This window comes from Telmatherina bonti (assembly GCF_933228915.1).
Source record: "Telmatherina bonti genome assembly, chromosome: 8".
Taxonomy (NCBI): domain Eukaryota; kingdom Metazoa; phylum Chordata; class Actinopteri; order Atheriniformes; family Telmatherinidae; genus Telmatherina; species Telmatherina bonti.
Window position 1 is genome coordinate 18,031,989 of NC_136626.1, and position 72,089 is coordinate 18,104,077.

At 37.6% G+C, this 72,089-nt stretch overlaps 2 protein-coding genes across 2 annotated transcripts; one reads left to right on the forward strand and one right to left on the reverse strand.

Annotated features, from left to right (window-relative positions):
• Positions 1–5,424: 5,424 nt before the first annotated feature.
• On the reverse strand, positions 5,425–32,095 carry LOC306759856 (uncharacterized protein; the record flags this gene model as incomplete). Its single annotated transcript, XM_079245603.1, has 25 exons — positions 5,425–5,690; positions 6,802–6,912; positions 7,001–7,191; positions 7,781–7,919; positions 8,067–8,136; positions 8,303–8,428; positions 8,707–8,879; positions 10,001–10,175; positions 10,570–10,685; positions 11,582–11,698; positions 12,198–12,281; positions 17,646–17,906; positions 19,028–19,144; positions 19,374–19,596; positions 19,669–19,796; positions 20,316–20,391; positions 20,506–20,640; positions 21,453–21,625; positions 22,677–22,851; positions 26,111–26,226; positions 29,369–29,494; positions 30,070–30,186; positions 30,283–30,342; positions 31,037–31,158; positions 32,049–32,095. The coding sequence occupies 25 exons, from the start codon at positions 32,093–32,095 to the stop codon at positions 5,425–5,427; spliced, it is 3,444 nt and encodes a 1,147-aa protein (XP_079101729.1).
• Positions 32,096–38,770: 6,675 nt separating this feature from the next.
• srek1ip1 (SREK1-interacting protein 1) lies at positions 38,771–42,983 on the forward strand. The gene is made up of 5 exons (XM_079244626.1): positions 38,771–38,886; positions 39,452–39,499; positions 40,278–40,436; positions 41,307–41,391; positions 41,680–42,983. Exons 1-5 carry the CDS (start codon positions 38,874–38,876, stop codon positions 41,909–41,911), a joined length of 537 nt encoding a protein of 178 aa, XP_079100752.1. The 5' UTR covers positions 38,771–38,873; the 3' UTR covers positions 41,912–42,983.
• Positions 42,984–72,089: the final 29,106 nt, after the last annotated feature.

Sequence of the window (72,089 nt, forward strand, 5' to 3'; positions counted from 1 at the left end):
CCTCTGTCCCACTGCTGCTTTCCCTGCAGAAAATGTACACATGATCCGGAGATGTGACGTCGATGCCCTGCTTTGGTAAAACTGTTGCCATGCGTTCTGAATCCAGGAAATCAGAGTACTCAGACATGTCAAAAGGTAAGCCGCTGGTGCCCTGACTGTTATCACCAGCAAGTTGCTGTTTGGGAGATTCAGGGCTGAAAACGGGGAAATATTCATCCACATCTGTGAAGCTCACGCTCTTTTGACTTCTCTGCCTGGAGCAAAACGCTGGAAGAGTGTCTTGTCTGGAGGTAAAGATAGCGCCCTCCGCCACAGGAGCGTGTTCGTTTGCTTTTGTTGTACAAATTCTTTCATCAGTACAGAAAACATCAGCAGGTTCCACTGCAGAAACACGAGTGCTTGAAAGGAAGGAAGGACCAGAGAGTCTGTTAAATGATACTCCTCTGCAATTAGGTCTTCCATTATTGTTTGACAGGTTGAAAAACGATGAGCGCCTCGTGCTGCTCCATGGGGCTTCACCAAAGTCACTTATCATAGACGACTGGGAAGTGAAAGTGCAGTCTGATTCAGGATAGCTGGACATGTCCGTCTGGTCTGAGTACACAGCTGTGGAGACAAAAAGAAAAGGGGTGTGTTTTTCAGCTCCCACCTTTCTAATTAACTTTCACTGGGTAGACTAAACATGGAAATAATGTAGCTGCTACCCGTATGATTTATTCTTTATATTCTGCTAGGGAAATGACTGAATGATTATTGAGACTGTAGTCATGGTAATGGAACAAATTTGACAGTTAATAGCAACCAATTGCATACAAAAATTTAGGCTTCCCTTTTTTTTTGTCCATACCATCAAAATATAATAAGATATCTTACAATACTGAAACTTCGGGAACTCGTCTTCCTCAGTGTCTGCTGAGCTGGTCTGGTATTCCTGAAGGAGATGGGCACACTTTCTATTGTCTTGTTGCTCTGCAAGCTGCTGTGGTGTGTTCCCTTCCTGCACAAACACAATAAGCAAATAAAAATAACATCAAACACAAGTAGATTTCATAGCTCATACCTCACATATTCTCTAAGGCCTTGTTTCCACCTGGTATGAATATTTGTCTCCAGTGACTGGCTGTGTGTATACATGTGCACATTATATGTGCAAGTGTGAGCACAGCTATTTAGAGCGGTAACAATTCCTCGAGCAACTCAAAAACCTCAGTTACAAAAAAATCCTACATGACAATTGTTAATTTAAATGTTTTGTTTAATTCACACATATGTTCTGTCTATGATCACAGTAAAAGTAACATCTCTCTGAGATGATGGATGGGGAAACCAGAGAAAAGAACTACGAGCAAAATTAAAGGAAATGGAGACAAAAATCTTAAGCTGTGAAATGTTTGAAAAAAAACTAAACCACAATTAATTGATCAAATTAGCACATCCTCAGAGCAAAACAAAGAAACTGCGATGTTTCTTGTTAGCATTTTATTATAAATTTTTGAGCTCATTAGCAGTGATGGAAGCTTGTAAAGAACATAGTTATCTGAGGTTAGGGATGGGCGGCGTGATTGCCATTTTACATGGATGTACTTAACCAAAACCAAAATACAGATGTTGCCAACGGCGATTTTATCATCTCATTTTGACTGCGGTTTTTTACTCTCTATGTCTTATTCACAGCTGAAAGCAGAAACAAATCAATAGAATATAAGCTGTAGAAATGATGTAGAAAACCAAAATAATAATATTTAATATTACAAAAGTAAATGTTTTAAATTAAGTGTGTTTTTTGGGTATATCACCACTTGCAACTGTGGCAAAATGTAAGATTATAAACATTACATTTTATTGATATCTATAATTGAAACTAATTCTAATTAGTTGTTTAAAAAAAAAAAAGTTTTCCTGAAAAATAAAATTAATATGGCTCATAAATCCACTGACAGGTTTTATTATTTTGGCAATCAGCTTAATGAAACGTGTTACATTTTTTAAAAGAAACTATTTAGTGGTTCGCACTGTCTGCCTTAATCTTTTAAATCTATATTTGTTATCTCTTCAACAAGTCAAAAAATAAACAAATAAAGATTTTTTTTCTTTTTTTTTGGTTATTTGTTTAATCAATGATATAATTGACAGAACAATTGATAACCAAAACAACACTGTGCTTCAGTCCTACACCTATTATACATTGAGTTCCAATCACTCAGACCGCATTGAGACAAAAACAGTGAGTTTACATTATTTTAGTCATCTACACCTGTGTATTCAAACGTTCAGCACCACCATTTTTTGACTTCTTCAAAAACTGCTATGTAAATTTGCGTTTCAAACCACTAAATGTATCACTTATATTCCATTTATTTATGTTTCTGCAAAGAAAAGTCTGAGTTCAAAGACCCAGAAATTTATGGTCCGTCCTGAAGGTCCATGCGGCGCACTGAACTTTTTAAAGTGTTTGGAGAAGAACATGATATCCATCATTATGAAACTTAAATTAACAGAGAAAACAATCATTTGTTGTTTATTATTCCAGGACTTGTGGCTGATACAAGCACACAGAACTTTCTGGCATTGTTACCATATAATTTGGTGTTTGTTTCTTTGCTTCTTTTTTTTTTCTCATTTCACATTTAGATTTCTGTCAAAAAGAATAGTTGGAACCAGACTCCAAAAGCCCCTAAGACTTGTTTTGAAAATTTTTCTGTAGGTACTCAATGTAATTTGGAATTTTAGGGTTCTGTGTGACAAGATATTTATTATTTGTCATCTGTGGACTAACTTAATGCTGTCAGCTTGTGGCTGGCACGACATGAAATCTAAAACTCTTATGTCATTGTTATTGGTAGCATTAGCAACAGATTTCTAATAGCTAATTGCAATGAGAAAATTTAAACATTTAACCTTGTTTACTACTCAGCTAACCGACATTTAATCCAAGCAATACATTTATAAAAATGTGAAAGTAGGCCTGACATTATCTTCGGTATTTGGGTTCCCTCCATTCATCAACAGTAGCTTGAGATTTTGATAGCATCCCCACAGTGCAGCGACATGCAGAGGAGTCAGACCCTCAGATGACCTGTGAAGAATAAATAAATAAATAAGTGTGTGTGTGTGTGTGTGTGTGTGTGTGTGTGTGTGTGTGTGTATATATATTAAAAAAATCCATCTTCATTTAACTTCAGCGTTAATTACTGTACCTAAGATTTGGATTTGCTCCATGTTGCAGCAGCATTTTCAAGCAGCGTATATTTTTCTCAGTTTCTTTGCCAACCGCCAAGTGTATTGCTGCTACTCCTTTACTACCCACCAGATCAGGGCTTGCACCTTTTGCTAAAAGCAACTGGACAGATCTGGAAAAAAAGAGAGAAAAAAAAAAAAACTTTCTACCATTAAGTACATTACAAAACAGCTACATGAGTACCCTTAAAGTACAAGAATAATTCTCAGCATCAATATTAGAGCCTTGCTACAGTAGCACATTCAGCATTCATGACTGGTTAATTCTGAAACAATTTTGCAGAGTAGTAGAGAATCAATTAATTCTTAATTCTTATAGTATTCTTAATTTTTATTTAGTGGTTTATTAACAGCTGTCAGATTGGGCACTTCTATTGAGCACATAAACACTATATATACAGTCGTCCTCAAATTTGTTCATACCCTTTTATTAATGAAAAGGCTGAATTTTCAATAGTCAGAATCAGAAAACAATGTAATGATTGAAGTTTTGTCAATTTCAACTTATTTTAGAGGTAGCTGTTTTAGATAGATAGATAGATAGATAGATAGATAGATAGATAGATAGATAGATAGATGTCTACACATCATGGCATTATTGCATGTTAACGGTGTTTATCTGATCGTGTTGTTGACAAACAGAAAGTAAAGTAAACAATAAGGGCGAATTAAGGAGGCCACCATTCCATAGTCTGCTAAAATGGCTCAAAACAACTATTAAAGAATCGGCCCATTTTCTTAAGGTTATATATTTTAATCTCCAACAGTATTCAAAGTTACAGATTGAAGACATTTGGGATATTCTGGACTAATCTTTCTTCATTATCTCACAAGGTTAAACCATAGCTGCATATCTATGCTGAAATATTTGTAAAACTTCTTCGATTATCTAACTTGGGCACACGCGAGTATTTAAATATTATACACACGGCTAAAAACTGTTAAAACTCAATTACATGAAAATGCCTCTACGCAAACAAATATACAAACTTATTTAACATAGAAGAAAAATAGTCTAGGTTACGAGTTTATTCAGACTGTTTACAACGCAGACTATGTCTGGGCATAACAAAGACAAAGGCTTGATCATAACCTGGGATCTCCATCGTTCACTGCGGCACACAGCTGACTTGCCAACCTTTTCTTGTTACGATCCATGGTCATCGGTATTTGTTTTTTAGCTGTCACAAATGTTATTTTCCAACTCAGGTTATGAATAACTTTTTATCGATGCTAGCTGACGGAGCTATTCCAGAGGCGACGAACCATTGCTTACATAGATTTAATAACTTTTTTTAAGCAGTTAGCCCACAATACTTTTGTGTGTACTTCTTTTATGCTTATATAAATATTAAAAGGATTTAAAATCCCACAAAAGTGACTAATTTAAGTTAAATCCACCGATTTCATGAGGCTGCATGACTGTTTTGGTTGAACTTCCCTCCAAGAAACAGGCGGAAGTCCCGCCCATAGAAAAGTCTGATTGGACAACAACTTCTTACCAATCAGGTAAGATTATGATCGAAACCGATTACATGAATAATTCGTGTGAACGCTCTGGTTTATGTTCAAATATGTGTATTAGGACAAAACAAAGAAGACATAAACATACCATTTTTAATTCTGAATATAGGTTTATTTTTTTCTTGACAATTCAGGACATTAAACACCTACTTAAATACTGTATAGTTAGACAAAACCTAAAGAAGTGACTATAGATTAGGACGTTTTGTTTTAAGCATGCAAAAAATACTTAGTATTCAAAATTTGTCCAGTAACATCAGATAATCATATTTCATCTTAAGTCATCCATGTTTTCTTTCTGTCAGGTTTATTCACTCTATTGTGTTCGTGGTTTGGTTTTGCTGGAGCTTTTTCCAGCTTTGTACAAGAAGCAAGATATATTCTGGACGGGTCACCAGCCCATCAGCTATTTATTTGAAATCTTTTTTAATAATTCAAATATTTCAAATAAATGTCGTAAAAGTGATGTCTCTAAGCAACATTAAATTAATACTTTTCATCACAATGTAATCTGAAGACAAAAACTAGATCAACACAGTACTGGTGTAAATATAGCCTATACTTTATTTCTACACAGTCATGCATTAAAATAATGTAAACTTAAACCACAATGCAAAATAGCACAGTTACAAAATCAGACAAAATCTTCCTGGAGCAGTGATCTTAGGCAGAGAAGAGGGTAAAAAAGAGGCACATCAGAAGGAGCAACAGGCTGGCGTGAAATGTTCCTGCATGGTTTGGTGAGAGCATGCAGTCCGTGTAAGGCTCTATGCATGCAGCATATGCCATGACATGGGCAATGTAGCTCTGCTCCTGGACCCCATGGAAGAGGTGAGACATTGGACCTTTGGCAAAGATGGCCACGTCCTCAATACCATGCGTCTCAGACTCGAGAGGAACAGGAGCCTGCTGAAGGTAATCATCACTTGCTGTTGGAAAAATGGCATAAAGAGTCATTGCATGAGTTGTCTGACACATAAAAAGACTTGTTGAATAGAGAGCATGTCAAGAAATGTATCCTTGTTTTTAATTTAATTAAATAAAAAATATATTAATATTTATTTTTACAGCTTGAGATTAATAAAGTACACCTGATTCTGAACTATTAATGTCTGTTGTTAAATGCTGAAATTTTGATAATTATTTTTTAAAAAATATTTAAAGTCAGGTAAATGCTTCAAAATGACTCAGCTGTCATTTGGAACAAAACAATTTGTCTGAATTGCCATATCCTTATAAGAACAAGGGTTTTCTGTCAGTTTGTTGAAACTCTGAACTTGTTTAAGGGGTGATTTGAGGAGAACATGTGAATGCAATGTTCCTTTTTTTCTAACCGTTTCTTTTAGACTCCCATTTCTGTTAACCTTAACCTATTGTGTTATTGTGTATGAAAGTTTCTTGTAAGTCTGTTTGGTTTTGCTTCATGTCCTTGTTTCTACTACCAGACTTGCTTTGTTCAGTGCTACATGAGTCTGTGTTGATATGTTGATTGTCCTTTATGCCAACATTCGTTCTGTCCCTGGAATCAAAAAATCCAAATGGACTTCAAAGCAAAGAATCCTTTTCAGAGTAGCACTTTTAGTTTTATTCAAGGTTTGTTTTCTTATCTTGTTCCTACCTACAAACTAACATTTTTGCCCCCTCTACACACATCCAGTGACAGTGATTTTTAAATTAACACAAAGACACGTGGTTGTGAAATCCAAAACAGTTAACAGAAGTAAATATTAGAGGTTTTCAAATATTGCATACTTTTGACAGTTTAGTAGGTAAGAGAAAATGCCCGTTTAAAAGTTCTCTTCTCCCTCTTTCTGATTACTTTGTCTGTGTAAAATGTCCAAAATGCTATTTACATATTGCAAGCATATAATAATACAATTTGTAATAGTATGATCAAACTCCATTTCTTATATTGCTCTAATGGCAGTAAGCTAGAATTATGTCCTCTTTGTGCCTATGGTGTCGGTATCCTCTTACACCATTAGGTGGAGCTATTATATTACTAAGTCTCCCTTACAAAGACCATCCGTGTGCACTTACATGAAATTGACTCATTCGTATCTGGACGGGTTCCAGCCCGATATCCTGGTCCATTCCCATATACAGCAGTGGTGAAGTGCTTTTTATCGTGAGCCTGTTTACTTGACACTCCTAGAATAACAGGGTAAATTGGTATCTTAAAACTCAGATGAGTTTTGTATAAAATCACTTTAATTACAAAAGATCTGTAAAACCTTACCTAGAACTGGATTTCCTCTTGCAGAATTCCCCCCAAAAGCAAAGACATGGGAGTGGTCAGCAGTGACAACAGACAGAGTGTCCAGTTCACTGGTGAGTTCAGCTGCTCTCCCAATGGCCTTGTCAAACTCTACAGCTTCATGTAGAGCCTTTTTGGCTATCCCAGCATGATGTCCATGGTCAATTCTCCCACTTAGAGTCCAAAAGAAAGACAGCAACAAATAAGCATCATATACATTTCTTCAGTATCTGATAATTGATTGACAGTGTAAAGAAACCAACAACCCACAGTCATGATTTTATTTTGGAAGACATAATGGCACCAATGGCAATTAACTATGAAACAGCAGGCTTGGTGAATGAGTTGCATTTATTTACTTGTTTAGGTAGCTGGCTCTCTGCAGGGGATGTTCCTGTAATTTTGTTGCATTTCTTTGTGAAAAGTAAACAAACTTTTCTAATCTTAATTTTTCACAAGTACAAATGCTTTAAAATCTTAATCACTACAATCTGTTGCATTATGGGTAAATGCTTATGGTAGAATTATGTAATCTCACTTTAATTTAAACTTCAGCAGTAAATTTTGAATATTTTCACTAAATCCTTAAAAAATAAAAGGCAAGATTTGTTATTCTTCATCAGAGTTACAAAAATGAAAAGCATACATTATTATTATTATTATTATTATTATTATTATTATTATTATTATTATTATTATTGTTGTTGTTGTTGTTGTTGTTGTTGTTAATATTATTAATATTATTATTATTATTATCAACACTTATCTTCTACAAAGAGGAAAAATCCATTTTCACTTTTGCTGAGAATCTTTATTGCCTTCTCGGTCATCTCTGTAAGTGAAGGATCTGTTGCTGGATCACGTTCCAACTCATACCGGCAGTCTTTGGGCTCAAACAGACCTAAAAACAGCAAATGTGCAAATCTCAGTTTTCACATCTTACTTGCACCAGTTTTTAAATCTGTATGTTTTTCACTCAGAATGGTTCATGTATAGAATTTCTACTGTTCACTATGTTGTTAGGACTTTTGAAAAGAACAGTTTTTACCCAGCAGGAAGTCTGTATTTCGAGGATTGACTGCATCAAAATCAGCTTTGTTCCAAACATATTTAGCTTTCTGGAGGCAATGAACAAGCATAAGCAAAGTTAGAGTTAAGCATAAGCAGAGTTAGAAAGGACAAATGCTGATCTGTGACAGTACAGGAAGATGATAGGGGGACAATAACAGTTACATAATTGATCTGACTTAACATTAAATTGTACATATGTATAAGAACATTTACTGTTTTGTTCTTTGTCCACTCGTCAACAAGATTTAGTCCATCTCCTCGGACTCCTGTTTCATTTTTATACTCTGGGTCTTCCGTGGTTTTGGGGAACATATACTGACGACCTCCACCAAGGATAACCTGGATGGGGAGAGAGAATTAAACTTTGTCTCACGGTACATATTCTAGCATTTCTTCTATTCCAGCGTGTACACTGTACACTAGTGTCTATTTGATTTGCACTGCATGTGTGTTAAAAATTATACGGAAAAATATATAGAGAAGAGGGAACCTATTAGAGTATATGTCAAAACAGGCCAGCTCCACCATTCTGTATACAGAAAGGTGGACTTCTCTTTTACAGTAAAAACATTTCACTCTTTGTGCTGCTACAGAAGTTGCAATATGTTAAGACTTACATCTATCTCTGTGTTGTAAACGAGTTGGTAAGCAATGTCACGGCAACCACTTCTGACAGCGTCAGAGCTGAGGTCAGAGTCAGCATACCATTCTCTGTTGGCAGAGTGAGCATAGCTTGCAGCAGGGGAGGCATGCTGTACTCTAGTAGTTGTAACGATTCCAACTTTTTTCCCTAGGACAAATAAAACTTTTTCATAATATGAACATCACAAGAGTGATAATGAATTTATATTTCATGGAAAGAACATTTCTAATGGCTTATTAAGCTCTCAGAACTTGATAGAAGTCAATCAAACTTTGGTCAGCATCATAGGAGACAATTAGATGTTATATAACAACAATGACAAAAAAGCTATGTTATCTAAAATGTAAAAAAAAAAAAACAGAATGGAATAATGCACAAATGCCATGAAGCTATATTTGTTCCAAAGTAGATCACACACACACACACACACACACACACACACACAAAAAAAAAACATATCAAATGTTAGAAGTGAAATATTTGATAGTTTAATGAAAATCATCAGCCTATTTTTGAAATTGATGGTTATAACGTATTTTAAAACCATTGGGCAAGGACATCCTGAGGCCAGAAGAGTAAATTGTACTGAAATAAGGTATATCTGGCCTCACATTTTGCAACTAAATCAAGAATAATAAATAAATAAATAAATTATAAATAAATAAATAAATGAGTAAATAAACAAATAAATAAATAAAATGTGCACCAGGAAGAACAATGTTATTCAATGTAAAATTGCAAAAAGACAGTATGTAATCACTGTGGGATTATTCTTAGAATCTAAAGATATGTGCAGCATGCATGTGGCCCAAAGTCAGTATTAGGTTCCAGTTTTCTTTGGGTCTTTATGTACTGCATCAAAAATAAGAATGATTTTATGGAGGAAAAATTACTGCATTAATTTAGGAACACTTAAGAAATGAATATCTGTGAAAACAGCTTTAGATGCCATTAGCTAATGCTGGTTTAAGCTCAATCAGGAAAAAAAAAGAAGTCCTGACCATGAGCCAGACCATCTTTTCTGGGACTGAAGCTATTTGAATTGAGCTGGGGCAAAGTATAAAACTGTTGTAAAGTCTGTCAAATCAGAACATGATTCTTTTCTTCTTTGGAAATCATGGGTCCTAACTTTATGTATTATCTTCAACTGGCCTTAACAAAGATTAATCTTGTTGTGCTACATATTGTTCTAGATAAATAATTACAATCGGATTTATTAGGTTTCAGATATTTTTTCCGAGATCTCTGTATTGAAGGTATACCGGTACCTGCTTTCTTGGCACGATGCAGAATAGATTTGACTTCGTTCCCGTAGGAAGCAGCGCAGTCATTCCTTGGGGTGGCAGCAGAGACACCCACAGTGCCATAGTTTGCTTTCACACCACATAAGTATGCCGTGGCTGTGCCAGCACTGTCTGGCATCTGCTGGTCCACATTGTATGTCTGTGGGGACCAAATACAGTCAAATGCAAGATAATAGTCATTTATCATTTAATACAGTGAAATCTGATTCTGACAGTGTGTCATAACCCCTGTAAGCATTGAACTGCAAAGTGTTTCTGCATTAGACCATCTAGACAAGAGAACTAATGTAGTTGCATGTGATGCATCAGGTTCTGATGGGTTGAAGTTCATACTTACATATCGTTAAGCATGGTGTATAAATTGCTTTTTTAAAAATAGGTATTATCTCAATGGAACTAAGTTTTATGCAGTATTTTAAAATATTTATTGGTATTTTTCATTTTATTTTTATTTTGACCCTTTTCTGTATGAGGGAAATTATTAATCCGGCACAGAAAGGTTCATATTGAACAGTCTCACAGCAAGGACTAACCTTAGACAGTGCCAGATGAGGGAAGGTGTCCATCACCAAGCTGCTCTCCTCTCCAGATTGCCCTGCCAACTGACCTTTGAGAATCCGGGCAGCGGTCACTGTTGTTATTCCCATACCTGAAAGCAGGTGGAGACACATCTAAGTGGATAACATTAGCTGCAAGGCTTCTCTGATCTCTGTGAACATCATAAACATTAGCGTATTTTGCATGTGAATAAAATGGTAATGTAAATAAAAATGATTAGAATTTACTGTAAGGTGCTTTTTTTCAGGTAAAATATCAAAATCTGTCTTCATGGGTCATTGTTAGGTCATTTACAGAAGAGCTTTGTGATTTGTTACCATACACAAGGCTCCTATGAGATTATTGAATGTTACTTATCAATGTGAAGCAGTAATAAAATCTTAACCTTGCTGTATTCAGTCTGCTCTTTGGTAGGGAGTGGATACAGTTAACATGCCTCTATAATCATAAATCTTCAATAAGTTGTTCAGCGGATCAGCCAAATACACACCCTGAATCTGAAGACTAATGACATTTTTACAGGGTCCAGACTGAGATTAATGTTTATCTTAATTACCCAGTAAAAGACACATAATTAGTCTTAAAAAAAAAAAAGAGTCATGAAGTGGAAAGGTTCAGTGAGTGTAAGCTGGTTTGTATCATTCTGCTTCAACATTTAAATAATTAAAATTTATTACGGAACATTGGTATGAAAGGTATTTTTTTTGTTAAAAAAAAGATTTAAAAAAAAAAAGGATATAATGAACTTTCATTTAATTAGTGTTAATAGGGGATGGAATGAGAAGTGAGCATTTATATGAAACACAATACTTTTTTCTTGGTTTCACATTGGCGCACCTGCAAGGAGGACCAAAGTTTAGCTTTGGATTTGCACTTTAAATGTCTATTGAATTTTTCTTTTTTTCTTATTTGAATGAATAAATCAAAGTAAAAAGGAAAATGCTTGACAAATCAAATGAGCTGCTTTCAATGACAGAGAGCACTCACCATCTCCCAGGAAAAGAATGAGGTTCTTGGCTTTGTGTATATTAAGTTGATTATTTAAGGCAGTGTGGAGAGCCTGCCTTCCTTTGTTGTTCCAGTAGTTTGCATCACGCTCATCCCCTAGAAGTGCAAGAAGTGTTAATTTATTTCATTCAGTTAATTTTTTCCTCATTGAAACTAAAAAATACACACTGGTAACAGGTTACACAGGTAACAGAATGAAACTAAATAAAGAAAAATACAAACAAGAGAGAGAATGATAAGATCAAATCCAAAAAAGATTTTTGTTTTTTTCTTTTTGTTACTTTTAAACAAAATTTGCACAAGGCTTGTAATACAGTTTTACATGCATAATAATAAAAATAAACTGTAAAATACAGATTTCTAATTTCAGTTAATGAATATTTCACATCTATCCTTTAGCAGTATCCTTTATTTTTCCAGTTAACCACTTCTGAAAAAGTGAAATATTAATATTTTCTTTCCCACATATCTATTATGTGTTTTTTTTTTTTTGTTTTTTTTTTTTTTTTTTGCAACATTTTTGAAATTCAGGTATTATCAAAATGTAATATTTTAGTTTCAGCAATTACACTCACAGTATGAAGCAGTTCCTTACCTGAAATGCACAAGGTCCACTGCACTGAGATGAAAATCAGTAATCCAGTGAAAAAGAAGTTATGTGCCTTGGTCATTGTTTTGACTTCATGTGAATTTACAAAACTGTCCTTTTCCACTCACTGAGTTCCCTTTATAGCTGCAGCCAAGGGACAAAGAGTAAATGGTGAACCTTGCAATGTTACAACAAGCTTATACAACACACACACATACACACGAACACATACGGGAGTCAATAAACTGACTTACAAAATAATCAGCTATCCAGGCCTTATGTTTTCTAGTAACCAAGTATACTGGATATAGTAATTCATAATTATATTTGATTAACTTCTCACTACAGTGTAAATTTCAAATTTGCTAGTGACTTAATAACAATCAAATATGTTCTTCATTGCCACTGTTATATTAATATGTAGCATGCAAGGTTATTTTTCATGCCTTTGGGAAGCTCTTACATGTGACAAATAAAATTGGCATAACTCTATAACTCAGTTTTAGCTTTGATACCAATATTTTTTTATTCATCTATTTTTAACTGAATGTATTTTTTGTACACAGCATACAAAAAAAAAAAAAAAAAAGAAAAGAAAAAAAACACTCCTTGACTGCTTTACTAAGCAAAGTAATGACCATTTTTTATCTCAGTGTCAGCAATTGGACTAATTCAATTATGAACATTTTCAACAATTTTAAGATTTGAACTGTAAGAAATCAAATTTATTTAGCGAATTTGAGTCTGTTAAACTCGTTATCTCTTCTTTTTTTCTCCTTGGATATGTCTTAGCTCTGGTAGTTTTGATTTTCTCTTTACTTGTGTCCTCCAGGTACCCTTCTCTCACGCCTACCATTTTCCATATACTCACCCTCCCGTCATCTGCTTCCACTTTTTTCATCACATTTCCAAGTATTTATCTGCTTACTGCCAGGCACTCATCACTATCCTGATACTAGTAACTGGCCAGCCCAGGGCAGCCCTGGCCATTTTGTTTTACTACTTGAATTTACTCCATTTAACCTGTATCAAAGCTTATTTAAATTTCCTTTGTTTATTACAAACCCAAATCCTGTAAGTTTCCGCCCCATTGCTCCTAACCAAATCTCCATGTAACAATGACAATTTGGAAACAATACTGGCTAATCCACAGTAAATTACAGATACCCACCAGCTAGTTTGCCTCTCCCACTGATTTATTCATTTGATTAGTGTTTAGTTGGTTGTTAGTGGTCTGATTTTCAATGGTAAGTAAACACCTGGTTTCATGTCAAGTGATGCCTATGATTAGTAAATATAGGCCCCAGAAAGATTTAAGGTGGTTCCAGAATTGTTAAATTGCCCCTAGTTTCTTTTCTTTTCTTTCATTCTTTTTTTTTTTGGTGTTTTGGCTTCCATTGCTTGTTTTGGCATGGTGAGAGCCACAGACAAGTGTTTGCGGCAATCTTTTCCAGTAGGCTTAAAGGATGTAGTCTGGGTAACTGGACCACATTGGTTGCTAATTTAGTTTATTTAGGATTTTTGTTTTTGCACCATGGTCAGAACAGTTGTCTCGAGGACACCTGGTCACGTAGTCATCCAGATTCATGTTTAAAACACCCACTGCAACTCTGAAAGCTAGGACTGAGTTTATTGTGCGGATTGGTAGTTAGCTAGGAGAAAATCTGATCCCACTGTTTATGTGGGTAGCGTGTTGTGTTTATAACTATTGGTGTGTAAGATCTATTTTTCCAGGCGCAGTAAAGAGACCACGGGTGGTGGCATGTCTACTGTGGAGGAATTTATTCAAAACCCATGTGGTGATCTGTAAAACAATAGTTTCTCGGAGATAGAAAGCATTTCAAGATTGATGCTTCAAAGCCATGTTGCTAAAAAGCATTTTTTGCTGTTTGTGTTGGTGTTACCACACTCTCAGGCTACAGAGCTTGAAAGATAGCATAAAGAGGATGAAATTAAACTGCAAATACTGAGGCTGCAGGCTTATCTGTGTGAAACATAAGTAAATTGACTTTTCTATTGCAGCTTTAAAAGGTTTCTCCTAAACTAGAGATGTTTCGACAGTGCTGGTGGAGCAGTTTCAAGCCATTCTTCCAGAGCATAAATCCATTTATCTGAATGAGCACAGGGTAATGAGTACCACTGGCTGACAAATTTCTGTTGACAATTAAAGGTAATGATCACTGGAGACAGGTTTTTCTGGTACCTGAAGAGGAGTTCTGACTGAGAGTAAGTATTCACGCTCCAAACCTAGTTACAGCCAACCCACAAAGAACAGAGTATAGGACTTGTAATTATTGTCTCTTAGGTCATTGGGAAAGGGATTGTCTTGTGTTAAATACAAGCAGTAAATCTCAGTCCAGGAATTATTCAGTGAAACTTGTTGCTGATGCTGTTCCATCTTAGCCCACGATGCAAGCTAAAGCTATAGCTCAGTGCAGTTTTACACCAAACCATCTGCCACTTTTATTGCCTTTCGAACAAAGTCCAGTGAATTTTCAGTTGATTGACTCTGGTTATGTTTCCAGAGGGTTTGTGTCTTTGTTACGAAGTAACTAGAAAGTACATGTGCATTTTCTTAGGGATTCAGGTGCTTAGTACTCTTTCATCATGGTATCATCCTGCCATTTTCTTTAAACCCAGATATTGAGGGTTTCACTAAAGCAGAGGGAAGGTGTTTAAATGTGTTGACTGTGTCTTCACACAGTCTCTTAGATCTAGAGCAATATGCGGTTGCTCTTGCAGTTTGTTCTGGTCTACATGTGCAGGAGATTCATGTCATTTTGAATATGATTTGGCTGGTGCTAAAATGCCAGGAAAGCCTCTCACTTTAGTGGCTATTCAGTTGCCTCAGAGGGAAGATAAGACTCGGCAGCCACAAGGTTCTGTTGCATGTGTAGTCACATGAGTAAAACCCATGTAGCCCTCTTTATGGGATCCTCATACTAATAAAAGCCCTCAAAAACATTAAATTGTTTTTTTTTTCAATGCCAGATTGTTCACTGTCCCTCACCCGCAGTGAACTAGTCAAGGAACTGACAATCAATCCTTCTTTAGGAGAGCAGTTTTGGCAGGAGCAACCTGAAGAGTTGACAATGGCTGTTCAGGGGTAATTTGTTGAAGAAGGTTTGTTTATTATTAAGTAGATCCCTAAAGTGGGTGAGGCCATTTTTCAGATTGTTGCTCTGGCAACCCTTTTGAATAACCTTTAAAAGACTTCTCATGGTTCAGTGGCTGGACACCTAAACCTGGATTTAAACTCTTCATACTGTACTGAAATCCACTCTCACATTTGAATGCTAGTCTTAGGAGCTAGTGCTGTTTTATTGCAGGTGGGGAACAATAGACTTTTCCATCTTTTCAGCTGAACAATCTCACTGTGAAAAAAGAAACTCTGGCACCGATTTGGGGTCTCAAACATTTTAAGTTTTATGTAGATGGTGGTAATCCCATTGTGGTATATGTCATCATAACCACCTCACCAATTCTGCTCCTAATAAAAATGCTGCCATCAAATTAAAGATGAGCTAATATTCTTGATGAAAAATGATAAGTGTCTCAATTTCAATATTTGATCTGTTTTTATGTTCTGTTGTAAGAATTTATTACTTCATGAGATTTGCAAATAATTATATTGTGGTCTGGCAAACCAACATTTTTGAAATTGTGGTCTGACTTATGACAAAGTCAGTCTGTTATTTACTATCCCGACAGAAGCTTGGCTGGGCTTTGTCTTTTCCAGGGTGGACTACTCTAACGCACTTCTCATTGGGGTCTCTGGCAAGAACACCCAGAGACTGCAATACATCTACTAGAGTATTGCCAGGATCTTGATGAGAGTCCACATCAAATCATTGGCTCCCTGTCACAATCAGAATTGAATACAAGTTCTCCCTTCTCATCCACTAGTGCATTTATGAAGATGCCCTCCAGTGCATAAAGCAGCTACTTGTGAACTGACTGTTCTTTAACCAAAAAACCCTCCAGGCTTTCAGAACCAAGCTTTCACCATGGCTTATTGGAACTTTTCCTCTGCAAACTAAGAGGCTGTGGAATGTCGTCATCTCTCTCCTGAGGTCTCCACAGTCTGTAGGTGCTTTTAAACTCCTAAAAACATTTCAAAAAGTATCCTGCTTAAAGTCCTCTTTGTAGTCTTTGTCTTAAAAATTGTGTTATTGTTCTATTCAGTAGCAGGTTGGGATTGCTGAAAAGTAAAGTGCAATACAATTAAGATTTACTATTATAATAATTGTTTTATTATTATTACTGTTATCATGAGGTTACTACATTTAGATTTTGTGTTGAAACCAAGAAGCAAACTGCTTTGCTTGTAAGGCAAACATTTCACAAAACTATTCCAGGTCTTAAATATGTCTTTGAATAGATGTGAAGAAGCCCAAAGCGAAAGTGTCACATTTATCACACCCTTTCACAACTACTGTTCAAATAATGAAGAAATGACTCAGTCAAGAAAAGGAGCTTTGTTTAAAAGCAGGTAAACAAAAACAAACAATAAAATTGATTTTACTTACATTTGCCTGTAAAATACATTCATTTACAATCCAGGTTGAGTTTTATATTTTATAACAGTTTAGTAGAAAACACGTATCATCATTTCAAAATACAATTTTAAAAAAAAAGGTATTACTCCAGAAAAATGGAGGCATAACAGTTTTATAAACATATGTATTTACTTTTAATGTTGCAACTTGGCATTTCGTTGTACATTGAGAAATAATGTCTACAGCAGCGATCACCAACTTCACTTCTCGAGATTTACAAGGTTTTAGTGTTTGTGTGCAAGACACCTGATTCAAACAAATATGGTCTCCAATAACTTTTGAGTTTCTCCACTATTCTGTTTATGAGCCACTGATCTGAGCCAGGTATGTTGGAGCAGGGAAATACTGCAGGATGGTGCAACTCAAGGACCAAAGTTGTCATGGCTCATAGGAGGGTGTTGTGCAGATCTTCTGCAATTTACCTAATTAAATCTAGTGACAGATCTCAATGAATAAAAGTTGATGACCACTGGTCTAGTGTCCAAAAGCTTGATAGTTGGCCCTCCATTGGCTTGTTTGCTTTAGGTTATTCTGCAGATTAAAATGTATTAACCAAATTGTCAAAAGATGAAAATGTTTGCTTAAAGTGAGCAGTGCTGGTAAATGATTGAGGACATGAACAGAGGGAATTTGCTAAGAATGCACCTGAGAAAATTTAACACATGCATGACAATTAACATGCATGGTAGGATATAAACGTGTGTGGACAAATACATATATGAGTATTACATAATACAGTACTGTGTTTTTCCCTGCCTTCTGATTTCCCAGCCTGTGTCCACACATTGTGTGAATTTTTGATGCATAGTCTGTGTTCTGCATGCAAACTAAATGTATAAATGTTTTACTGTGTGTGTTAGTGTGTGTGGAGGTCATCTGAACAACCAGAGGAAACCCAGAATGAGAACCAATAGGCCTAAATGTTTGCTCACACACTCAGCTGATGATCGACTGTGAGCATGAACAGGGTGAGGCGGACAGTTTTGGTACGGCTCCAAACAGGCAGCATAGGCCATGACGTGTGCCACATAGTGTTGCTCCTTCACCCCATGAAACAGATGAGCCATTGGGCCTTTGGCATAGATAGTGACATCCTCCCCTCCATGTGTCTCAGCATCCAGTGGAACAGCAGCCTGCTGCATGTACTCCTCATCATCTAAATAGAGACACATTAAGAGTATAGTGTCACAAGCTATTAACTAACCTTGATGTCAATTCATATTAACTTTACTTTCAACCAAGTGAAATATTTCAGGAAAGGTGTAAACATTCAAGTGAGGAATATGTTAAACTGGAGAATAATGACTTTGCCACATTGGGTTTTGGTGCTTTTTAGTGTCGCTATTATGAGAGATTGTGCTTAAACCTATTCACTAGATGTTTTTTCTTGCCATTTGGCTCATAGTGTGGTGTTTTGCAAACCTTCTGTAATTTACTTAATTAAACTTAATTACAGCCTTTTCAAAATCCTGGAGGATTTTCAAGGCCTTTTAATGAATATTACAGGAACTAGTCTTTGGCTTTTTAAGTGAAGCAAATGATTGCTGCACAGAAAGTAAGAAAGTATTTTCAAATTATTATGATAAAAACGTTGCAGTCTTTTGCATGCTCCAGATAAAGGGTTGTTTTTTCATATTGTGTAGATTATTGCTAAACTTTGTTGGAAAGATTTACACTTTTGCACTTCTGGTTTGCTAATGTTGCATTAATATTTTGGACTAATATCTTTCATCTGAGTAAAAATGCTGACTTTTTGCAGTGGTCCATAAGTATCCAGATGGACATGTTTTATAAAGAAATCCTATAAAGCGACAAATGGTTTGAGTGTGCACTTTTGAGACACATGTACTTGTTCCAAAAATAAAGTCAGACCCTTAAAAAAGACAAAATTGTTTCTCTCCGCCCTTTTTTTTAAATACATATATTTTCCTTTTTTTATTTAAGTCACAGTATACTTCAAGGGCAGATGTATTTCCACCTTCAGATATACACAGTCATGCAATGATTAAAGTAAATGGTGCAGAACAAGAGGAAGGGGAACTGAGTCACTGGAGTCAAATATTCCACAGAAATTGGCAAATAACTTTTTACAAGTACAGTAACAACAACAAACTGGATTCTATGCTAAGAACAAAACAAAAGACCACACAACCATAAATAACATTTTATCTTTGGTTACCAAAGAAAAACACAGGCATGAGTCAGCTATAACCGCGTCAGTCTTTTGTATACAAAAGAAAAGACAAGTTCTTGCATCTGAAAGAAGTTTATACTCACAGTAATCCACCAGTGTTATGTTCTCTCTGGTTCCATTTATGTGCACGTAACCAGGACCATTAGCGTATAGAATGCTAGTAAAAGGCATTTTGTCATCAGCTTTTTTTGGTGCCAGACCTGAATGATGGTAGGTGAACATGAATAATAAGAGACATGTGTTACATTCTTACATATAAGAAAAAATGGAAACTAATCAGAAAATATGTAATTCTTTTCTGCTTCTACAATGTTTCCAAATTTTCCACTTTGTCCTGTAATTTATTTATCCCACTGTATTATCATAGTTTTCATCTATATGCAGTTGTTAAGATGGACTGCAGTAAAGTGTTCTTGCTTCGAAACATACCAAAGATGGGATTCCCTCGAGGTGTGTTACCACCAAATGTGAAGACATGAGAGTGGTCAGCAGTTACCACAGTCAGTGTGTCAGATTCTCTGGTGAGCTGTGCAGCACGCTGAATGGCGCTGTCAAACATCACAGCTTCTGTCAGTGCCAATTTGGCAATGCCATCATGGTGACCATGATCGATTCTTCCTCGTAATGTAATATAACAGAAAAAGAATTTAGACTGCATGGCCACTTGAAACATGTTTTTTGTAATTATATATTATGTAATTATTATATGTTACTTATCTTCCACAAACAGGAAGTATCCTTTTGGATTTTTTCTGAGGATTTGAATGGCTTTTTCTGTCATCTCCACAATAGATGGATCACGAGTGTCATTCCGGAAAACTTCAAATCTCATATCCTTGGGCTCAAATAGACCTGAAACCATTGACATCATGGATGTGAAATAATAAGTGTTGACATGAAGAAAGACGCAGCAGTAAACAGGAACGTGAAGCTAAATAACCAGTTTTACGATGGAGAAAGACTGGAGTATAAACTTCATAAGCTCAGTTCATAAACATCAAAGCTATACAGTATATGAGGGTGCATAAAGATAATAACGATAATGAAATCTATACTGCAGTCAAATGTACCACAAGCAACACACCTTTAAGGCTTTATCACTGAAGTATGGGACGATAATACCAGCCAACAGTAAATTTAAAGGGCACCATCATGACTTTTTTTTAAATGGCTGAAAGAATGAAAGACGAGTTCACGTAACTACGATAGTTACAACCCCGGTTTTATAACCTATATAAGTGTAGATATTGTCTCAAGTGTGTACATAAAGAACAAGCAACAGTAGTCAAACTGGAGTTCAAGCAGCAGAACTGTTGCTACTTATCAGTAATATTGCAAACACTGTCTGCATGAGAGCAGTTGTGAACTTACCCATGAGACGGTCTGTGGTTTTAACATTTATTTCATCAAAGTCTTTCCTGTGCCAAACATAGTGTGATTTCTTGTTCTGAAATGCAAAGCAGTGGTCACAGATCAGTCAGCAGCAGCAACATTTCTTTAAGAAGAAGGAAAAGGACATGATTGAATTGAAAATATTTTAAACTAATGTTAACAACTTTACTGGCTTGGCTTTCAGCCACACATCAATGAGGTTTTTCCGGTCCTTGCGGTCCCCCTTGCGAGAGTTAGAGGTAGGGTACTCAGGATCAGGGGTGCCTTTTGGTGTCATGTACATTCTGCCTCCCCCCAGAATGACCTTAAAAACACAAAACAGAATGTGGACATTGTTTAGAAAAGCGCTGCTCTGTCTTTGCACAGGTAAAATCTGCAACTTGTTCTGTGTCTGGGTAATTAAATTCAATACAAAGAAACATGGATATTTTCAAAAAACAGATCCTTCTTCTATTTGTCCATGTGCATTCACACGTACTATGTAAGTGTGGTCAAATCTCAGACAGGTAATCACAGAACAGCATCCTGTACTTTAGTTTTTGGCCAGTCTTCAACTAAGACCACTTTGTTCACAAATGTCTTACCAATATGTATATATATATATATGTATATATATATATATATATATACATATATATATATATATATATATATATATATATATATATATATATATATATATATATATATATATATATATATATATATATGTATATATATATAAAGCCACCATAAGTATGACTGGAGTAGAACTGCCAGTACTATCCAAATGATAGATTAAAAAAAAAGAAAATAATTGTGGTTAAAAAAAAAAAAAAAACTGATAAGATTTCTGTCTGGAACTTGTCCCGGAACATGCATTGCACTTTGAAAATAAAATGACACATTTACTGATGAACTGTTTGCTCTTGAGTAACTCTTAGATAATTCCAAGGTTAACTAAGCCAGTCTTTATCAGGATGAAAAGAAAATCATAAAAGGACATACTGCTCTAGATAAACTTTGTTTCAGATGTATTTTCAGGCATGTATGAGCATTTTTTCATATTTATGTTCCAGAAATTGATTAATCTCAGATTATGCTTTTAATAAATTGTCAAACAACCTATTTCCTTACGTCAATGTCAACGTTGGTGACCAGTTGGGTGGCAATATCAACACAACCCTGTCGGTGTGCACTGGAAGGAAGATCTGAATCGCTGTACCAGCTACGGCTGACTGAGTGGGCGTAAGCAGCAGCTGGGGAGGCGTGCTGGACACGGGTGGTGGTCACTATGCCAACTGATTTACCTGGATAACAGAGACACATTGGAATTAAAACTCAGGAAGCTAATGAAATAAACAGTGTCAATTAGTTTATTTTGGGATTTCAACTAACTGAACAATTTAGCCTCAAGATCTTCTGAATACAATGTTTAAAATGACAGATTTAACCAAAAAAAAACCCACATATTCTTTCCACCTTTTGTTTGTTAAGTTTAGGAAATGTCCAGAACTTTGGCTAAAATTGAGGAGAAACACTCCTAAACATCCTTAAAACTTCTGGTTTTGACAGAAATGTCACCCATCCTGAAGTTGTACGTTTTCCTATCCCTCTTCTCCTCTGTGCAGACTCTGTGACTCCATCTCAGATCAGTTAATCCCTCACTACCCTCTCTTTAATACATTGATTGCTGGACTATGTTCTCACAAGAAGCCATAACTACTGATGTTGTATAATTATTGAAAGCACACATGCAAAGCAAAACCCAAATTGCTGACATGTATTTTGCTACTTCTATATGTATATGTATGTCCGATATTACAAAAACAGAACATGCCTTTGACAGCACCACACAAATCAAAGTTTTGGGAATTCACCCCAAAAGGCAAGTGATGGGGATAATTAATGCATAAACTTTGGGCAGTAAAGCAGAACTGTTGACAGTCTGGAAGCTTGCTTATCAAACTATTCATTTACTCCCCACATTACTATCTTTTTTTTTTTTTTTTTTTTTTTGTCTTGTCCAGCATTTAAGCAAGCAGACTGATGTTCTGGATGCTGTGTTCTGCTGAGCAAATTTATTTTGCCAAGGGGAACTTTTGTAGATGTAATGATCCCCTTGTATTTCTTGATTCTTATTTTATTTTTCAATTTGTTTTGGATAATAGCTTGTATTACAGAGTTTATGCTGCTGGACCCGACCGGAAAGGACAGGAAAGGGGCAGAAAGAGAACAGAAAAGAGAACATAAAAAAACAAAAAAAAAACATTACTATCTAATGTATATCATGAGATAAGGATGCAATCTCAACTGGATGCCCTTTCATTACAGATTACACAAGTTATCTATCCTTTTTACCTTGTGCTTTAGCACGTCGAAGCACTGAGTAGACCTCATTCCCAAAGGTGGTGTTGCACTCATAGGCCACTGCGTTAGCACTGAGTCCCACTGTCTTAGCATTGGCTTTCACCCCGCAGTGATAGGCTGTAGCAGTGCTGGCACTGTCTGCTACCTGCTTATCCACACTGTAAGTCTGTGGAGAGATGACACAGACATTACAGGACATCTTCCAAAAGAAGAACCGTTGTCAAAATCTAATGGAAAAAGACATTAAAAGCTATAACGCAAACAATGTTTACCTTGGGCAGCAGATCTACCAGGTCGAGTCCACTTAAAAATGTTGTGTTCATTGTCAATAAATAGCGTGCAAACTCTGTCTTGATTGTAGGTTGGGACAAAGATGGCAAACACTAAATATTTACTCAGCTTTTCATTCACATGCACGTTACAATAATTTAGGGATTACGATTGCTGAGAACTCTGAGAATGAATCTCTGTTCACTGTTTATGAGTCACTGTCAGCATTTTCCTCTAAAGTGTAGATTTGAACAAAATCCTTCAAATCTCTTAACACAATGGTTTGAGGGCTTAGGTTCCAGGGTGGGTGTGGGGGTATTAAAAAACAAGATGTGGCATGTTTGGAGGCGGGAGGGGGGGGGGCAGAAGAAATAGAAACAATGAAGCATCCCTGAGCCAACCTTCTTTATGTTGAGGAATTCAGCTGAAATAAATCTTTTTCTTTACCACCAACTGTTCTCACTCTGTATATCACACACTGCTAATATACCAAGCAGCCACATTGTTACCAAATGTCTGTATGAATGCCCTAGAAAATAACTAATAGTTGAGGCGTAATTAATGTTTCTATTATCTGTTTTAATTTCTGTTATCAATTTTGAAAAAAAAAAAAAAAAAAAAGAATGAAGCAGAAATTGAACAAACTCTTGGCTAGTACCAAACCTTTAGATGGCAACAGCAGCCATACTTAAAAAAAAAAAAAAAAAAAAAAAAAAAAAAAATTAGGTCTTAACTTCATTATCTTAAGATAATAAGGATTGTTTGAAATAACCAATTAATTAATGAAGTCTTTTCTTCTTGGCAACAGCTTTCCTAAATTCTAAGAAACTGAGTTGCACATGTAACAACTCACTGTTACTGGTACCCAGTTGTGACAAATGAATTAAATCATGCAATAACCAACAAATAACGCCTTTTGAAAGCTCACCTTGATCATCTCCTGATCTTGATGAAACAAAGCTTTTTAGCTAATTACAGCAGAGATGTTTTTTAAAACAAATGTCAGTTTTTCATGATACTCACATTCATCAAGCTGACTTAAAATACCTGATCTTAAATTGACAGCATCAAAAATAAACATTTTTTAACATAATTGCTCTGTGCTTCCATAAAATTATTTTTGGAAGACATTTTGCAAAACAGGGATTTAACCCTGTTAACATATCTGTGGGATGTTTTTACAAGACAAATCAAGCAGTTTCATCAGTAAGTAAGTAACTTCCCAGCAAGTTAGGATTCATTTGAACATTAATTCGGACTAATTCTATCATTATGTTATGACATACTGATGAAATGAGAGGCCAGTAAGCTAGAACAAATGTTAGCACAGCTAGATGGGAAAACTAATTGGAGTATTTATCTGTTGTCGTTGAGATGGCAGATCTGTCATGCTCTGTTTATGATTGTTGAAGCGCAAAATCAGATTATGTAGCTTTTTTTCATGCGTGACTCAAGATGTTGAACAGATGTAAAGTTAGTTTAAGAAAATAGAGATGTTGTCACTTAAAGTTTAGGGTGGCCTGACCACTAAGTTATAATCTCCTTAGTGGCAACAGCTTTCTGACCCTCATAGCAGTAAACCACCATCAGGGAGGAGACAGAGTGATAATCATTCAGATACCAGATGTCTGAAGACAGACGTCTTCTCTACATATTATTTACATCAGAAAGGCCAAGTGAGCAGATACTAGATAACTAGACTAAGTTCTTAAGTTCATCATGACCTCTTCAGCAACCTCACAAAGCAGTAATCATAAATGAAAACATGCCAAGGATTATATGATATATAAGTACTAAAAGCTAGAATATGAAATTTTCACAACACATCTGCTGCATCTGTTTTTTGTTTGACTGCTTTACAGAACTGACCCATATATGGATGGATTTTCCCATTAAACTGCTGCTACTGTAACAATATGTCAATATGTAACTGTGAGAGAAGCTAAGAGCCACCAGTACAATCAACCTTGCATGTACTGAAAGCAGTTTCGAGAAATACACGCTTGTGTGACATGGTCATATTTCCTGGTTGTTAGATATCTGGCAACTGATTTCTTTACTGTCTGCAATGAGTTTATGGATTTATTGAGACAAATAAAAATGCTGATCTTGTAATAATGGTGTAAGCATATGAGGTCAGATAGTTTGGTTTCTCTATTGTGAACTTACTATATATGCCTTTTCTGTTATACCTTTCAGCAGATGACAACATTACTGAGCAATTAAAGTGGCCTACTGTTCAAAAATAAGTGATGTTCCATTTCTGTAGATGTGATGGTTATTAGTATGCATAAATGGATAACCAAGAAATTTATTTTTGTTTGTGTTTTCTCTTAGTCCAAATGGAAGCTGAACTTGGGCCCAGGTCTGTATACACTAAGACAACACTGAGGCTACAAATGCCTGCAATTAATAAATGAAATTATTCAGAAATAAAGGCCTGGAGCTGAAGTTTTCATAAAATGCCACAGCCCTGTAGCTTTTGCATAGTTAGTGATTTCTCAAGTAATTTTACTCTGTTGTACTTCACAATACACTTCTCTTTTAGCTATTTGCTCAACCATTCATAAAGTACTCTTTATCTACCATTTGCATCTGCAGCAATTACATGGGGTAACCTTCCTGTTGGAGGATGACTAATACACTCAGTGAAGTGTGCAAAGTGGAAAGAGTTGTTGTTCAAATGCTGTTCTGCTGAATTTTGCTTTCCTTTTGATGATGTGAATGTGTAACATGCCAGTACAAACCCAGTCACCTCGGAGCCTCATCTACCATTCTCAATGAAACAAAACAGAACTTTCTGCATGCTATCCTTTTTTGATTATGTCACACCTGATGTGGAATCTAAAGTGAGGTTCCCAGAGGATTATTTAGATTAAACGTTCTAAAAAAAAAAAAAAAAAAAAAAAGCTTAAATTGATTTTTATCAAAGGATGTAAGGAAAAATACTGTAGTCTGCAGACTCACAAGACAATGGATTATTTTGCATTGAAAATTGCAAACAACAGTATGTTTATAAAATGAAATACATTATCAGAGAAAAGGTGGGAAAGTTATATGATGGCACCTTACAGGATCTCTTAAACACCATACTTTCCAACTTTTATATAGTTTGTTTACTTATAACCTCCATGATGAGAGGGCTGTGTTGTCACCTTGGACAAGGCCACATATGGAAAGGTGTCCATGGCAAGCACCGTTTCTTCCCCAGAGCCACCTTCCATCTGACCGCGCAGGATTCGAGCTGCTGACACCGTGGAAACGCCCATTCCTGCCAGAGAATGATAGACCAGTTTACTGATTTTGTCCTGTTAGCGTCACTGCCTCCATCTACTTTAATGACATATTCAACTCATAATGGTTCAGAAATCAATATTCTGAACACAGTGAGGTTATTTTGCATCACACCACAGAATTGACAGCCCCTGTGGCCAGTTCATTAATATCCAAAAAAATCCCCACCAAAAACACCTCACATGCAAAGGCAACAGTAGGCAGTGGGCAAATCATTTTGATTTAATAATAATATTCTAAGTAAATAAAATCATGCATGGGAATTCCATTAGAATATTCTAAGCCATAAGATGATTATGGGCATTTAAAACATTTTTTTTCATTGACAAAATCATCACTGAGACCAACAGTGAGTTTACAAGGGAGATTTTATCACTCTATTGAGAGAATATTTAATTTATCATGTTAATGCCATGTCAAAACAATTGTGTTAAAACCTACTAACGGGTGTGATCCACTATATTTTTAGGATTCTAACTTTTTAAAAATGTAGCTGTGAGAAACAGCTGTTGTGGATTTGACTTTAAAATAAAAATCATGGTCGTAAAAACTGAGAACAGGCTCTGGGCAAGACAGGAGAGATGCACAAAGAAAACTCAGCCCCGACCACCCAGAAATGTGACTAAGTAGGTCTGATTCAAAACAGATATTGCAGTAGTGAGCTGAAAGACAATTCTTTAATCTACGTGCCTTTAAACAGTTCTCTTGCAGAGATTAATTTAATGCATTGCTAGCAGTAAATACACCACACAAATACTAATTTTATCTAATCCAGATGTGAGTTGTCTCCTTCTGGCTTTCATCTGTCTCTACAGACACCCCACTGTCAGATTATATAAGCAAAGAAAGACATCTTTAGCATCTCAAAGTAGTTATACAAAGCGACACAGCCCCAATGCGTACTATTAAGATCATGTTGATGTGTTTAACGCTCATAGTTTTTGCATGCCAAGTCTTATGCTACAGTTTTTACACACGCATGTTGGCAATTCAGTTAGCAATGAGCCAACAAACAATACTGCCATCCCATGTAAAAAAAAATAACGGTTGCAAACAGTGCACCATGTAAAAGACCCACATTAAATTGCTTTTAAAATGCAGTTTTGGAAGAAAACATAAAAGAACAGATAATGCATTTTGGTGATACATTTGTTAAATAAGCACTGTGATGAACTAGCAACCAGTCCAGGGTGGACCCTGCCTGTGCCCTGACGATTTCTGGGCTTGGCTCCAGCTTCCCCACAACCCTTAATTGGACGAAACAGTATAATAAATGAATGAATGGGGATTTGTTGAATAAGGCAACTTTAGAGATTCAACAGTCAAATGTATAACAAAACTCAGGTCACTTATTATCTGACATTTATGTAAATATTTTTAAGTCTGATATAATATTGCTTGTTTCCATTGTATTATATTACAGCAAACACACAGAAAAGAAAACAAGGACCAATATCTTTTTCCTTTTGTGGTAAGCAGGTATCCCTATCATAAAGCTCATCCTCTGTCTAATCCTCTCAACTCCTGGCCAGTCAAGGTCAGGACCAACTTCCCTGGTTGCCCTTTCTGGGTCACTTAATCAGAAAAGAATTTAATGGAACTTCTTGGCTAACTTAGCTAGACTTGTTTCCCTCAATAAACTGGCCTGTACACACAGTTATTACAAATTGAATCGATGAAGATAATATCATGGATTTGTTATAATTGGATTACAATTGGACTACAACGGACAGTTGTCCGTTGTAGTCCATCAAATTTGGATCAAATTTGGACTATCTTTTAAACAGTAAAACAATGACTTTTTCTTATTTCTTTGCTGCAACAAAGGAAAATTTCTATTGAACAAACACACATAAATATATTTTTTTTTATGAATGACTCATTTAGCCTTAAATAGTGCTTCTTGTAAGGATCATCATGCTACCATGTCAAAATACAAAATCTCCATATTTGTCGACCAGTGGATTTAGACTTTATAGACTGTACGACACAGCTCTGTCCCTGAGTTCATACAGAAAATTATTATATTTTCCTCTGTAACTTTGATCCAGGATAGCTTTGTGAAATATATATGTATATATATATATATATATATATATATATATATATATATATATATATATAGTCTTTCGGTCCCTTCATGGAGCAGGACTTATTCATAAAAGTTGCACTCATCACATTGTTATCCCCAATGAAAATCTGTCCAAAGTGCTGCAAAATAAAATAAATTTTGTGTGGTTTTCTTTCTCTTTGCTTTTCTATTTATTTTACTAGTTATGTGCATTGCAATAATAAATTTCTTACTAAACTTCTTCAGCAAAAACTAGCCAGTATAATGCTTTATTGACAACATATCAAAGAGGAACTACCCATCCAGCTGCTGCAGCTCCTGTTATCCACTATTAAACCAATCTGAATAAGAGGACTTGCATTGCAAGTTTTGGATATAACTGTATAAAATTATTATGCACACATAAATTATTTTTTTTATGATAATAAAAAAAAAATACATTGCTAACCCTAACCCATACTGAGCCCAGTATGCTACATACTGGGCTCAGTATGTAGAATAAGTCACTTGTAAACAAAATTGACCTTGTATAATTTAATTGACTGTGAAAAGTTAAGCTGTAGTAAAATAGCATAAAATGAAGTGCTTGAAGGGGACGTGTGACCATTGACTGAAGGTCTAAATGAAATCCATTGTTATGGTAAAAAATAAACGACCATTCGATTAATATGGGTACAACATCCACTTTTTGATCTGTTTTGGGTTTAAGACAAAAGACAGAAAATTGCCTAGAAATGCAACTAATAAATATAAGGGACAAAACCAAGGAGCATGTCATGTATTTCCAGCTGTTCTGGGTACATTTGTGTCACTCAGCTTTCTCTCTCAACTTCAGCCTCTATTGCTCATCTTTTGACGAGAGTTTCTTTATAAAGTCCAAATTACCAACAACAACAAAAAAAGTTTAAACACATGGAAAAATCTGTCATTCATTTACTTGTCTTACATAACCCATTCTTTAAACAGGAAAACATCATGAGCAGCTGCCCTGCTTTGATGTTAAGCTGTTTCTGTGAGAATGAAGGGAAATAGTGCAGACTGTACCCACCATCACCAAGAAAGAGAATGATGTTCTTAGCCCTGTGCTCCCGAGGACGAAGTTTGAGTGCAGCATCCAGTGTTTCCTTTGCCTGAGCATCCCAGTAGGCTGGCTCCTTTTCAAGTTCATGCAGCACTGCTCAAAGAAAAACATACATGAAGAGTGAACATTGTGTGTGGACAGCAGGGATTAGTGCGGATAGATCTCTGAAACTTTCCTGGCAAAGGATAAATTAACTTGAATTCAGGTAAGTCAGTAGATGCACACAACCTGCTCTCTTCTCCTGACACTTGGAAATTCATTTGTCTTTGGATAAACAAGAAAAAAAGTTTCTTCAGGAGCTGTCAAAATGACAAAAATAGCCATGACACGTTGGATTCTGTCTTTTCATGCTCACTGAGAGGCTTACAGTAAAAGAAGTTTTTAGAAAAGAAAAAACCCCAGGACAACGGAAAGACAAACAGTCCATCCCACAGTTTACATAAACAGGTTGACATAGGCAAAAATATACTGACACAAGGTTTTGTTCATCTGCCCTGACTCCCCATTACACCCACACACCTGAGTTGTGAACATGCATCAATGCAGTTCAAACAGTTTGCTCTCATACACTCAGACTTTCCAAATTGAGGGTACCTGTTTGTGTCCATTTGTCTTCCCACAAAGTACTACCAGTACCTCAACTATAGGCAAGAAATGATAACTCTCACCTTGGTTGTCCATAGTGGCCAAGCCCACAGCTACCAGGATAGGGCCCAGAAGGATAACCTGGAGACTGTGAGGCCTACAATGTGCCGTCAGCATCCCTAATCCACACAACCTGGAGGCTGGAGAGGATGACACAGCCAGCTTTCAGAGCAGAAACCAGACCAGAAGGCAGAGGCACAGACAAAGTGTGTGTGTGGCTGCTGAGACCTCCGGACCTGCCTTTATAAAGCCCCGCTGGGGTGTGCAATAAGGAAAGGCCCACGCCAGCTCATAGGCTTAGAGCCACAAAAGAGGGGAGAGAGAGTGCGAGAGAAGGAGGAAGAGCAACGGGAGAGACAGAAAGGGAAAGGGTAAAACTGGGACCACACAAGAGACATGTGGCATCTCAGCTCCTGTATTTATTTACCAAAAATGAACAAGTTCCATTTCATTATTTAAAAAGGATTCATTAGATTAGGTTTTTACCTGAAGTGTGTATTCCTGAAATCTGAACGGTTCTCTGATGTGGTAAGTTTCTTCAGGTCTTACTATGCAGACATCCTTCTAACAGGAAAAGAAAAATGACTACCCAATTTATATTGGCATCCAGCTTGACAGAATTCACGACTGTTTTTCTTTCCATTTGTTGCCCCCATCCCCTGGAAAAGCAGTTCAAGGGTAGAGAAGGAATAAGTCCAAACTATTTTTGAGAATATCATGAGTGAGTCTTAATGCTTTCTGGTTTTGATGTCAGGAAAAAGGTCATATTTCCATTCCACAACCCAACCCCCACCCTTTTAAATTTTTGCATGTATAAGACCCCAATATTTTCCCCTCACCAAGTTATCTTGGCCGGTTTCTCTGTGGGAAGTGAAGCAGGGTTAGCATTTTTCTTCCCTGAGGTAGTGGAGCCCTTCTGCAGAGTGAAAATATCTTCTCTTCTAAACAAACACAACAGTTAATTTGTGAAATGAGGTGAGTTGGGCCAACCTTGTTCCACACGACCAGAAGAATTCAAATCCTGGATGAACGGCTCTTGCTTTCTGAAGCCACGAGGCTGAGTCTTGTTGCAATCAAAAACTCTGGCATATTTCTGCTTTCCAACCACTCGCCTATTGCCAACAGGGGTTTGCACTCAGTCACATGTGCCTAATCAAGACTCCAATAAAATCATAGAAGCAATCTGGGTAAAGAGGCCTCACATGATGCGACTCACACCACATGAACTGGAAATACCAGCGGCAATGTGCAAGAGCGGGAAAACTTGTGCAAGCATGTCTGTCTGTTCATTTGTTAAGGTTTGCCTGTGAGAGAAAGTCTGGTGTGTGTTGAAAAAGTCAAATTTGTTTCCTGGATAGCAAGTGCAAAAATCTGATGGCTGAATTAGTTCTCAGCATTATAATCCAGTATCTAACATAAAGCATACTTTCACACTGTTTGCTGCTGATGTAAAGTTTAACAAAAAAAGGGAAAAGAAAAGATTTTCCAACCCTGGGCTCAGGTGGAGATGGGGTGTAAATGTGATATCTGTAGGATAGCAGATGGTGACTTCAGCTCACGACTGAGATTACAAATAAGTGGAAATTGAAAGCTGAGCGGGGGCCATAAACCTCTAAAATATATATTTGAGGGCAAGAGCTAAGAAGAATGAATGGGGTCTCTGTAGTATATTTGCCTGTTAATTATCAGCAGGGCCGGATTAAAAGTGCACAGGCCCCTGGGCCCAGAGTGTTCCAGGGGGCCCCTTCCCCTCCACAACATTTTGAAAATTGTGAATGATACACCGTGAAACAACATTTCTAACATCTCTCAGCCAATGGTACCAATAGCAAGACACTAGACACTGTGGTGTAACTATCTGGCTTTTATGTACGTTTTGTTTCATGTCCAAACTGCTGGTGTTCGCCCCACATGGGCACCAAGTGGGTGTGGGCCCCTGGGCCTGTGCCCATGTGGGATAATCTGACCTTGATTATCAATGTGAATAAAAGAAATTACTTACCTGAATCTCATGACACTTAGGCGAATGGAGATTAGAAAGAATACCATTTTTGTTGTTCTGTGAATTTTAAATAACTTTTTTTCTTTTTTACTTCAGTTGACCTCTGTGATATCCAAAGTAGCTGAAGCAGTATTTTTTTAAGTTAATAAGATACAGAGTTAAATGCTTCTGAAACAAAAGGACTTTTTCATTTCAGCACATGGATCCTCGTCAGAGCTCTTTAGAAGTAAATTACAAATCTGTCCTCCCGTCCTCCTCCCAATAACATGCAGGACTGCTTTTACCTACAGATTGTGTAAATTACAGTGGATGGCTGGATTTTGCGTTTAGATTACAGCTCATGCAGGGAAATGTTTAGGTTCAGGTTGTCAAAGGGAATATATACATGTGGGTGTTGCCAGACCACACTGCCACAGCATGAAAGAAGGTTTGAAATCCCCCCCCGACTTGCAGAATACAACTTTTTACAGAAACATTTTTAAATGACAGAGATAAAGGAAAAATAGACTGGGCCAGGATACTGGTGGTGAAAGCTGCCAGACGGTATTGTGAAGGAGAAGAAGAAGGGAATCACAAAAGAGAGAAAGGCAGACTGCCTGCCGTCTCTTAAAGAGAATAAAAACAGAGACAGTGCTGTTGGAACAATTAAACCATGTCTGCAATGATGCGTGTGATCTATTTTGGCTTTGTCACAGAAACATACTCCACAAGTGACATCAACATAACAGATGAAGAATATATCCAGATCAATTTAAGGAGGTATCATAAATGACGTAAGCCATACTTTTGAGGTGCGTTGGTGACTGAGATCTCAGAATACTTGAAGTTCTGTCATAAAAGTTTTACAGCGTACATGCTGCTCAGCAGGGGAACAGTTAGAGGTGAAGTACCACAAGAACCACATCCATACTTTAGACAGCTACTCATAAGAGCTACGACAAGAGGCTACCACCTCAACTTCAAACAACGTCTGACAGCTTTGAGAAGTGGCCTCTTTTATTTTTTTTATTTTATTTTTTTTTAACCCTGAATATTAAGAAGTTTAAAAGGAAAGTATCTGGAGCAGCTTGGCTGTGTGCACAACGATGTGATGAAGACATAAATCTGTTTACTAAGAGTCATTGCTGTCTGGAGACAAAAAGCAGGGCCCCATACAAAATTTTCAATCCTAAGATGAAACCCCTTTTTGATGTTGTGAGCAGTGTCTGGGGTGTTACATTACAAAGGAATATGCAATGGTACTCAAATTACTTTTGTCTGTGAAATAGTGATGTTAAGTTTAGTTTTGCAAGCAAATAATTCATTATTAGTTTCAATGTCAAATAGACACAATTTCCCTTTTTTCCAGAAAGAAAGGCATATCCTGAGCACAGGGTCAATCTGTGCATTGATCAGATGACTCAACGAGAGAGTATTGTTTTTGCACTATTTGTAATTTGTGGGCGAAAGGGACAGACCTGAAACAATGATACACAATGCACGCCGTTTGTTTTTGTTGTATGTGTTTGTGTTGAATAAATTATATAATAAAGACTAAACTAAGCTGCACTAAAACTAAATTTATTGCTACATTTGGTACGAGTAATGCTGAAATCTTCTCAAGTGTTTATTGCGTTTTTTGTCAGTTCATTCTTTCCCCTGAGAAGATAAATGTTCACCAGGATTTGCAAATGAGCTTGTTCAGATGAAAGGATATCAAGGAAAGTCTTTGTCAGACAAATCATTTTTGGGACCCTTTTTTTCTCGGAAGAAATAATCTTGTCTGATCCACTCATTAAGATCAATGACCTCTCATATTGAGACCAAATGTTCTTTCACTGGATCTGATTGGCCTTTGAGTCATTTGTCAAATAAGTTTAAGACGAAGGTTACTTTGTCCACAATGAATGGGAGGTCACTTGTGTGTGTGTACAAACAATGTCTGTTCCTCTGTGATGTATTACAGTTGTGTTATGTCTGATCTCAGACCAGCAAGTCATAACAGAAAAAAAAGCATAAATTGCAGTAAACCCATTTTTAGACATGTAGCTCCACTTTTACAGTGTGAAGGGTATATTGCATTTGACATCATGTCATAAAAGCATGCTTTCATGGGCTTTTGGTAACCACATCAAATATTTGCTCATGCACACTGGGTTGCTAACCTTGTCCTTGTTTTTGCTTGTCATAGTAACACCTCAAATACAAAATTTTGACTCACCTGTGCAGCTGCACTCAGTGAAGAGAAGAAAAATGATAAATGGTTTCAGCATTTAAAGTTTCTCTTTTGTCACCACTGTTATGTTCTCCTTTCTTCCCTTCTTTTGCAGCTGTTCCTCCTCTGCTTTTCTCACTTTCTTGGGTCTCTAAATACCAAACAAATAATGCCTCATGTAACTTGTTCTGCAACAATGGCTGGCGAACTTTCTCACCCTCAAGGTGTCCAGCAAAATAATAAAACACTGATGTTGTACCAAAAAAAAGTGATTTCCTTCCCACCAATTATTATTTTGAAGCCCCAGATTGGATCTTTTGTTTGAGGGAGAGAGGCAAAGGAGGATGTGGAGACACATTCACCTTTTACCAGTTTGCGTCAGAAATATCCATCAAACCAGAAAGTGGGTCTATTTCCGTCTCCACAATGCCCATCCCTTTTTATTTTGTCTTTACAATGCGCTGAATGAAAGTGTACTTTTCTCCCAATCCTTTGGGGACATATGTCTGTCAGCAGCTCACAAAAGTTCAGGCTTTGTAGTTGACTGCAGGAAATGTTTCAGATGAGTCAAACTGGGAAAAAGAGGGTTGAAGGAAGGCATGGAAATAAACAAGGTGCAGAATTATGCACAGATTTTGGAGAAATCCATAAATGTGCATTTATTTTCAGGATGGCTGGGAGAAGTCTTATGGTAGAAGACTTTTAATCAGTACACACACAACTGTGGTTTACCTGCCTTACATTCCTTGCTTGCCACTCATCTAAGCACTCTGCTTACCCTAGATCTCCTCCACATCAAAGGCCTTTCGTTTGAGAAGCATCACACATGCACAGACAGATTCATGGAGGGAGAGCAGGAAAGTATCAGGGAAGGAGGGAAGGGAAGGGAGACATAACTGGCAGCAAGGCACACAGAAAGCATTACTGAAAGACAATGTACAGGAACATTCAAGACTCTGTTTTTATTAAACTTAATGGCAAGTAAATGAAGACCAAGAACACACATGCCACTTCCTTGAGTCCATTCAGAGTATGGAAAAAAGATAAATTCATGGTACTGAACTTTTTTCTCACAGTTTTTCTTTCTGAAAGGAAGCCACAAAGCATTGCCTTTATCAACATGGCCACCCAGGCCCGACGCCTTTGCTTGTGGGAGGAACACTGTGTCAGGTAATGAGGCCAGGAGACTCAGCGACTGGCGCTTGAGGTCAGATTTAGGTTTATTTTCCTAGCAAAGCCTCCATCCAAAAACATCCTCTGCAGCGTCCTCAGTGTCCTCCAGATGCAGACCAGATAGAGCGTATTACTTCTACAAGAACTGCTCTGAGATGGACATATTGCTTCATTCAGCTACAGACCTATTCATTTACATTTACAAATAGGCCATTTTCTTCACATACTCACTCATGGATTCCCAGTAAGACATGTGGCTGACATTTCCTTGAAGCCACATTGGACCACCCAGTGAACTGTAGAATCTATTGTTGATAAGTTGGAATTCAGACATTTTTCACACTCTTCATTAGTGTCATGTAAGCACTCCGGTGCTAACCTCTTTCCTTTGCTCAGTTGCCATTTTGTCATCATGAAAATGCTGTTGATGAGAAGTATTAGTTTGACCATCATTCCCACACCGCATCACCTTGACACGGGGTGCAAATACTGAATATTTAATAGATGATTACATTACATAACGTTACAGAGGATAATTCTGATGGACAAAAACAAACATTTTGAACAAAACTTTTCTTGTCTCTGAATATTTGCTCCTTAAAATCTAAAGAATGGAACTGACTTCACTTAAGCAGGTGAAAGTAAGGGGACATTCACATCAGCGTTTTTGATCAAATCCTCGCCGTTTGCTCGGAAAGTCCGATTCGTTTGGGGAAATGTGAGGATGGCAAACGAATCTGATTCGGATCAAAGAGGCAGACTTGGTCCGCCTTCAAATGTAGGTCTCAGTTCACTTCAAGCGGACCAAATACAGGAAGAGGGCTACAATAAAAGTCACTTTCTGATTTAACATAGTATTGCATTGTGGGTAAATACATAACAATCAGGTCAAGGGTCTTCTGCCTTGTCATACTGCACCTGTTGTTGCAGTGTATTCCTGCAGTGTCATTGCATAAGACAAAATAAAAAAAAGAAACAACACAGCGATAGTCTTGTGCTACATGTTTAGCTCGCAAGTGGAGGAATCGGAGGCTGTGTCCGAATGTCCACCCTGACCCCTAACCCCTCATTTATTACATAGGGCTACTCTATATAGTACACCGCATAGTGCACACAGTTGGTGATTCCAAGCTTTTGACTGCTATAGTGTTAGTTCATATGGACCTTTTCTAGTTTCATTGATGATGCATCATTCACACAGCATATATCAGAGAAAACATGGGGTTCAGTATCTTGCACAAGGAATTTTCATATCTATTTTTGGAAGCCAGGATCAAACCACCATCTTCCATTTGGCAGAGGCCGCTTTTCCTTCTGATCCACTGTCACCCTCTGTAAAGTTGGCTCACATAAAACTACAGCTGTGAATTCAGATTTTTTTCCTGATACATTAATATAGCAGCCGTCAGATCAGAGTAATTGTGATTTTCAAAAATGTTTTCTTTTTTTATTCTTATAATGAATAACTGCATCTAATCAAAATTATCAAGACATATTCATAGTGGTGACTTCCAATAAAAATCAACTTTCCTTTTCAGTATTTATGCATACAATGATTTTTTATTTATGTGTGTTTAATATGTTTTTAGTAAGTTGCTGAGATGTTGACTATAAAGGTAAAAGATGGTCTTTTTATTTGAAGAAATATAAACTTTTAAAAAACACATCTAAAAGAAATCTTTGAGAAATAATTACATCAAAGAAGATGTAATACAATGCAATGATCCCTCTGAGTGACAGGGTACATTACTTCTGATGTGGTGGTACAGAGAAATGTAATACTAAATTCTAAATAGTACATGTATGCTTTATAGTTCTCCCCATCATAGTCAATCACCGCAGGAGTGATAAATTTGCTGATTGAGTCTCTTTTCAGACTTTGTTGTCAATACGAGACCAGCATTTTTAGCTCTAAACCTCATCCAGACAATAAAAATGACTCGTCACTTGCCTCTTGCAAAGTGCTCTTTGCACTTTTCGGTGACTGGAAGTGGATTTATTGCCCCCTTTTTCCACTACAACAGAATTTTCTATAAACACCTGCATGTTCCTTACTAATAGGCTTTGCTTTAATCTCTCTACTGATGTTGTAAACCAGTAGAGATAAAGAATGTGCCTTTGAACTGGGCTAAAGCTTTGTTTAATGAGCTTCTAAACAGTGTGTACATATACGAATGGCTTGAGGTTTATTTTTAAATTGCAAATATGTTTAATCAAAGCTCAAAACTCTGAAAGTTAAAAAATCAAAAGTGCCACATTATTCCAAAATGAAAGAACTAAAAAAGGATATACAACAATGTGCAGTATTTTGTGCATAAATGTAACAAAAACGCATTCATCATTAAGACAAAAGCAAGCAACATTTTTCAGTACAATACAAAGGTATTAACTTAAATAAAAGGAAAAAGAAAAATCAATCTCTCCTATATCTCTCCTATATCTGTAGAACAAGTTTTACTATAGGCTGAATGAAGGCCCTTCTCTCTGAAAAAAGAAAAGAATGCAAATATGTACAGCGACTAGAAATATAAACGTGTAGTGTCATGTGTTGTGTAAACCTATGAGGTAATGAAAAGAACAGAAGATAAGGTGAGAGTGAGTTGTACCAGATCAAAGTTCTCTGGTGAACTTGATCTTTTAAGCTCTGAAGTAACATATTCTGAAGGATGTTCTGATGAAATACCACTTGAAACTTTAGTTTTTCACACACAGATATAGTGATTAGAACTAGAAGATTTGTGATGGTGCGTATATGTGTGTATTTGTGAGTGTGTCACAGCTACAGACATGATGTTGAGAGCATGTCTGGGGGCTCCACATCTGTCAACATTTTCCATCTGCCAGTGTAACTTTGGCTGCCTTCAATTAACCCTTAAAAAAAACCACAACTGGCTTACTGGGAAAGTAATCAGTAATGGTGCAAATATTTCTGAAAAATACTCGTTTGAGTATGGTAAAAAGACTTGCTTTGACACACACTTTGTCCATTAATTGTATGGTATCTTAAACTCTTAAAAAGATACAAAAAAAAAACAAAAAAAAACCCCAATAAGACTGACACAAGTCAGAAATTGCATGCCACAATGGCTCACGGAAGCATTTTCAGGTTTAAAAAGTTGTAATCTTTCATAAATATTTATTTTTATTGATTTGATTGATTATAATTATGACCTGACCTTTTTTCTGTTGTTAATGTAGCTAACTAATAAACGCAATTTGCAACCTGGTTGCGTCCAGGCAAGTGATTTCGGACACCCGTTCAGGTGATGGCAGTAGAGAGCCACAAATGTAGTGTTTCAACCGTTGAGAGATGTGGGGAAACAAGAGAAGGAGGAACGGTAGTTTCTAGAACAAATGTTTCCGGTCGACAATATTTTGCAAGTGTACAAAAATATATCGTTCCGCGCGAAAATAATTACCCATTTTTATACTTTTTCGGATTTATCGCTTATGTTTTAATGGCTGTACCAGGTCTGTGCTTAATTTAAACAATTTTTTGGTATATTTGTTGTAGAATCTAATAAAAATGTAATGGTTAGCTCAATAGTAATATAAGCTAAGTAGTGCTAACCTTAACGATAACTTAATCTTAACTTTAAGAGCCAAAATGTGTCTTTAAGTATTACAGTTAAAACTCAATGTCCCACATCAACCGATAAAATCTCTTTTTTATTCATCAAGTAGTAATTACCTATGCACTGCACTTTGTATATTTTCTCACGTATGTCTACCAAGTAACTGTGAAAATATTAGTAGATTCGTGCTAAAGTAGTTCACAGTATGTGTTTTAAAACAGAAATGTTACCATGAGTGAGTGGCAGTGTTTAATTTTGATGTTTGATATTAAGGACCACGTATAATCGTACTCTCAAAGGAATGAAAGTTATTCCCTGCTGATACGTGGAGATAGCCACATAATCTACTATAAAATATATATATATATATTTCTTTTTTTTTTTTCTTCTTTTTTTTTTTTTCCAAGAGTTATGTTACTGGGCAGATATCAACTGTGTCTCTGTTTCAATTTATCATACAGGTCCCAATAAGGACAACATTAGAGCTGGGTGTAAGAAATGTGGATACCGTAAGTATAGCTTTAAGTGTGTATCTTGTGTTTCTGCTCCCACTTTATATCTTCTTAAATTGCTGTAAATGTATGTCCATAGACTAGGCATGTCATTAAGGCAAATAATTATACAACTGATTACACTAAATTATTTAATTACAACTTTTTTTTTTTTTTCAAACTATCAATGTTTTTAGATTATGACACTCATTCTACTAAAGTTATGGCATATTCCCTCTAATTAAATGTGTAAACAACTATGCTTTGGTTTGATGTTATGTAAATAAAAAGTTTGAGCAACTAAACCACAACAGAAAAACAGTTAGATAATAGATTTGATTGTTGTGGTTTTAACACATTTTTGAAAGTGATAAGATAGAGAAAGTTGAATTTCTTTAGCTTTGTCAACCAGTTGAGGTAAAATGTGACAAGTATTTAATGCATGCTTGAATAGATGCTTGTATGTGTAGTTTTAGCCTGACTTGGATACATATTTCCATATGTCAGAGATCCTCACTCCAGGTCCTTGTGAGCCAGTGTCCTGCAGGTTTTCCAAGTGTCCCTGCTGGAACACACCTGACTCAGAATTGAATAAATCTATGAAATATAATTTGAATCAGGTGTATTGCAGCAGAGACATTTGAAAAGCCTGCAAGACATTGGCCTTCAAGGATTTGGATTGAGGATCCCAACTGTATGGTGACCTTCATGTTTGGAAAACAACATAAAAAAAAAAAAAAAAGATAAAAATATCTTATTGTGCTAATAATAATGAATGAATGCATCTTTTTCTCAGCGGGTCATTTAACCTTTGAGTGCCGGAATTTTGTCAGAGTTGACCCCCAGAAAGACATAGTTCTGGATGTAAGCAGCACCAGCACTGAGGAGAGTGAAGATGACCTACCTGCTCCTCTGAACAATGAGAAGCTAGGGCGAAGTGGCCAGCACCATAAAGGTCAGATTCCATCTTAACTCACATTTTTCAAAATGCAAAGATTGTAACATATTGACGAAATGCAAATAAATGAGCCTTAATTGATACAAAGATGGGGAAAAAATAAAAATAGGTTTCTTTTTGAATATGAGTCTGTAAATGACATAACTTGAAATCTTGAAAAGTGTATTGGAGCTTGATTTTAAGTTCTGTGGATTTTGGTCATTTACTGGTATAAAAGTTACAATTATAGTGGCTCAAATGTTTATCGTTGGCAGTGTTAAAAACTGTGCACTGATCCACATTTTAGGAGTTCCGATCCAATACCAATATCTAAAATTTGAATATCTGCAGATATCGATATTTGCCGAAATCAAATCTGTTTATGTGAACATTATTGTGACAATGGTTATTATTGCTGTTATAACTGTGTCAGATTTCATTAGGTTGTAAGAAATTACCCATCCTTTCTTAAGTTATCTCATCAATACAAATATAATAACATTACAGATCTAACAATTTCAACAAGTTTTATTTTAATTTTGCACATTTTACCCAAGATCAACTATACATGAGCAGTTTTGAAACAAACATCTCACTTTTAGTGTAACAAAAAATGTCACATTTTAACATTCCAGACATTTATTTATTTTAAAACACATCTGAAGCATGTCATCAAACACATCTATACTTGATTGACTAGTGTGGTATTGGTTGTGGTATCGCAACACTTTTATTAATACCAAGTACAAGTACACACACGGTATTGTACCGATACTGATATCGGTATCAATGCATCCCTACATTTAGTGGTTCTCTTTGTATAAGGTCATGTGCTGCTGATAAAACAGACAGTGTTTACATTTCCACTCCAATTTTTTTGTGCACTAGGTTCCCATGATGATGATGATGATGATGGCAATAGGAAAAAGAAACATAAGCGAAAGAAGAGCAAAGACCGAAAGTCACGAAAAAGGTATTGTTTAATATGCTCCTTTATTTTTCGGAAGTCACAGTGTACCTGAAATTTTACATGTGATATATAAAAACACTGTTGAGAGCATGAATATATTCAAAATAATGTTTTAATAAAGTCAAGACTGTTTGCAGACAGTTGTTATTTTTACTCGCAGTACTTGAAGAGAAGTTTGATTTGGATTGGGAGTTGGGACATTTCTGTTCTTGCTGTTTAGATATTTTCAGATGCATTTGGTTCGGTAGTTTAATCAATTTGCACAAACCTCAATTTTTCTTTTCTGCCTAGATCCATTTCATCATCAAGTGAAGAGACTTCAAAAAAGAAAAAGAAACGCCACAGATCAAGCTCATCATCTGATGGCGATGAGAGAAGGAAGAAAAAGAAACAAAGCCATAAGAAGAAAAGCAAAAAGAACAAGAAGGAGCATGGGAAGCATCACAAAAAGAGACTGAAAAAAAGAAAACACGAATCCTCGTCTTCCTCCTCCCGCTCCAGTGAATCCAGTGAAAGTGACTGAGATATTCAACTGTGTCACCTTTTGATGCCCAGCAGTTCATGAAAATGTACTATGTTGACATTGTGTAAATGCAACACTGGATTTTGTTCCATAAAAGTGTCTATTAAAAACACAAAGATTAAAGTCATGGTTCTAAAACGCACTGAAGATCACGGTACACCTAAGATTGCAGAGTTTCATAATGGCAGTTAAGTGGAAGCGTCATGATATGTGAAAAGTCTGATTGCTGTCGGCATTCTTGACAATGTAAAACCAGGGAACAGCCTTTGAGAAAGAAATATGTTTTCTCTTCGAGACTTGCTTGGATTAGATGTTTGTTTCCTGTGGGAGACCTCTTAGTGATATTTGTTTAATTTTATGGTCAGTTTAGAATTATTAAAGCAGTGTATTAGATCAGCTTCCCTTGCAGCTTTAAGGAAATCATTCTTTTTTTTTAAATTTGTGTATAAATGCTTCCTTTTAAATGTTATTTAAAAAAAGGAAGCTATTTTTAAAGAAAATGTGAATACCAAACTCTTTAGAGCAGTGTTGGGCCACAATGGTTACTATTAATGTGATTACAAAAAATGAATTGTTTCTTTTAACGTTGTCATGCTCATCACCATCTGGACATTTAAATCAAGTATGAATGTCATGGAAGCTGTCATTAGCGGAACCTCTTTCTACTGCTCATTGTATTGTTCTGTTGTTTTTTTTATTCCTGCCAAATATGCAGTAGGACGTGTACAAAGATACTAAAGCCACCAAAATAGACCAATCAACAAAGTCGACAGTAAATAGTGAAACAGATGCAATACAGCCTTGTCGAAGATAGAGGGCAGTAACGCGCTAAAAATGTAGTATGTACTTATGTTTTTGTGATGAAAGAGAAATTGGTCCCCACTGGTTCCACAGACAACAAGACTGGTGAAATGCAATTTTATTTCTTCCAGGTTATACTGAATGCACAAACAAAAGTGTGAAAAGACTTACCATAAACATTTGTCCCTGTGAAATGTAATTCAAATTTGGAAAATTTTGGAATACTCTTGAGTTAACAGGAGTTTTCTTTTCCATAGTCACACATGTACACTGTGTCCAGAAAGACTGTTTCTAAAACATGAATAAAAAATCTTCAATGTATTCACTGGTTTTCAAAGTTTTAAATAACATTTCACTGGTGTGTTTAAGTTCCTTTTTCAAGAAAGAGCTTCTGTTTCATCGAACCCTGAAACATAAAAGATGGCTGTATTGTATAAAATGTGCAGCCTGAATTGTTCATTGAAACAAAATGTGATACACAAAGTCAACAAAACTACAGGAGTAATTATAGATGACATTCACCATCACATCCCTCAATTTATGCAAGGCACAGGAGATTTACTGAGACAGACCATGCTGGATAAATGGAGGAGATGATGACCAAGAACATGAGAACAAAACAAGATATAAAGGCGTATAAATGGGATGAAAAAGAAAAGATTTAAATATCTGCTCCCCATTTTGTAGTAATTTGCAGATAATTATCAATTCATCTGCTTTTTTAACACGTTTGTTTAATTGTAAAGAGGCTTTGAAGACCCTGAATATAATTTATTCATTTAAAACTTTATTTTAACTTGTTCGTTGCTGAGGTTTCCCTCATTTATGACGACGAGATTTGCAGCAACATTATATATGTGTGTGTGTGTGTGTGTGTATATATATATATATATATATATATATATATATATATATATATATATATATATATATTTTTTTTTTTTTTTTTTTTTTTAAAGAAATAAAAGACCAGGCTTAAGAAAGACTGATGGGATCTGGAAATTACACAGTGAGACGACTTCTTAGTCCACCTGGTGGTCATGGTGTGAATATTCAGACAGTGAACGGAATCGTCAAAGATTATACCTAATAACTTCTCTGTTAATGTACAGCAGAAATAAGAAACCAGATTGGTATACAGAAAAAAAAACACAAAAAACTTCTTGATACTTTGTTGAATAATCATAAATACACGCTGAGTGACAGCATGCGTTGGTTCATCTCCGAGCAAGGGGCATGTGCCAAACATCACAACATGGCAAATGCCTGGAGGCAGTTCAATGCACACAGTGCATAATGTGGATCATGTTCTCAGAGGGAGGTCCAATTTAATTATTCAGGTTTTTTGATGAGCTCACACTCACAGCATAAAAGACATTCTTGTTAAACATTACAGGGCACAAAAGACACTTCTCAGAGTTTTATTCTTTATAGACTCAAAGGAATTAACAGAACACAATGCATGCAACTTTGTATAGTAAATTCAAGATCTTTCTGTGATACAACATGGATCAGTTTATTCATTGAACAACACATTTTCACAATTGGTAAGGAAAATCTTTTTTGAACAGGTAGAAACTTGTAGCAGAGCCAGTCTCAGGGTGGGCAGGTGTGTGTGCCGACCCATCAGGGAGGGAGGAGAGCATTGTGTTCTGGGACCATTAACCACAGAGATGCCTGGAGAAAAACAGGGAGAGAATCGAGTGGAGACAGCATGGCTAGGGAAAACACAACTTCATTGAAAGCTGGTATAAATGCAGGGGAGGTGAAAGGGATGAAGGACACTCATTTCTTCATTTGCTTCCTTTTGCATAGTCTGTAAATTTAAGCATGAATGGCAGATGGTTTGGAGCCCTAACTATCAGAATGAAAATGCACCTCTTATCGAAGATAGAAAGGGAACTGGACCCACAGAAAAGGACCTGGTTGGTTAAAGCTGCCCACTCTGGGATGCCAGCCAACATTATGATTGTTACCAAAACTGAAATATACAACAGTATTCTCTACAACTTCATATTTTCTCACAATAATGAGTGGAAAACTTAACTAATCTGGATCTTTGTGTTTAAGATTTGCTTGGAAGTATAATTGACTTTATTTTGTTTTAAATACTTTATTAATCCCCAAAAGGGAAATTCAGTCTGTCATATATGGACTAAATACATTGAAAGCTGGGTATCTGCTGTATATTTTAGGTGAAAATGATTTGTCCATAGAACTTACTGGAACTGGCTGCCTTGAGCTATCTTTAGAAATGCTGCTACATTTTATGGTATTTGTGTGACAGAAAAGGGAAGGATGGGATGTGTTTTTTTTTTTCTTTTGCATGGTTCAACCAATCTTGCTGAGTGCAGAAAAAACTAGGTCTTTCGTGGTTCCCCTCTATTTATCAAGAATATTAAAGAGTTCTGATTTTATGGAGCTTTATAGGTTACTAAACTATCTGTCCAGGCTAAGTGAAATTCTTTTAAATTAATGGACACCTCTTACTTTTAGCTTTTTCAGTGTATGCCTTAAAGTATGCATTTGCAAAATTATTAGTGTGACGCTTGTCTGATTAATTGTTTTATTAGATGGTGCTGACTTATTCTACTTACTTCAACTAGGTTTCTGCAAGATAAAATAAATCAATTTGATGATCTGTTAGCAAATAATTTATTAACAGAAGCTTTTATTTTACTGGCATTAATTCTTTCAAACTCACTTGCCTTGTTTAGTCAAGGATTTATTTAGTTTTTACAAGCTAACCTTGTGGGGATTTTGATTGAGTCTCTATAAGATTCTTGTAGTATTGTAAAGACTGCAAACTACAGGGAACCATGAAATGCACTGCAAGATATTTCTTTATTTTCTATGAAGCACATGTTATTATTTTTTTGCTGTTGTTTTTTTCCAAAGCATAATTTTAACAGTCTGTCAGTATAAGGTTAAGTAAGTACAGATGCAAACTCTAATATTGTTGTAATTGTTCTGTGCTATCAATAAGCCATGAAAAAGTAGAGGATTCATCAAGCCTGAAAGAGAAAATCTGGATTTTTGGAAGCCCTTGTGCTTTGTTCAGTCTGGGCTGTGTGACAGGTGTTTAGAAATAGAGCATTCATTTCACTTTGCCTAGAGGAAGAGGTTATTTAAAAAAAAAAAAAAAAAAAACATCTGCAAAATCCTGACAGCTATCATGCATGGCTGCTGATCAGAACCTGGCATTATGATGAGACACATCCCGCTCCGTGGGAGCAGCGTTTAGACGAAACGCTGAAAACCAGACGAAGACAGATGAGCAGGCAGGAACGCTTCTGGGAATCAACAATTTGTGTGTGTTTAATTCCTGAGGGAAAAGACAACAATTAAAATGATCGAACTGGCAATTTTAAACATGTCTCACTCGGAAAAATTCTACAGGAAAAAGTTTGCATGCAGCAAATTTAGCAACAGTGCTGCTTTCACAAAAGCTGAGTAATTCGCTTTCAATGAGACTCAAATTCGTGACAGAATATTTCAGCAAATTGGTAAATTTGCATTTTGCTCCTGCAAAGTCTCATGACATAATCTGTACTTGAAGGTGAAGAGAACAGCACACATAAAAAAAACTTCTCGAGTAATGTGCAACAAAGTTGTAGAAATGCAAAAAATGCTGCAAAAAATAATCTTTTGAATTAGTTTTGCAAAGTGTTGACATAGGAAACTTAAGAGTAGCAACCTCATAATTGCGCAGATGGTTAGAGGACAACTTGCTACGGTTGAGCTAATGAAACTGAACGAGTGCTGCCATGTGCAGCCGAACTGAACATGCCATATGTTGTTTGCAAAGGCCAACAACAAGATTTTCCTGTTTATATTAGCTCATTGGTTTTTATTGAGCCTGTTGGGCTGCAGGAAAGCAGAGAGCAAATGGGACTCCACTGAGCCATTTAAATGGAAATGAGATTGTCAAAGTCATCATCTAGAGTTTAGCTGCAGCAGAATGATGATTCAGCCTCCACGTAGATGTCTTTGAGACACTGATGTCAACCTCTTTAGCGAAATGGCTGACCTGAGTGCTTGTAATAATGGCAAACTATCTCGCATAAATATAATTTGTGTTTTTCAATTTGTTTATATGACTCAAACAGCTTAGTTTTAGCTTATGAAAGCTTGATCGAGTTTACCTTTCAGGGGTACATGAGCATTTAGCTTCTTTTTTCATCAACATTCACACTGATTTAAGCTGAAGAGCCTGTTGCAAACCCTGGTGTCCCACTGAAAGCTGTGCTCACTTCGACTGGAGATACTGATGAACAGTAAGCTCAAAGGAACCTCCATGACAGACCTACTCGAGGAGGATGGCATATCTTTTTCTATTTTGCTGTTATGGGAATTTAATTCCTCTTCACCTTAGGATCACCGCCACTACAAAGCAAAGCATAATATCTTCCCAGAAATAAAATGAAAATCCCTTACGTGGCACTTTAGTGGGAACAACCCAAGCTGAGAGATGGCGCCGGTTTTTGCGTCTGTAACCACTGTTGAAATATTATTTCAGAGGCAAGCCGTCCCCGTGTTTTGGAGCACAGTGAGCAGAGCACTTGAAAAAGGCATTAAGGCCAACAGGCAGGTTGGAGGCTATACATTTGCTACTAATTTAGTTCCTGCATCTTAGATTTCGCTCCTTTCTTCCTCTCCTGGCCCAGAAACCAAGCCTAATGTAGTAAATGACCTGTAGGATAAATAGACAGCAGGCTACATGACCCCAGCCATCAAAAACGGAGGTTGTAATAAATACTACATAACTTTACAGGAAGCGTGTTCAACATTTTCCCAAAACCTGCAAGGAAAGAAAACGAGGAGGTGAACAGGGTGAATTTCTGTTCACTGCATTCTCTTTGGTTAAAACCTTTTTTTTCTTTGAGATCTGTTATTACCGGCCTAGTTCCTGGGTTCCCATTCACAGCAGCGCTTGTTCATATAAACCTTGAGGTTTTGAGGCATCACTGACTGGGTGGCTTTCACCAGGGAATTAACACTGGGTCAAACTGGATCGCAATCAATGGGCTCTGTGCAGCTTATCCTTTTTTTGGCTTTTACTGCAGGGAGAGCTGGTAGTGGTCAGGACAAGTTTCCTGGCTCTGGAATATGGGTCAGTCAGAACTTCGGATGTGTGGCAATGATCCCGTAAACCGTGCACCCCTCTCCATCCTTCTAATCAATGGATTTCTTCTGAATATTTTTTATTCACCACAATTTTACTCTATTTTTAGATTAATTTGGATGGGATTGGGAATATATTTGTTTTTTATCTTTTTGGTAGGATGGAGTATACACATACTATAGGAAAACAGTTTTAAAACAAAAATATTGAGGCTTTAAAATGACAAAGTGAACAAATTCTTGGAGTGAATATGCTTTCTATATTATTGGCTTTAAAAAAAAAGAATTGATAACTTACCTATGTTTATCTTTAAATGTGCCGTCCACAAACAACTAAACTAAACTCAATGAACAAAAGCATATGAGCTATCTTTCTGTAGCACGTTGATTTTAAAAGCATCGCAATCACTGTGCACCTTTTGTTACATGTTTTTCATTGTGTGTGAAGTTTGTACGCATCTACAAACATCTATGTTAGGTAAATTTTCCTTTAGCATGACAGGCTCCAGGCCTGCTGGGAGTGTGCATTGGAAGAAGAAGGTATAGCCAATGGAGGGATGGATAGAAAAAGGTGAAATGGGTAATTGCTGATTAACTCACTTTCTGTACCTATTAAAGCTTGTCTGATTAAAAAGGGACAGATTTTTTGGGATAATTTTCAGAATACATGGAGAAAGCTTTAAGATCTGATTACTTAGACTGTGAGAATGCAAATGTATCAGATGATAAATTAAATGCTTTCTTAAGTGTCTTTTGCAAAGAAACAAATATACTTTTTCATTTTTTGTGCAGCTCTGACATCCCCTGCTGTTATTTAACCTAACGGTGAAGTGAAGTGAGTCACTGTGTAGCCCCTGTGTTTAATCACAGGTCAAGTTTCGGTCTTACATTAATACCTCAGGGATGGTTTAAAAGTTGGACATATGCAAAACTCTAATATTTGGTCTTCACAAGTGAAAATGATTATCCATTTTACACACTTATGCAAGGCTTTTATATCTCTTGTAATGTCTTTCAGTCCTTGTATTTGTTAGATTTCTCCTCAGTCCTTAGTTTTCTTTTGACATTCTAAGGGTTTTTTTCTTTTTTACAAGCAAAACAAATAAATCAGTTCCTTGCTTCATCTGGCATGAATATCATCATGGTGATGTCTTTTGTACATTTGCATGTTTTAACTTCTGTGTTTCTTCCTCTTTTTTTTTTTTTTGACACATCCCATCTGTCCCAAAAGAGAGCAGGAGACGTAGCAGTGCTGATAATTTACAACAAACCCGACAGCTTCAACACAGCAGAGCCTGGATTCCAGATTCTGTTCCTCAGATGACGATAGACGTTTTACATGTCCCCAACATCAGACACATGTGGCTTTTTCAAAGCCCAGCGACATGGTGTCATCTCCGTGTTGGGCACATCTGCTCACTCTTACTTGGGTTTTAGTGTTCTTTCCATCCCACATTTATATGGAAAGTGTTTTGTGCCTTTGTTCTCTTCTGTGGGGGGTTTCTGTCCCTTTGTTTGAAAGAGACATCAAACAGGGCCTGAGGGGCACAGGATGGCTTGAACATGATCATGATGGCTATTTTTTGTTTGTCTAAATTTTCTTATAAGACAAAAAAAGATCTGGCTCAAATGTCATCACAGATATGTTCTTTCCAGATGGCAACAACTTTATCTATTCACAGTCTGCTCACTGGTTATTTCACCAGTCTGAAGGCATTTAGGCTGAGCTATGTATGCTCAAAAATGTCATTTTTCTTGCGTACAAAGGAAGAATGTGTAGTATAGGTGTTTTCATTTACTTTAATATGAATCTTCTTATTCTTTTTGGAAATGGAATGAGCTTGATATTTCTATTCTAATATTATATTTTACCTTAAACCTGAACTGCTTGGGTGGAAAAGCTGGAAAGCTGAGTGCCTTTTTCTTATTTTTTTTCTTTTTTTAATGGTTTTGTGGTTTTTAAGTTAGCTGTGATGCTTGTTACAATGAAATGCAGTAAGATGTGCTACAGTAAATAAAATGGCAACCTGGCTGAGTGGGTGGGATTGTTTGGGTAGTGATCTTATGAGAAGCACAAATTCCTGGTTCCAAATGGACAACACTTTGGCCAATACTGTGCCACTTGGCAGTTGCTCTCAATGACTGCAATGGATCCTTTCTGGAGGGAAATGCACAAATCTTTTCAGTTACAAAAGAGAGGTATTTACATTAGGAATGAGGTGTTTACATGCTCATTTTTTTTTTATCAGTTTAAAGCAGAATTAACTTTTATTCAGAATTAAACAGGAACTAAAACTCCCATGTAAACACAGCAACAGAAATGTCACTTTTTAGCCTCCCCCCCAGCTGAGGATCAAACCAACGACCTTCTTGCTGTGTGGCCACAAATGCTAACTACCAAGCCCTGATGCCTAATGTGTGACCTCTGATAACCTTTCTCCCATTCACAACCTATCTATTCCATTTAAAGGAGTTTCCATTTGATCATATTACATGTCCTCTTTGTTACCCTCATGAGTGAGCACCCAATTTTCCACTGATGTTTATTTGTTTGTTATTTTTAGAATGACAAAAGAAAAAGATATAAAAAGTTTTTTTGGGCCACTGAGAAGAATTTGTTTTCAAATTAAATATTAAGTTCTGTTTCTCTTTTTACTTCCGTCTCCCATAAAACATTTACCATTAATGTTTCACCACAGTAATATCCAGAAATGGAGAAAAATAACAGGATGTCGATTTTTCTCAAGGTAGTGGATCTTGTGAATTCTACATAACTTTGCAAATCATTTTCTGGTTATTGTTTTTTTTCAGTTGTTTCATGGTAACAACAAATAATTCCTTGCTAAGTCTGGTGTCTGTCCCTTAAACTGCACAAAGTTCCCAAACGAAATGAGCAGACTGTAATTGTTGAAGTGGTCAGGTAGTCAAGCTTATTAGGCAGTAGGAGAAAGTGTAATACGTGGGTGTGAGTGGGTGCTTTGGTCTGGCATTGTTTGTCTAATTCAAAGAATTATTTCTTTATTCAGGCCTGTTACGAGCTAGCTTTCAATTCTGAACATCAATAGAGCTTAACATTCAGAGGAAAAAAAAAACAATTCTGGGCAAATGGTCTTTTTTTCTTTGCAATATCGCAGAGAACAGGCCTGCTGGAACATCCCTGTGATTCAGGCCGGAAGCTGCTTCTCTGTTCAGCTTCAGCAGGAGGTCTCATAAATGGTGGCTTTTATAAAAGGAAAAAAAAAAGGAAGTTAACTTAGAGAGTCACAACACTTGTGCTCTTGTTACCAAAATTAAGGTCACTCATGATGTCTGCAATAAAATATCTTGAAATACAATATTGGTTATTTGTTTTCCAATGAACACCACAAAGTCATAATCCACTGTTCCATCAGTAGAAAAGGTGGAAAAATATCTCACAACTAAATCAGTTTAGTTGATCAGTTTTATTTTGTTTTGTCCTTCTGGGATAAATAAAGTATTTTTCATTCATTCAGTTTTTATTTCTTAGTTGTTCTCAAGATAGAGATTCATTCATTCATTCATTCATTCATTCATTCATTCATTCATTCTCTTAACCACTTAGTCCAGTTAAGGGTTGTGGGGAAGCTGGAGCCTATCTCGGCAGTCTTTGGGCGAAAGGCAGGGCACACCCTGGACAGCTCGCCAGTCCATCATAGGATAGACATTCAAACTTCCTTAAACACTAAAATAATTTCAGTTTCCTGTTCAGATTTTGACCTGTGATGGACCGGCGACCTATTCAAGGTGTACAATGATTGCTGGGGTAGACTCCAGCTTCCCCACTAGCCTTAATTGGACTTAGTGGTTCAGAGAATGACTGACTGTTTAGATATTTTCATTCTTTCCAGTAACATGCCATCTATTGCAGACAGTGACACTGGAATGGTAGCTCTGTAAAACTTTTTGGGTTTCTAAATTCTCCCCAGGGATGCATGTGAGCATGAGCTGCTGTTTGTGTCTCTGTCATCCCAGTGATGAAATGGTGAGCTGTCCATAGACCTGGGACCAGATAGAAGCCGGATTTCAGTACAATTTACCTTTATTAAGAGTTATTTCAATGTACTTTTGAAGATTTAGTCCAATACAGTCTAATGTTTGTCATTCAATTATAATCAAATTAAAACAAGTTCATGGCATGATCTAATTTAGAAATTAGTTCATGTAATTCAATTCAAAGAAGTTAATGATATCTTAAGGAAACTGAATTCTTCTCTTTGATTCAATTCACCATTCCAGACATACAACAGGCAGTGAGTGACAGTTAAAAGGAAAACCTCCAGCAGAAGAAAGTTCATTAAGGGTGGCCCAATGCCTTAACCATTAACATGGTGGGGGAGGGGAGGAAAGGAAAGAAGGTTTATCATGCACCATGACTCTAAGCCAGGAATACGTGTTGAGAAAGAACAAGACAAGCACAAGCTAAGGACAACAATGCATTTATATATGGAAAATGAAAGAAAAAGAGAAATCTAAATGGAGGAGCTCAGTGGACCATAAGCTGTCCCCCAGCAGTCTAAGTCTCTGGCAGCATAACTAAAGTAATGGAACAGGTCACCCAAGCCAGCTCTATCTGTATATAACCTTCATAAAATAAAAAGTTTTAAACCTCATCTTAAAAATCAAGAGGGTGTGTGCTCCCTGACCCCAAACTGAAAGCTTGTATAATAAGAGAGGGGCCTGATAACTGAAAGCTTTGAATCTCACATTACTTTTAATCATTATAGGAACCTCGAGCAAACCTGCAGTCTGCGAGATTAGTGCTCTGTTGGTTAAACATGAGATCTTTAAGACACAATTGAGAGCTGTATTTGTGAGGAGAAGACTCTTAATCTCTTATTCTGGATTTAACAGTCAGCCAATGAAGACACGTCAAAATTGGAGAAATATTATCTCTCCTGATAGTTCTCATCTAAACATCTAATTTTACATCATACTGGATCAACTGGAGGTCTTTCATTGTATTTTTATGACAGTACAATAATACAGAATTGCAGTGGTGCAATCTGGAAGTCACAAGTGCATGAAGGGATGCCAGTTTTGGCAATGTTAGGTGAAAGAAACTGGTTTAATGAATAAGACAATAGGACATGAAAAGCAGGATTTATATCGACTCCTATCAATCAGTCTCTGTGACTTCAGATTATGTGTTAAGCAGTTAAAGATATTATGATTACTTAATATACACTATTAGTTTGGAGGACCCATTGATATTCCGGCAACCTCGGCACCAGCCTTCTGTAGACTTTAGCTCTGTAACATCAGCCTTCTTCCATTGTTCCTGACAATCAGTCATAATTTGTACTGTTATATTATATTGTGTTATATTCTAAATGATAATACAACTAAACTTTTTTCAGCTGAGAGTTACAGCCTACTTTCGCAGTTCCAGTTTTTCCTCCAGTCAGACTTTTGAAAAGGATTCCTATAACAATTCAATACCCTCTATTAAATCACAATTCTAGCCTTTGATAAAATGTAACAGTCGTCTCATAGTATTTCTCATTGTATTAATTTATTTGAGAAATAGTGCTTTTAGCAGTCTGTGCCAGCATAAGTCTCATAAAAGACTTTGCTTACTTTTTCTTTAAGAGAATTTGCACAACCTTGATTGAGGCTTTTGATCCCAGAAATTCAGACAGGAAGGCCAAAGCTGTATAGCTCTTACATCTAATGCTGTGTGAGGTTTCTAATTGCCACTGAATAAATTTCACCCACTAGAGTATTGTCATTTTTCATTCTTGACTTCAAACAAACCAGTTGTAAGAATTGGTAAGGAGCATAGCCACAGAAACTTTGGTAACCAGAGATGTTTTCCCAGTAATTCCCTCTTGGATTTGGGTATAACCACGCCTGGAGCATATGGGAACAGTGGTTTACAGCAACAGTGAAAAAGGGAAAAGAAAAGTGAGTGAGGCAGAAATAATAAAGAATTCTGGAAGAAGGAAGCACGAGAGGCAGGAGGTTAAAAGAATGAGAGTGAGAACAGATAACAAAGGTTTAGATTGCCATCCTTTTTGTTTGCCAATGATTGTACCCATTATTCTGAGCTAGAAGCTCTACTAGTGAAACTGCTCTTTTCTCCTCTTTAAAATCCTTTTTTAAAAATTTCAGTGTCCAGGCGCTGATCCCGATCATCCTGGTAATCTAAGTACTTGTTCCTTATCCCATATCTAGGATTTCCTAAAAAATTAAATCATAATCCATAAGTAAGTTCTTGCCAGGTAGAAAGACAGGAAAGAGAATGAGAAACAGAAATGCCAAAAACTTGACCTCCACCTTTTCGGAGATAATAATAAGGCACTTTAAATGACCTGAGCAAAGGAGATGGAGAAATAGATTCATTACCTAATGAAGAACATTTTGGGAACTGTATAAAGTGATCGCTACCAAACAGTAATAAATTAATAATAAATTATTGTTGTTGCAATAAAATTGTTCCTCACAACTTCATTTTTATTTGCTATACAGTGTTTCATAAAAAAAAGAAATAAAATAAAAATTTTAAAAAATCCAAAAAGAGATTGCACTCGAGTTTACAGTTCCTTCACAGTTTATAGTACAAAGGGCCCATAGCATCCTCAACAAGCTTCATCAAGTCTCAACCTTCTCATTTCTAAGTGCACTTTCAGATTTGAGAAAATCTGGTTGTACTGAGATGGACGTGAGTTTCTAGATCCACAGCAGGAGAATGGAGGCAGTACAAATCCATCATATGAGAAGAGCCGCTCAATATTTTTTATCAAACAGAAGATGCAACTCTGCAAGCTAGTTCATTTCTAGAATGGTCTCTGCTAAATAGTAGCTACTGCAATGATCTGATGAGATAAAAAAATGTGCAGTTTGAATATAAATAAACTAAATGTGTTAACTTTGTGTGTTCTGTACTTTTTAGCACAATGCAGAAATATTCATGTGGCGTTCAGGAATAGTCGCATCACAATAAGACGGGGAATCTAAATATTGTAAATGAACAATCTGCTAAACCATTATCCATGTGTATGGATTAGATTCAGTCACATAAACACCTGGCTGGTAACAACAAGCTAAAGCAGTCAATTCATTGCTAATGATACTAACATGGTTAAGCTCATTGAGTTGTCATGTTTAAGGAAATCGTAAGACGGGATATGACCAACTCTGGTCCATGCGCCATAAATCTGCTTTCATTGGCTTTTCCATTAAGATATTTGCCCTATTTGGACTTTTGCTTTATAACTACACCCCCACTTTCTTTTTTTTTTCTTTCTTTTAAATTTTTAAGAAGTCACCAGCCACCAGGGGGTGCTGCCACAATGATCAAAACGTACTATGAGGTCTTTTTTATGGAAGGAGATGAAAATATTAGCCATAAGATCAATTTTTGTCTGGAAAGGAATATGTTGAATGATGGATACTTGTTGACCAGAACTTCATTCCAACCTTGTGAAGCTGCAATTGTAAAAATTTTGAAAGGTGTGGAGATTATATGGTACGCAGGCTTCTTAGCTCACACTGTGTCTGCTCTTTGTATAAATCCTACAACCAAAAATATGGGGAATAGAGGGGCTTGTCAGTTTTTGTTGCAGCTATTGTCACTTATATCAATGTGGGGTTGAGTAATCTCTTTAATGGCGTCAAAATGGTCTGTGGAAAAAAATGACAACCTGCAAATCCAGCATTATTTTTCTACCCAGCCCAATAATTTTCACGTTAGTTCTTGTTTATTGACTGTTATGTACGTCTGTTTCTACTGTGTGAACGGAATTAATTTCTCGGATATTCATTCCATCTGAAAAAATCTGCTTTAAAATGAGCTAATTATATATTTTTTATTTAGTTTATTTTCCAAGTCATAAACAAGTGAACCAGTTAAGACTCACTGCAAAATATACAGTATGATAATTGCATTATTTCACAATTTTGACACATATTGCATCACAAAGGCTCTAATATTTAATTTTTAACCTGAGCTTGCTGTCTACATCTAAAAGTCATTGTTCTGATGAAAGGCATTTCACCTTAGATTACAGGTGGATAGAAAAGATTAGTAATGGTGACAGGTACTGCAGGAGTGATTTAGTGATTTGTCAAGTGTTTGACTTATTCAGTAATAGTTTCTTGAGTTGTGATTTGTCACCTCCTATTGAACAGGTCAGATCTTCAGACTGGTGGTTAATTCATGTTACTTAATATAAATAGATGAAGTGTCATTTTTCTTATTCTTTCCAGCGTTGATAAGCTGATTTTTATATTGTAAATAGAACATGTACATTATTTGATGACTGTCTTTCCTTTATTCTGTGGCCCTGCAGACATAAAATTACACCATTCTTTGTCACTGCTTGTCGTTATGCCGCATCAAATTCCAGCAAAAGAAACAAGACAAAAACTTGGTAAGTCAATTATGTTTTGGGTGGAAGTTGAGCCAAGAACAAAATATTCTTTTGATAATTTTTTTAGATGTCAGAGTTTGGAAAGTTTGTGGTAATTGAAAGCCAAATTAACTCAAGTTAAGTTTTTTTTTTTTCTCCTATTCCAATCCTCTCAAATTCACTTTAAATTTATGATGTCACTATTTTGACATCAGCAACAGTTTGATCTTCAGGGGTCATACTATAAACTCATTCTTTAAAGGGATTGTGTATTTTATGAGAGGCACTCTAATGAAAACCCTTTGCCTTTGGACCTCCAGTCTGATAGATTGAATTAGATTTCAAAGTGACTGGATGAAGAAGTCATTTCCTTTTGGCCAGACTGTGCAAAGTGAAACTGCCTTACTTGTTATGACAGAATCTTTAATCTCAGTTCAGGTGGTGGCCACTGTTGTGACCCTCATGTCAAGTTAGCTGTAAACAGAACAGTTCAAAGAGAGTACATGAAGCTGTATTTAACAGAGTGGTTCTTCCAAATAAGCTGAAAATTTTCCCACACAGGAATCACCTTCATCAAGATTTGAAACAATGTACTTCTTGTGCTATAAAATCAAATCCTTCTAATGATTCTATAAGAGCTTTGCGAATAGTTTGTGTGATCTTTCCAGTAATAATTATTGCAGAAAACTTTACAACAGTTCCCACTGAAAACTGAAAAAATAAAGGCAGGAAGATTTTGACTTCTGTCTCTCAATTCAAATACTAGGAAGCTGTAGGGTGTGGAGTGTCAATGCAGAAGTCAAGGAGGTTCTCTGACCTTCAGGAAAGCTTTACATCTACCTTTTTTATGGACAGCTGAAGCATACTGAAGGAACTTGCGGCTTATACAAATACAGAAGGAGGCAAAGGCGTATTACAGTCAAACCCCAAACAATGATTTCATCACAGGGAGGAGATGGTGGATTGCTGAACTGTTGCAGTAAATGAATGTCAAAAGATCACATTTAATTTAAAAAGATTTTGGGGGGAAATAAGAAAAACATCGTCAGAATTAAGCATGGGCTTCAAAAAACAAGAACAAAGCAAACTGAGCTAACTGCAACATATAAATTTTATAAACAAATTTAGAAGGTGGTTCATAAATAAAAAGAATCGTGGATCTTGAAGTAAGATAAGTTATTGTGTAGAGAAACTAATACTGTCCAAATACATCCACTGTTTAGAGGTTTTAACCAAAGTAAAATGATTCATTTTGACTCACTTGGTCAGTGTTTCATTAATATCTGCATACAACTATCTGTCATTCTCAAAGCAACTTGAGAAGCGCCACAGAGGACAGAAGGAATTCATTCCATGTGGCTCTGGTGCTGAAGAACAGCTCCACACTGGCCACTGGCCTCCAGCATGACACGCAGGCCTGGTCAGAACTTTTGAGTTCAATCAGTCTTCTGTGCTGAGAAGTCTTCACATAAAACAAAAAACACACCACCAGAACTAATTACTTCCAAAAGAGTTCATATTTACTATCATTGATATTGTAAATGGATAAGGGAACATGCAAATTTAGGACAATGTGTGCATAAGACACCCAGAAATGCAACATACCCCATGTTATCAAAAGGTGAAATGCATCCTAAAGATGCTGACCGTAACATGGCCCAAATAGCAGTAACCCTTTCTCACAAGCTTCCAGGCTGGAATCCAAAGAAAAAGGGGCCCTCTTTCTCCATTGCAATGCTTGTTTTATGAGTCCTTAACAAAGTTTTTGATTGCAAAAAACAACTAAATAAAAAAACAAGTTTATGATCTTTAATTTGCTTTTCTTGATGGTTGCATGTCCATAAACACATATATGTACACTCGGGATTATAACAATCATACCCGCCTCTTTCTCTTAAAGAGGGTGCACAGATCAGTAAAGCAACTGTTAAAATTCAAATCATGCTATTGTGTCAGCAACTGCCAGACCCCTTTTTGCAAACATAAACTAGGGTGTTATGAAAAGTTCAATCAAAAAAGTATCGACCTCTCTTTTCCATCCAGCGGGTGTTTCACCACCCCACACAAGTCTCATTAACCTGGGGCCTCTGTGTTCATGAAATCAGCATCTGTCCAGCTTTCCACATGCATTGCCAGAGAACAAAGGCTTTTCCATTACTGCCCTGGGAAAGTGAACAACATCAGCAGCATGAGTCGTGCAAATACTTATGAGAAAAATATCTGTCAGGGTAATGCATGTGACTCTTTACTTGCACGTTAATAAGTGATTTCTTAATGTTTAAATATTTTAATCTTGCCTCTTCTAACCAAAATTTCATTTTTGGACTTCTAGTCCTTCTCCTAGTTGCGTTTGAGTAGGAAATTGCCCGATTGCAACTGCCTCGCCTCGCCTTTTAAATCTATATAAAAGTGATACAGCATTATTTTATTTTCTTGTCTTACTATTAGCTGTATAAAAAAATAAATCTTTGACAAAGACAAGTGATTTCCACTCTGCTGAAGATTTGATAATGTGCTTGTAAAATTTCCCAAAGTGATGAAGTCACTTGTTACTTTTCCTCATCAAAGGTCTTTTTCTATTTATAGAGGTGAATTACCTTCTATGTCGTCTGGAAATGATGGGCCATCCCCACATTCTGTCCCACGTTAGCCTATTTGAACTTAGAAAAACATAAATCTTTTCATGTAGGCTCTAAGTTAACCAGACCATTTCTCAATATGCCTGGAGAACACCCCAGTGTCTGTACCTGCAGATTTACTACAAGTCACTTACACTTTTCTCCTTCTTCTGCTCTCCAGTAAGTTACCAGATGGGACTTTGACTTGCAATCACTAAAACTACTGAAATAAAAAAGAATTATGTCCGTTGAAATTGACACAAAGCTGCTGTCTGGGAAGAATCAGACCCATTACAGCTGAGAGGAGCAAGAGGAATACATTATCCAGAAGATAGATGGGCAGGCCTTCGGTTCCTCTGCTTTTGCACTTCCTGAACTATGGGAAACCCCTTCACACTGTGATACATCCTGAGGATTCCCTGCTAGCATTTACCGGCTCAACATGTTACTGCTTCAGGGGACTGGTTTTATTGTGAGAAGCTACTATGCTGGATATTTTTTTTTTTTTTTTTTTTGCATACTGGGCTGGATATTACTATGTTGTAACAAAAATAACTCCATAAACTTTTAGTGGGAAAGTTTAATACCTATGTGGTTCTTGTGTGGTCTCTTTTTCAGGATAAAGGCCTCATTTTCCACTCAAACTCTGGAAACTCGTCAGTAACTTCAGCTGAGTTGCTCGGTCCTCCACAGAGGCAGAGAGCCAAGCTTCTGGTGAGAGCCTGCTCCTGGACAAATCCTCTGCTAGATAATCTGAATAAGATAAGAAAGGTTCACTTCTATGTCTCAAAGCCTCAAGATGTTGTTGTAAAAATCTGTTTTTGCAATTAATGTTATATAAGATTAAGCAATTACGGTGAAATTGTGTTTTTCCTCTTTTCACCACACTTATATCTGTTTTTGAACAAATATTCTTGAAAAGACTCCATCCAGATTAGTTTTTCAGTCATATAAATTTATGATGAAGACAGTTTAGTTTGCACAGTTAGGATTTCTATTAGACATCAGTGACTGAATGACAGAACATAAATATAAAAAAATAAGAAGAGCAAAGCTCTAAAAAAAATTAGCTTACAGTTTTCCACACTGTTCACTTTCATTTTGATTACAGTTGCAATGATAAACGGAGTAAATGCAAGCCTCTAAGATGTACAGATAAGGTCATGTAGCACAATTTATTTCAAGTTATAAACATAAAATCTGTCAGGCATGTATTTACCTGCTGAGTATAATAGCAGTTGAGCGGAAGAAGAAAAGGCGCTGAGGTCCCTTACATTAGATAAACAGACCACTTATCATCAACCACATCTTGGCACCACCCACACAGAAGACATTTGTTCTTGGTACTATTTTCTTTTGACAGGAATAATTACATTACAGTGCATTTATCTATCACAAAACCAACGGAAAATACAGTATGCAACCGGCATGTTAATTCTTACTTCTGAAGTATGAGGCCAAGAGAGGACTGAGGACATAAATGATCTTGGTCTCTAATTAATCTTTGTTGGAACAGATGTACTAACATAAGATAATCTCATGCTCAATTATACTTTTTTTTTTTACATTGAATCATAGGCAAAAGAGCTTTAGTGGATAAGCAAAAACTCTCAAAATGAAACCATCAGGGCAGCACACATTAACCCCTTTATTCTTTTTTCTTTTTTTTTTTTGCCTGGTGTCTTGACAGATCTAGAATTTGATGATTATAGGCACAGACAAAGATTACCAGGAGACAGACAAATCTGTGCTGCGCTGATTTATTTGTGATAAATGTAGAAAATATGAAATGTGAGCTCTAAATCTAATAGATCAAGTCTTATTCATTGTCCCACAGTCTCCGTGATATTTAACCTTTTTAGCCTGATTAAAAGAGGAGTAGATAATGAATAACAATGTGCAAAAACAAAATAAAACATCAATAACACAATTTAGTTAAGCAAAGACATTTAAGTTTGAGGCCTCTAAAAAATAATGTGTGCATGGAGGTGGTCAGCATTAGTGACAAACATAACAAAAAAAAAAAAAAAAAAAAAAAAAAAAAAAGAAAAAATTAACACACACAAAATGATATATTTAAAAACAAAGAAGAACACAAAAGGATAACAGAAAGGAAAACTGGAGAAAAAAACATACAGAGAATGAAACTTGTGTTTAACTGAAATACAATGAAAAGTCACAAAGGTACACAAAGGTACATGAAGTGCGATTGCACCAAAAACATGGGAAACATTAGAAAGGGAGGGGAAACAAAACAGGAAAATGACTAAACTGGAACTCATTACCATGACCATAACCATTCAAATTTATTACATACATCATAATATCTACATATTACACATGCTATGTTACAAATAGGATAATCCACATTACAATCATATTACATAGCTACTGATTGCCATAATAAAAACAAGGTATGTAGGGTAGGGCAGAATAAAAATTAAGCAGGCAGTACATTACTAAGACTTATCTACAAAACAAGGATTTAATTTGTAGCTCTGGAATTTGTTAGAACAACCTTAGATGCTCACTGTGTTTGTTCTTTGTAAGCATAGATTTTAGTAAATATAGAATAGGTATTTTCATCTCAGGGTCTATGAAAAAAAATAAAAAATAAATAAATATATATATGAATGAATTAAAACTGCTGAACAAAAAAATTAAAAACTTGGGGGAAAAAAGCTCTTTGCAGGTAATAAACCCAACATTATTAGTCATGGTTAAAAGAAAAACTGACAACTGTTTTGTAATAGGAAACAACTGCAGCCTCCCATGTTAAAAGTCTTTTACTTTTTTCCCAGTTCTCCACCCAGGTCTTGTCCCTTGGTTGATGTCATGTCTTGATACCTACATGCGTCACTTTGTTTTTTCCGTGCTTCTGTCATAATAGTTTTCTTGACTAGGGGGTGTACTTTAAAAATGAATTATTAACTCACAATACTCAGCTTGAACCAGCATCATATAGGATAGCTTGCATAGAATAATGCTTTGATTTTCAGAAAAAGAAAGAAATCAATAGACGTATAGTTGTAACTGCCTGAGGACTGATTCTTCAACTGTCAACAAAGACAGTTAGCAAAACCACATTGACAGTAACTTCAGTGCCTGTTTATACACAGAACTGACAAGTAGATCACCCACACTCTGGCAGCATACACAGCCTGATGTATAATTACTAATGTTCTCAGGAAACTGAAGAATAGAAGAAATCTCATTACTCATGTCCAGACTCATTGATTTGTTTTAATGACATCTAATAAAAGTTTAATGAATTGGTATGATGTGCGCTGTCAAAATAATAGCAGTACAATGTACAAAATGCATCGATTGTGCTCATGAGAGAAATGTATAAACTATATTTACTTACAGTAAACTGGACTCTTGTGGATTCAATACTGAATGAGCTCAGTTATCCCATTGACCCCATAGCAGGAAATATATGAGGCAAAGATTACGAGACAAATACTACAGCAGACATGCACCTCATACATTCCACCCATCAACATGGATTTGTTTTGACTGCTCTCAGAAAATTAGAATAGAATAAAAATACTGGCAAAAACAGTTCCTTTTCCATTTCTGAAGTAAACTTTGCCACAGCTTTGATTTATAAAACAGCCCTGCAGACTTTGTGGACTATAAGTAATCATGCACATGGTGCTCTCATGCAGTACCACAGTAATAAAGCCTTTATTGTGATCTCCTAAATTACATATTTATCTTTTTATTGACACTTCTGTTATAAGTACTTACTGATCTGGCAATCTCTGAGATTCTGTTCAGAAGTCTCTATAAGCAGGTGGGATGTGACTTCTGAAACTAGAAAAACTATGAGTGTTTCTAAACTGGTTACCATCAAAGCTTTCCTGTAATGATTGTCAGTTTTTATAAACTCAGTGCTCCTTTCATCCAGATATTCCTTCTGGATATGGTGAAAGACCTGAAAAGAAAAAGAATATTGAGAGTGCTCTCAGTGGAGAACAATTCTTGACATGCAAAAGCTGTCTATTCAAAAGGCACCTAGGGGAGTAAAGTTTTGGCTTTCTACTGGACCTACGGTAGGTTTGCTGTAGTCTCTATACATATATTCATAAAGTCCTTGCATTTTAAAGACTAGTAATATCCTTTAAGTCATAAGCTGACTGGATGGGATTCAGCACCTCTGCAGCCTCAGGGTTAAAGGGAATGAACACTCTGCCTTGAAATGCCTTTTACTGAGAAGTAGGCGCTTTACACTTTGCATCGAAGAACTGACAATTGTTTTGTCATTTTTTATATATATATATATATATATATATATATATATATATATATATATATATATATATATATATATATATATATATTGATTATGTAGCAGGAAAACTAACCCAATTATATAGCAATTGTATTAGTCTTAAATCATAGTTAATTCAAAATTAATATTATATTATTTGAATAACCAGTTCAAATTGTGTTACATTCCTGATGTTCCTTCTTTGGCTTACAATTTAAAATAGTGAGGACAGTTTGATTTATCTGAATATTGTGTTTAAATTAAGTTATATCGTCACAGTACATGTACACATATATTTAAGTCATTTCTCTTTTCTGGTTTAGATTATCGCTGTGTCCCCTCAGAGGAGATCTTGGGGGTAGCTCAACAAAGCTTCTTCTTTTTTCTCTTTTTTTTTAATTGAATAATAAAAGAAATTACCCCCCACTCAAAAAAAAAAAAAAAACTCACTCAAAATAACACTTGATAAAATTGCATTAAAACAAGTTGAAAACAACAAACATTAAAACAGACATTAAAAGACAGTGCAATTATAGGTGAAGTGAGTTGGCTTGTGTATAACATGTTTTTCCAAGTAAAAGCTCTCATTTTAAGGCCCAGAAAGTTAAGTTTAGTAATCAGAGGTCCACCATTAGTGGAGGAGGACCTTTTCCATGGCCCTTTTTACTTACCCAGAGACACAAAACCTTTGCACATGAAAACAAGGTTAGTCTACTTGATCAAATTAGTATCTGCATGATTAAGCTGCTATGTTGCACATTACTCACAATCAGCACAAAGAAAAATGCCAAAACCATGTAAATCCTGAAAGACAGAGTCAACATGACTTCTGATATGAGTAGTTATAAACATTCCCAGCACGCACCTCTCTATAAAAGAAAGTCAGGGAAAGAATAGCGACTTCTTTTACTTGAGGACCACTGGGCACTGGGTACAAAGCAAGGCAACTAATAAAAATAAATGCCAAAAAAGACAGAAAAAGGCGGAAAATGTGGGGAATGGGGAAAAATAGCCACTGATGTGTTGCGCCAGACTGAGAGAAAGTTGTATTGTTTTTATCTTTTTGTTTGCAGCAGCAGGGGTAGGCTTCCAGTGAAAGCTGAGGCATATTACTTGTTTTGCTGCAACCTTTGAAAAAGCAGAGAGGGCCAGAACTGAGTCTGAGTGACTCTCAAAGTCTTTGAAGCCAAATAAAGCCACCTCATCGATCACAGATTCAAAAGCCTTTTTTCACTCCTTCTTTCTCCTTTTCTTTCTTTTCACTCTTGGGAAGCCTTTGTTTCCTGTACAAATGAACCTGTTGGAGGGCTACTCTCCCAGATGCAGGCAACGTGCAAACAACTCTAAAGTGTTATCATACTATGTCAGCTGTACATTGCTGGTCAGTAACATTAATTGTGACAATGTAGAATGCTGACTATTTCTTGTTGTTGGACCAGTGATTATTTAGAAACATTCTGGGGGATACAGACCCCATAAGTATTGTGCCAGACAGTAAATAATGAACCTGTGGCCACTTTTAAAATAACCCTGTTGCTGCCTCGGTCCTGTCTGCATTTGAAGTATCTGCCTCTTCTGTTTACACAGCAGTGTCATTACTTGTGAATTTCCTTTTTAACTGCATTATAAAAAGTGTGTGTGATGTGAGAAGAGAGTGAATTGCGTCAGTCTCACGTTTGGTGTGTGAGAGTTGGCAGCGTTGCTATATGTTAGTTAAGTGTTCTGAATAGCAATCCAGTGTTTTGTTTTTTTTTTCTTTTAACTTGTCCACTTCAATGCACAGTTAGCAGTAAGATTGTGCCTAAAAGATGCATTTTTACAACTTCTTAGTGTTAAACTACAATAGTAGTCAAGTAATTTTCTACTAGTTTCTTTTTTAATATTGTAAGCTTGGCTTGCTGCATTTGTCCTCAATTAAGAGGACCTGTGGTTACAACTCAACTTAGCCTTTAAATGGACCATTGCCTTTGTCCCAGTATACATGTACAAGTTATTGACTTACGTATGTGTCCATCAGTGTGACACCATGAGCTCTTAGTTTCATTATGTGAAAAAGAAAATAAAAGTATTACCAAATTCATGGCAGAGACATTGCTGAGACGTGTAAATCCCTTCAGCGGTGACTTCTTTTTTCAAATAATACAGCAATTATTGACACTTTTATGCATAATGTCTACTAAAGTAGATCCATTTGCAGAGATTTACTTTTAGTATATAATTAGGATAGTATATTTGTAAAGAAGCCTCTTCAGAAGACATCACTGACTCATCAAATGCTCTGACACTTTCTGAACAATAAACAAACATGTAAACACACACTGTAATGACCAAATTTGCCCCAGTAAACTTATCAGATGCAGTTAATTGGAAAATGTGTTTTGACTGCTGTTTGTAACATAGTTTAATATTCAAATACAACCAATTTGTATTTTACTTAAGTGTCTCATGTTAGCTGTCATCTAAAGTTACAATTTCAACAGTGGGATTGGTACAAGCCAACCAACACATGAGCCCATTTCAGCTTAAGTTCAAAGAACACTGGAATTAAGACATGTTAATTAAATTGACATGTGAGGCACTTAAAAAGCACTTATAGATGAGTCGAATGACATCAACATAATGTGTTACTGGTTTGCTGACAGATTCCTTTTGAAAAGTGTTGGTGGAAGAAAGCATAGGGTGACACAGATACTGGCAAACTGAATGGACATGAAACAGAACAGGCAATACTTCGTGTGGTAAGTTGCTGACATAACTCACTATAACTCAAAATAAAAATTAGAAAAGTGATCAATAAAATAGTTATTATCTCAAAAACAACTAAAAGCTATCAACAACCCTCACTGCACCATTAAGTTCCCTTAAAATTGATGTAATAGTGTAATAAAGTTATATATCATATGATGCCAACTTATCTTTTTGATGAACATTAATGAGAGAAAGAAGACCCAGTTTCTGTCGACTACTATATAAATGAGGGGTAAACGCATTTAATTTGCCATTTAGGATTATGAAAGTGGTCTTGAACAATGATATAAAATAAAACAAGAGAAAAACTTTTTCAGAACAGTTTCAGAGGTGTAAAACTGAAATGACAAAAAGCCAGCGGGATGCATGGTTAAAATTCATAGATGGGTTCCAGGATGCCCTCTTCAGCCTTCTGTTGACAACCAACTGGATCATTCACAGCTGTCAGGATTTGGGTTTTTTCCCTTTGCTTTGTTTTTGGGCTTCCTGTTTTATTTTGTAGTTTTTCCTGTTTAGTTCCTCGGTTCTTGTTTAGCTTCATTGATTTACCGTTATTGAGTTCACCTGGGTTCATTTAGTTAATTTGTTTCACCTGTGTCTCGTTTTGTTCTGTGTATTTATACTCCTCAGTTTTCATTCCTTGTTGCTGGTTCATTTGTTGGTTTTTGGCCCTCACTTTGGCATGGATTAAAATGATGTCTGATTCCTGCATACCGGCTTCCCGACTCCTGCATTTGGGTCCACATCACTACAGCCACCGTGATATAATGAACCAGCCACCCAGGACCCAGCAGAAGAGGAGAAAGGGACACTCCAGGCGCCATAAGCAGAGACCACCAGAGACCATGACCTGTGACGAACTGGTGGGTATTTTGCTTGGGCTTGGACCAGCTCCTGAGCTGGTGGAGAGGGAGGTCCGGTCGCGGTTCTGGGGAACCAGACTGGCTATCAAGCCACCAGCTCTACGGTCCACGTCTCCGGCGCTGCAGGCTCCCACGCCAGCGCCCAGAACCCGTCCGGCGCTGCAGGCTCCCACGCCAGCGCCCAGAACCCGTCCGGCGCTGCAGGCTCCCACGCCAGCGCCCAGAACCCGTCCGGCGCTGCAGGCTCCCACGCCAGCGCCCAGAACCCGTCCGGCGCTGCAGGCTCCCACGCCAGCGCCCAGGTCCACGTCTCCGGCGCTGCAGGCTCCCACGCCAGCGCCCAGGTCCACGTCTCCGGCGCTGCAGGCTCCCACGCCAGCGCCCAGGTCCACGTCTCCGGCGCTGCAGGCTCCCACGCCAGCGCCCAGGTCCACGTCTCCGGCGCTGCAGGCTCCCACGCCAGCGCCCAGGTCCACGTCTCCGGCGCTGCAGGCTCCCACGCCAGCGCCCAGGTCCACGTCTCCGGCGCTGCAGGCTCCCACGCCAGCGCCCAGGTCCACGTCTCCGGCGCTGCAGGCTCCCACGCCAGCGCCCAGGTCCACGTCTCCGGCGCTGCAGGCTCCCACGCCAGCGCCCAGGTCCACGTCTCCGGCGCTGCAGGCTCCCACGCCAGCGCCCAGGTCCACGTCTCCGGCGCTGCAGGCTCCCACGCCAGCGCTCAGGTCCACGTCTCCGGCGCTGCAGGCTCCCACGCCAGCGCCCAGAGCTCGTCCACTTCCCTTGCTCCATGTTCCCGAGGGGGTCCCAGGTTGGGACGCTCCTCCACCGGCCCCAGCGCCAGCCCCGGTGTCCGAGGAGGAGGTCGCTCCTTCTCCCCCGTCTCCAGTGTCCAACGTGAGGGATCCAGAGCCGAGGCTGCCCCCGTCGTCTGGGCCTCCCGGCCGTCCTCCAGAGCCGAGGCTGCCCCCGTCGTCTGGGCCTCCCGGCCGTCCTCCAGAGCCGAGGCTGCCCCCGTCGTCTGGGCCTCCCGGCCGTCCTCCAGAGCCGAGGCTGCCCCCGGCGTCTGGGCCTCCCGGCCGTCCTCCAGAGCCGAGGCTGCCCCCGGCGTCTGGGCCTCCCGGCCGTCCTCCAGAGCCGAGGCTGCCCCCGGCGTCTGGGCCTCCCGGCCGTCCTCCAGAGCCGAGGCTGCCCCCGTCGTCTGGGCCTCCCGGCCGTCCTCCAGAGCCGAGGCTGCCCCCGTCGTCTGGGCCTCCCGGCCGTCCTCCAGAGCCGAGGCTGCCCCCGTCGTCTGGGCCTCCCGGCCGTCCTCCAGAGCCGAGGCTGCCCCCGTCGTCTGGGCCTCCCGGCCGTCCTCCAGAGCCGAGGCTGCCCCCGTCGTCTGGGCCTCCCGGCCGTCCTCCAGAGCCGAGGCTGCCCCCGTCGTCTGGGCCTCCCGGCCGTCCTCCAGAGCCGAGGCTGCCCCCGTCGTCTGGGCCTCCCGGCCGTCCTCCAGAGCCGAGGCTGCCCCCGTCGTCTGGGCCTCCCGGCCGTCCTCCAGAGCCGAGGCTGCCCCCGTCGTCTGGGCCTCCCGGCCGTCCTCCAGAGCCGAGGCTGCCCCCGTCGTCTGGGCCTCCCGGCCGTCCTCCAGAGCCGAGGCTGCCCCCGTCGTCTGGGCCTCCCGGCCGTCCTCCAGAGCCGAGGCTGCCCCCGTCGTCTGGGCCTCCCGGCCGTCCTCCAGAGCCGAGGCTGCCCCCGTCGTCTGGGCCTCCCGGCCGTCCTCCAGAGCCGAGGCTGCCCCCGTCGTCTGGGCCTCCCGGCCGTCCTCCAGAGCCGAGGCTGCCCCCGTCGTCTGGGCCTCCCGGCCGTCCTCCAGAGCCGAGGCTGCCCCCGTCGTCTGGGCCTCCCGGCCGTCCTCCAGAGCCGAGGCTGCCCCCGTCGTCTGGGCCTCCCGGCCGTCCTCCAGAGCCGAGGCTGCCCCCGTCGTCTGGGCCTCCCGGCCGTCCTCCAGAGCCGAGGCTGCCCCCGTCGTCTGGGCCTCCCGGCCGTCCTCCAGAGCCGAGGCTGCCCCCGTCGTCTGGGCCTCCCGGCCGTCCTCCAGAGCCGAGGCTGCCCCCGACGTCTGGGCCTCCCGGCCGTCCTCCAGAGCCGAGGCTGCCCCCGACGTCTGGGCCTCCCGGCCGTCCTCCAGAGCCGAGGCTGCCCCCGACGTCTGGGCCTCCCGGCCGTCCTCCAGAGCCGAGGCTGCCCCCGACGTCTGGGCCTCCCGGCCGTCCTCCAGAGCCGAGGCTGCCCCCGACGTCTGGGCCTCCCGGCCGTCCTCCAGAGCCGAGGCTGCCCCAGACGTCTGGGCCTCCCGGCCGTCCTCCAGAGCCGAGGCTGCCCCAGACGTCTGGGCCTCCCGGCCGTCCTCCAGAGCCGAGGCTGCCCCAGACTGTTTCCTGAGCTGGGCCGTTTGGACTCTTCCCCTGGACTTGTGCCCCTGGACTCTGAACTTTTTGGGCCGTCCGGTGGCCGGCCCTTGTGGGGAGGGTGCTGTCAGGATTTGGGTTTTTTCCCTTTGCTTTGTTTTTGGGCTTCCTGTTTTATTTTGTAGTTTTTCCTGTTTAGTTCCTCGGTTCTTGTTTAGCTTCATTGATTTCCCGTTATTGAGTTCACCTGGGTTCATTTAGTTAATTTGTTTCACCTGTGTCTCGTTTTGTTCTGTGTATTTATACTCAGTTTTCATTCCTTGTTGCTGGTTCATTTGTTGGTTTTTGGCCCTCACTTTGGCATGGATTAAAATGATGTCTGATTCCTGCATACCGGCTTCCCGACTCCTGCATTTGGGTCCACATCACTACAGCCACCGTGACAACAGCTAATTGTTTAAGTCATGTTTTGGTAAACCTGACCTCTAATCGTTCTTGTTAACTTTGTCTTCCTCTCTGGTGTTTCCACCCCTCTCAATTTTCCCATGGCTTCCTTTGCTCTTTTCCCCTCAATGTTACTGCAATTTCTGTTACTACACCCCCACCCTCCCATATTTCCGCTGGTGTAAGTTGTGGGAGAGCTCAGCCAACGGTCACTGGTGTTCTCTTGCTACCTCTGTCTCTGTGCAACTCTTCCACTCCATCTTTGCCTAAATCAAAGATATGAGTAGTTTCACTCATTTGATGGAAAATGTATAACCAAGAACTTACACTGCCCTTCTGGTTGAAAAAAACAGACTGGATTTCTGATCATTTTGAAAGTATAATTATATACTAAGTACAATGTAACCCACCTAAAAATGGGTTTACTAATAATTTGTATTAATTTTCTAATATTTTTTTGGTTCATTTTGCATTGTAAGTAATGCTAGTTTTATTTTGAAAAAACGAGTTTTATTTTGGTGAAAACAGGAAGTAGCATGCCACAGTTTTCCTAACTTTATATCGCTAATAACGGACTGAACACTGCTTCCGTTTCTCCCATGTGAGCTGGAAAACGAGGAAATGAGGTATGAAAACCTGCTAATTTCGATGTGAAACTTAGTGGTGATTTAGTACATGCTGTAAATTCACTAAAATTCCGTTTTAGAGGTTGGAGAACCGTTGTGGAAGAACTTTATCTGTCCTGGCTTCTCCAGTAGAAATCCCATTCTTGGTAAGCTAGTTCTGGCCTGTTCTCCATGATTGTGTATGTGAACAAAAAAAACACGTGGTCACTATGCTAGCTCCAGCAGAGCATTTCTTACTTTTTATGTTGTTTTAAAACGTGTACCAACATTTATTTAACATGTTAACTGGAAACATACAGCTGATTCGTCCTGTATCATTTAAAAAAAAAAAAAAAAAGTACTTTGAGAATTTTTATTTTGTGAAATGCCTCGTCACTTCCTCTGCACGTGATGGAAGGTTAAAGCCATGCATAGCATGAGAGAAAATTATAATTTTAAGTTATTTAAAATGGGTAAAAGCAGCAAAGCTGTAATTTATGTTATGTTGGTAATTAGAAAGCGATGTATTTCATTTATTTTATTTCTTAATCTAAAATCCTATGTCTAAAGGGATTGAAACAAGATGGATGTACATGAAAGCTACAAGTTAAGCATGACACTTTAAAGAGCAGCTGATTACTATAAATAAGTGAATTCATTGGTGAAATGTGATCATACCAAGTAATTTCATTGAAATAGTAATTTGTTAAAATGATATATTTTGACAATATAAGACTGTTTGTTATGGAAATGGCTATGTTTACCTATCTGTAAACTACTGTACGTTATTTTCCAAATTGATAAGATAAATTTACTGTTGTACAACCCCTAATCAGATACTTTTATGCTAGAACCTGTACTGTAACCTGTTTTGTATACAGGTTAGGTCTTTTTTTTTTTTTTTTTTTTTTTGGGTCCTCCGGGAAAAAGGGTGAAGATCCGGTCCGTGTGTTCTACAAGGTTAACCAGCGATTGTCGATGGCGAGCCTCCCAGTCGAACTTTGATCTCCTCCACTCCATTCAGCGGATCGGGTGGTAGGATTTTGTTAGTCCAACTGACTAACACCACAAGAGAGACCTTGGATAAAACCCCTGACTTGACTTATTCCCCTGACTACTGACTTGAACATTGCATTGATAAAAATAAAAAAGGAACAGATTTGGACAAGCCAATTCAAAAGGAACATTCCTAAAAGAAGGACAATTTATTTTTATTTTATTTTATTTTTATTAGTTCATGGGCCCAAGGTATTGTGCACAATTATATGTTGTAAACTATTTTATAATTTTGCAACTAAATTTTGCAGTTACACACTTATACCTGTGTCCAGTGGTTCATTACCTTACTCCCAGCTCCTACAAACCTAGAGTAGTGACGTGTACATACCTTGAAGTGGGTTACAACAAGTATATCAGTACAAATGCCATTCAAAAGTGAAGAAAACTTGTGAAACAAAAACTCACGTTTAAATGACATTTTTAGGGAAAACCTTTAAAGTTGCATTTGAGAAAGTAAAAATTCCTCTGACACAAAACTGCAGAGCAAACTGAAAACGTTGCAAACATGCAAAGCCACAACAATTCTTTATAATATTTGATCATATGTCATTGGAACGGTGTTGCATGGACAGGCTGTTGGTGCACAGTTGGAAGTAGCAGATCTTACTGTATATTTTTCATCTTAACATGGTATAAAGGTGATTTCAAGTAAAGCTCATTCAACTGCACCAAAACGTATTACATTCACTGTTTAAATTGTTTGTAGATAATAATATATCTGATATTTTACATACCAAAATGTTTCATACTAAAGACAGACACCCTGAAACTCTGGAATAAAAAAAAGTATGACTGATTGAAAAACTCGGTTTAACACATCAAAGGGGCAGCTTTTAACTAAACCAAAGGTCAATGACAGAAAATTTCAAGTTTAAAACCTT

Excerpts from the sequence above, each read along its gene's own strand:
- srek1ip1 (XM_079244626.1), top strand. Across the intron at positions 40,437-41,306 it reads AAGTGGCCAGCACCATAAAG|GTTCCCATGATGATGATGAT; the intron begins GTCAGATTCCAT and ends TTTGTGCACTAG. Across the intron at positions 41,392-41,679 it reads GACCGAAAGTCACGAAAAAG|ATCCATTTCATCATCAAGTG; the intron begins GTATTGTTTAAT and ends TTTTCTGCCTAG.